Below are 62356 nucleotides of genomic sequence, written 5' to 3'. Positions count from 1 at the left end.
CATTAACAAACTCAGTTGTAAGACAAGCAGGACAACATGTCTCCCCTCCATCATATTTTGTGAATAATGGCATTTTGGTTCATCACTTTGGGACCTGTCTTCCAACATCTAAAGCTCTCCAAATGCCAGATACTCATGCTCAGATACTTTCATATTTCAAAAAAAGTTATTCAGCTTTTCTACACACACAATGACTTCTTTCTTCCTCTGTTAAAACTATGCTTTAAATATTTTAATGCATTTTAAGTTATTAACAGACCTATATCTACCATAATCCAGTTGGCTCACATTTAGGCATCTTTTCAGTTTCCACATTACTTTACATTACAATTGTGGCCATATTATAACATTCTATATTATTATCTTATTTCACAATAAAATGTAGTTTTAGCAGGTTTCACAGTATTACCATTAAATTTTTCTAACATTCTCTTTCTTGTTTCAGGAAAAACTTTTCTAGCATAAGTCAATTTTCTATTAGGTGAAAATAATATGGTCTCATCATAAGAATGTTTATAATTGCAAATAAAATAGAGTAGACCTGGTTTCCCATTTGAGAATGGGAAGACAAATGATAAGACTGTTGTCCCTCGATGCAATAAGCCCTGGAAAACTCTGAAGTTAGTAGTCACTAGAGGCTTGTATTTTGCTTCTTTAAATCCAAACAGATGGAAATTTCAACAACTAGCCCAAATGGTTTAACTATCTCTTATTTTCCCCTCAGTAAAATGACAAACAATATTCAGATATTACCAGCTTTTCAACTCTGTTAAGATAGGATTCATTGGTGGTCCCAACTGTTCTAGATCACAAGTTGACAGATCACAACTTGTTGGTTACAGTGGCTGAATACAGACAGATTTTTGCCTGCAGTGTATAGTAAAACAGTCAGGTTTGACCATGGGAGGGCTACAGAAAATAGTTGCTCCATTACCCTTTTAATGTACCCTCTGGGCAGAAATTGGGGGCACTTATTAGATTCCTGTTATAATATTCTTGACTCTGTTTGGACACTGACAGCAAAACTTCTTCCTATTCAATAGTAGAAGTCTAAAACATCTGGCAATATAATCATAAACAAAGGTGTTTTGTTTGTGTTTTTCAATAAGATCTGCTCTTCCTATCTTCTGAGAAAACAAACTATATTAGTTTTCTACTGTTGCATAAGGAATTACCACAAACTTGGCAGCTTAAGATAAAGCCCATTTATTATCTTATAGTTCTAGGATGAGAAGTCTTGGTGGGCTCAGCCAGGTTCTTTGATTAGGTCTCACTAGATGAAAACAAGTTTTCTGCAAGTATTGACTCTTATGTAGAGGCTCAGGAAGAATTTACTCCCAAGCTCATTCTGGTTGTTGCAAGAATTCAGTCTCTTGTAAATGTAGGACTCTTTCATTTCTGGCTATTGGCCAGAAGACACTCAGCTTCTAAAAGATTACTGACATTCCTTGGCATATGCAGAGGAAACTTGCTGCTTTTAAAGGATGTATATGATTGACGATGATATGATCTGATATGTAAAAACCCTGAAGACTCCACCAGAATTTGTTAGAACTTTTGAGTTCAGTGAAGTTGCAAATACAAAATCAATTATCAAATTCACAGTGTATATATACAGGAATAGTGAACTATATGAAAAGTAAATTAAGAAAAGCCCATTTATAATAGCATTCATAAATTAAATTAAAGTCTTCGAGATTAAAAAAATTAACCAAAAGTGAAAGATTTGCACAGTGTAAATGATGAAACAGATCAAGGTAATTAAAGAACACAATTAGAAAGACTTCCCATTCTCATGGATTTGAAGAATGTTATTAAAATGTCCATAATGTGGGTCAAGATGGAGGAATAGGTAGACACACTGCGCTTCCTCGCACAACCAAAAGTAGGACAACAACAATTTAAAAACAAAAAACAACCAGAACTGACAGAAAATCGAACCACTCGGAAGTCCGACAACCAAGGAGATAAAGAAGAAACATTCATCCAGACTGGTAGGAGGGGTGGAGATGGGCAGCCAGGGCAGACAGAACTAGCAGCAATGCGGCTGGACCCAGAGATGTGGTGGATTGTGGAACAAATAGGGCAGTCAGTGAGACCACTAGCAGACCCTGTGGCCCCACATTCGTGCATAGATAAACCAGAACAGCAGGGGAGCGAAACAGACTGTGCAACACGGGGCTCCAGCTCCGGGAAATAAAGCCTCAAACCTCTGATTGAAAACACCCATGGGGGTTGAAGTGGCAGCAGGAGAAACTCCCAGCCACACAGGGGAGTTCATTGGAGAGACTCACAGGGTCATAGAGCGTGCATAAGCCCACCCACTCGGGAATCAGCACTAGAGGGGCCCAGTTTGATTGTGGGTAGTGGAGGGAGTCACTGAAATCCAGCAGAGAGTGAAGAAGGTGCCATTGCTCCCTCTCAGCCCCTCCCCCATGTACAGCATCACAGAGCAGCGACCAGCTTCACCCCACCCAGGTGAACACCTAAGGCTCTGCCCCTTTAAGTAAGAGGTGCACCAAGACAAAAACAATGGCCCAAATGAAAGAACAAATCAAAGCTCCAGAAATAATACAGCTAAGCAAAGAAGAGATAGCCAACCTATCAGATGCACAGTTCAAAACAGTGGTACTTAGGATGCTCACAGAATTGGTTGAATCTGGTCAAAAATTAGATGAAAAAAATGAAAAAATGTTAAGAGAAACAGAGGAAAATGTACAGGGAACCAATAGTGATGGGAAGGAAACTGGGACTCAAATCAACAGTGTGGACCAGAAGGAAGAAAGAAACATCCAACCAGAAAAGAATGAAGAAACAAGAATTTGGAAAAATGAGGAGAGGCTTAGAACCTCCAGGACATCTTTAAACATTCAAACATCTGAATTATAGGTATACCAGAAGGAGAAGAGGAAGAACAAAAAATTGAAAACTTATTGGAACAAATAATGAAGAACTTCTCCAGTCTGGCAAAGGAAATAGACTTCCAGGAAGTCCAGGAAGCTCAGAGAGTCCCAAAGAAGCTGGACCCAAGGAGGAACACACCAAGGGACATCATAATTACATCAGCCAAAATTCAAGATAAGTAGAGAATCTTAGAAGCAGTAAGAGATAAGGACACAGTTACCTACAAAGGAGTTCCCATAAGACTGTCAGCTGACTTCTTAAAGGAGACCTTACAGGCAAGAAGGGATGGCAAGAAGTATTCAAAGTCATGAAAGGCAAGGACCTACATCCAAGATTACTCTATCCAGCAAAGCTATCATTTAGAATGGAAGGGCAGATAAAGTGCTTCTCAGATAAGGTCAAGTTCAAGGAGTTCATCATCACCAAGCCCTTATTGTGTGAAATGTGAAAGGGATTTATCTAAGAAAAAGAAGATCAAAAATATGAACAGTAAAAATGACAGAAAACTCACAGTTGTTAACAATCACACCTAAAATCAAAACAAAAGCAAACTAAGGAAACAACTAGAACAGGAACAGAACCACAGAAATGAAGATCACATGGAGGGTTATCAACAGGGGAGTGGGAGGGGGAGAGAGGGGGGAAAGGTACAGAGAATAAGTAGCATAAATGGTAGGTAGAAAATAGACACGGGGAGGGTAAGAATAGTGTAGGAAATGTAGAAGCCAAAGAACTTATAAGTATGACCCATGGACATGAACTATAGGGGGGGAATGTGGGAGGGAGGGGGTGGGCGGGATGGAATTTGTGAAGGGGTGGAAATGGGACAGCTGTCAATAAATGTATTCAATAAATTAATAAATAAACAAAAGTCCATAATGCCCTAATTAATCCACAAATGCAATGTATACCTTATCAAAATCCATGGTATTTCCCAAATAACCATAAAATAATCCTAAAATTCATATAGAATCACAAAAGACCCTGCATATCCAAAGAATTCTTTCCCTATCTCTGTCCAATTCTATTTACTTATCATTTTCAATTACATAAACATATTTTACAGAATTATAGGACTGGAAAAGAACCTTCAAGTTAACTTTTTGTTGATTAAAAACACAGTAAGAATAAAAAGAGTGATAAATACTGATCAATGCACATATGGAAGGAAAGTCCTAAGAAATGGAGATGCATAATGTGATAGTAACATGGCAGAACTTTAAAATTTATACAGCAATCTATTGCATATTATTTCATTTGGTTCTTATCACAATCTACATCATTACTATTATTTTTCCCATTTTACATGTTAAATTTCATGTGACTTCAGTTAAAAAATATTCTAAGTGTAGTATGGTTAATAAGTATTCTGTTGTCTTGCTCTTATAACACTATCAATAAATCCCAACTATTGGTAAAAGAAAAACAATAAAAAGAGAGTACAAAAGAAAGAAAATAATTGTAAATATTTTTGATATTAGTATTAAATTGTAATAGCATTAGAATATTCCAAGTAATGATTTTCAACAGGTGATAATATGGTGGCTTCTTTCTACTGACATGTTTGAATTCATTTTTGTCATTATAATTTGAAAGTAATCTATACATTAATTTACATATTATCTAAAATGTGATTGTATGTTCATATGGAAAAATAAATTATGAAAAAGTAAAAAAAAGCACAAAAGTTTCAATGACCAAAATACATTAAGAATCAATAGACTATAGGCAATTCCGTAAAATAGATCAAAGTCATAGCTATCATTCAGCAGTTGTCTAGAAGTTCTATTCAAAATAATAAGATTTTTTTCTTTTTTTATTGTTGTTCAAATACAGTTGTCTCCATTTTCCCTCCACTACTCTCCCCTGCCCCACCCACCCCCAGTCCTTCTCCCCTTTGGCCTGTCCATGGGTTCCCAACACATACTCCTTGACGCCCCTTCCCTTTCTTTCCTCTGTTATCCCCCTTCCCCCTCCCCTCTGGTTACTGTCAGTTTGTTCTTTATTTCAATCTTTCTGGCAATATTTTGCTTGCTTGCTTGTTAGATGTTCGGTTTGTTTAAAGCCTGAGTTTACTCACCCGTGTACTTTCACATCCTCTTTCCATAGCCGTGCAGCCTTAGCAGCCGACAGCCATGCTGACTCCAACATATTCCTAGATGTAGCAGTGCCACTGGAGCAGGTGGAAACAAACTGAGCTGCCTGGATGGGGACTGCGACTGCTTAGCAGCTGCCTGCATGCTCCATAGAACTGGGCTTTAATATGAAACAGAAACTCCGGACACTGGCTTTTGTTTTGGCCTTGCTGAAGACATGGTTGGGCTTTTTCCATGGCAGGATGGGCAGAGATGAAACACTGGAAACCCAGGGGAAGATTTCCATCCAAATAAATCTTTGCAGAATCACACAATTTCCCATGTGTGGGTCTGATTTCTACCGACAACAGCTCCTGCCATCAAAATGCTTCCTGATTTTCCCACTGTCCTTCTTTTTGCTGACTGTCTAGTTTTAATAAAGGCATCAAGATTCTAAGAAGAAGCAATCACATGTCAGATATTTGTAATGAATTTTAAAAGTTAAGATCTTTATCTGGGTATGTGAAATTCAAGCAACTTTGAGGGAGCAAAATGATACAGTGTTGGAGACCACAACAATAGAGGCAAAATTGACCTTGGTGCTCTTCCTGGAGATGGAGAAGTGATGAGAGCCATCAGTGGTAAAATGTCTCTGCACAAGGCATTGTTCAACCTTGGCTGGACTCCAGGTTGTGATGTATAGCTCCTTAAAGTCCTTTTCTTCAGGCTTGGGCAGGTAAATCCAGCCAGCATTGAAAGCAACCATCAGCAGTATGGGCACCAGCAGGAAGACCCAAGGCTGTGAGCCTATCTGCCACCCCAGCCTTCAGAAGACCCAGAAGAGCAGAGCCTCCAGGCAGTTGATATAGCCATAGCACCTCTAAGACACTTCAATTAAAAACTGACATATTCAGAGAATCCCAGCTTAGTGACACCAGGGGAGAAGGTGACTCCTGCTCCATCACTCCTAGCTCAGTTTCCTGTTCCTAACTTGACTCTAATGCTAGGTGTGGCAATGCCTTCAGAACTGAGTATGGGTCAACACTAGATGTATTGAAACTCATCTCTGGGGAAAGGCCATGTTCTCCAACAGCACAGCATAAAATCCCAGAGCTGCTGTGGAGCTTTCACTGGGAAGCAGGTCATGACGCCTAGGCCCGATGTGTCTGTGGCGGGTCTGTCCTCTCAGGAGTTCAGCTACTCATGTTAGCCACCATCTAACAGCACTACTCCCAGGGACTCCCAACTTTGGCTCCTCAGGGAGAGAGGACTGATTTGTTGTTGTTGTTGTTTTTTAATTGAATTTATGGCTTCTGAGATGCCATTGCTACTAACTGTCACTGCTAACTATCACCACTAACTGTCTAATGCTAAAGTATTCCCACTTCCACTTCTAGCCTTTATGTTTCTGCTCCTGACTGGGCCTGCTCCAGGACTGCACCTTGGCACTCACTGCCAGTGAAATCAGTGGTGGTGGCAGAGGCACCATTGACAGGACTGGAAGTGTCTTCCTTCCATCTAGTAGCAACTAGGTGATGCCATGGGGGTGGAATAGGAGAGTGTTGTGTTACTTGGGGAGGCTGTAGCTGTCAAATTGGAGATGATGTGAGTCTTTCTACAGGCCTTCCCCCTGCCTATGTGGGACCTTGTAATGTGGAGCCTAACCAGATGGAGATAAAACCCACTGTAGTGCTAGCATTACAGACCCCAGAGGTTCTCGTGTGTGTGCTGAGGTGGCCAGTGAGAATCACAGCAGCCCCTGAAATGAACTGCCCTTGCTGAGTCACTCCCCAGACATTTCCAATCAGAGCCAGCCCTATTCTCCAAAGCCCATCCTCCTGGTGCAGGACACCCCAGATAAGCTTGTGTGTGTGGACTGGGTGAAGTGCTGGAGCAGGAGGGATCTGTATATCCAGACCAACGTTGTCATCAAGAACCAAGGTCCTTCAGAGTTGTGCCCTCCACATCCCAAGTTGTACCTGCTCATCCTGAAGCTTTGGCAGCACTTCCAGGATCTACGGCAGCAGCAAAAGGGCATTAAACCCTCTTGGGAATCTTTCAACTGATGGATGCTGGAGCACAAGGTCATGGACCAAGGCTTTGAACCTTTGTTGCTACACAACTGTGAACCAGTCAGATCACCTTCTGTGTTTTGCAAAACTGTAAATGACATTCCTATTAGATTATCCAGAATTAAGTTTAGGTAGAAAACCAAGTGCTTGCTCTTTAAATATGCAGAGGCTGCCAAGTGGCTCATTGAGTATTGGAGTGTGTACCCTTAGCAAGAAGATGGTCAAGTGGAATGTAGAGAACACGTTCCACTGGCTACAGAAGAACCACTAAAGCTCCAAGGAGGAAAACATGAATCACCTGGTGCATCTGCAGAAACAGTGTGCCCAACCCCCATGTCTTGGTTCCAGCCAAAGGTTCCATGGAGGGCATTTGCTGTAAGATCTACCACATCCCCCTGGAGTACATAAAATGGATCCAAAAGAGATCCTTTGCCATCCCCTAGAGGGTTCAGGCCACAGAGGTGGAGCCCTACCTGCTCCCCAAGACTGCTGGCTGTGTCTGCACCCCCCCATGCCCAGCATGGAGATGCATTTAGTATAAGTGATAGATGGTCAAGGTGAGCCACAACTACTTTAGTGAGCTATGGCTCCTTTACCACTACAGCTGCATTGATGACTCTGCCTTTGAAAGGTTCCATCCTCAAGTATGGTGTCTTCTCTGATGGTACCAGACAATGTTTGGCGTGCACCTCTGCAAGAGGATGGGTTGCAGGGATCACTGAAGGTGCATATCTTCGAGGCCCTCCACTGACTCTGGCATAAACTTTGAATGTTTTGCCTAGACACTTGATTGCTATTTCTGCCAATACTGCTCTACCTTCCACGACACAGATACTTTTGCTCCCACAGGACCTGCCTGGACTTCTCCCCACTGAGTGGTTCCTTTGAGGTCAACCCTCCATTTTGCACAATAGTAGGTGTTTATGTCTCCAGTTTTAAAAGGAACAAAGAGACAGGAAACATGCTGGAACTATTCAGTGACAGAGAGGATAAGGTAGGAGGAAAAGGTAATTGAAAAATAATAAATTTGGAGGTAGAGGGAGGAGGAGGAAGCTCAGAGTAGATTTTAGCAACACAGAAATGAGGGAATCAAAGCCCCCACCGAAAAGAAGGCTCACTCTATGCACTCTTTCTATACTCTAACCTCCTAACATGAAGTGTTTGTGGCACATTGAAAATGGGGAATGTGGTAGTATGTGACATTGTATGATGTTCTAGACTCTGAATGAAGAAGAAGCTACTGCTAAGCTGTAAGGACATTAAAACTTCAAATCTGCTTAACAAAAAAAAAAAAATGACAGCTAAGAAATAAACCTCACAGTGCCCAAGTATAGTATGCCCAAGAGAGCTCTAACCTGTACTTACATGCTATGATGTGTTCCAAGGTTATATTTCTTTAGTGCCAAAACGTATTGTATACTGAGTGAGCTTCACTTAGGTCTCACCAACCCACTAAATGTGATCATTTAAAATTCTCTAGTCTGTAGCAGTAATGAAGACAGGGGATTTTTCCCTGGGACCCAACTGGCTTTTTAAAAGTACCCAACCAGCACTTTTAGGCACTACGCTGGTGAACATACTTCTCAATAATTTCAGTCTACTATAATTGATGATACTAGATAATAAAAACTATATTTAAGTGAATCAAGCAACAGTAGACATGAACATTTTAAGTTTTAGAATTCAGTGCATAGAGGAGGAGACAAGTGGGTAGAATACATAACATCATTGCACACACTAGATTAGGGGAAATTATTGTGATTTGAGAAAGTCAATGGTGGAGAAACATTTAAAGCTACATGTGCAAGTGTGAGGACAGCTGTGACAGTAGGTAATGGATGCAATAAAGGCTCTAATCACCTCCAAGCCTTAATGTTCTGTCCTGTTCCCTAAAGGTTTTCTTTTAATAGTATTATTGGGTAATGCAAGTGTATAATTTGATGATTTGATGTATGTATATATATCTGTAAAAACATCGCTGTAATCACAAAAGTGGGCATATCCCCAAAGTTTCCTTGTACCCTCCCTCCTGCTCACCTCTAATATGTTTTCATAGAGTTATTCATACCATTTGCTTCTAACCAATGTAATGTCTGCAGAGTTTCCAGTGAGAGCCCCTTTTACATTATTTCTTTTAAGATGTTATTTATTTATTTTTAGAGGGGAAGGGAGGGAGAAAGAGAAGGAGAGAAACATCAATGTGTTTGCCTCTCATCAATGTGTTTCTATCCCCCACTGGGGACAATTATAGTTATAAAGCCACTACAATTAGAATAGTATGGAACCAAGGCAGGGATAGATAGATTAATAGAACAGAATAGAATCCAGAAATATATTCTTTTATATATGGGAATTTAGTATATGTTAAAGTTAGCATTTCAAGTTAATGAGGAAAGGAAGGCATTACATACTTAATAATTGATGTTAAGTTACATCTCTTTCTACAACCTCAACAAAATTATAACTAAATTACAGAACAACCATCATTGGATATCACCTGAAGACTAGCTGAACAGAAGTCCTATAACAAAGGATATAAAGAAGAAGTCACATCAACACTGGTAGGAGGGATGCAGATGCCGAAGGGCAGGCCCCAAACCCATGGAAAGATAAAAGGTGGTTAAGAATCTGGAGTGTTGGATTCATTAACTCTTGTAGATGGTAATTTAATTTTTAATGACTACATTTAGCCAAGTCTTAATGGCTAATAAGAAGCTCCCAAGATTTCACTGTTTTTACTAAAAATACTCAGTAGAGAGTGTGGTGGAAGTAATGCCTGCTTGAGTGTGGTTGGCAAGGTAATAATATGGGTATAATAATTTAGAGTTTTAATTTGAACATTTCACCTAAAATGTATGTGGTATACTTGAGTGTGATATTGTTATGTTACAGAATTACATACTTATGATTTTGTAATAAAGGACTTTGTAATAAAAAAAGGGGGGAAAGAGAATCTGGAGGGTTGGGCAAGGGAAACAAAAGAAAAAAATAAACAAATACGACTACATCAAACTTTTTGCACAGCAAAGGAAATCAACAAAATGAAAATACAACTTAATGAATGTGGGAAGATATTTGCCAATAATGCATTTGTTAATATTCAGACTGTATTAAAAACTCATACAACTCAACACACATAAAAACAAACAATACGATTAAAAATGGGCAGAAGACTTGAATAGACAATTCTCCAAAGAAGAAGGCATAGGGAAGACCAATAGACATATGAAAAGATGCTAATGTCACTAATCGTCAGAGAAAAGCAAATTAAAACCACAATGAGATATCACCTCACACCTGTTGGAATAGTAATCATTAATAATTACACAAATAGCAAGTGTAGGTAAGGATGTAGAGAAAGGGAACCCTCATGCACTGTTGGTGGAAATGCAGATTGGTGCAGCCACTGTAGAAAACAGTATGGAGTTACCTCAAAAAATTAAAAATGGGACTGCCTTATGACCCATTGATTCCATTTCTGGGAATTTATCCAAAGAAACCCCAAACATTAATTCAAAAGAATATATACATCTCTATGTTCATTATAGCATAGTTTACAATAACCAAGATTTGGAAGCAGCCCATATGTCCATTGCTAAATCAGTGGGTAAAGAAGCTGTGATACATTTACACAATGTAATACTACTTGATTGTAAAAAAAGAAGGAGCTTTTGCTCTTCGCAACAGCATGGATGGACCTGGAAAGCATTATGCTAAGTGACATAAACCAGTTAAAGAAAGACAAATACCATTGATCTCATTCATATTTGGAATCTAATGAAGAAAATGAACTAACTGGCAAAATAGAGGCAGACTCATAGACAAAGAACAGGCTGACAGCTTCTGGGGGTGTCCTGGGTGGGGAGGGTAGAAGGACTGAACAACAAAGAAAAAAAAGAACTCATGTCACCAACAAAAGTATAGTGATTGCCAGGGGTGGGAGGTGGAAGAGAGTGTAGGGAGGATAAATGGTGATGAATGGAAGCTTGAATTGGGATGATGAACATACAGTACAGTGTACAGATAATGGTTTGTAGAATTGTGCACATGAAACCTGTACAATTTTGTTAACCAGTGTCATCCCAATAAAGTCTATTTTAAAAAAGCAAGTCTTAAAGGGAAAAAATCAAGATGTAATGAAGAGTATATTTGAGAATATACACATACAATGCATTATCTTCATTCTTTTTTAAATATATTTTGTTGATTATGCTATTATAGTTGTTCCATTTATTTTCCCCTTTATTACCCAAAACCCTGTACCTCCCCCCCTCATCATTGCCCCACCTTCATTCATGTCCATGCATCATACATACCAGTTCTTTGGATTCTCCATTTTCCATACTATTCTTAAACACCCTCTGCCTATTTTGTACCTACCATAAGAAGCGAGAATATGCTTATTCCCTGTACTTTTCCCCCCATTATCCCCCTCCTACTCCCCCTCCCTTCTAATTACCCTCCATGTGATCTCTATTTCTGTGAATTTGTTCCTCTTCTAGTTGTTTGCTTAGGTTCTCTTTTTATGTTTGTTTTTATAAGTTTGGTTGTTGATAGTTGTGAGTTTGTTGTCATTTTTTGTTCATATTTTTGATCTTCTTTTTCATTGATAAGTCCCATGTAACATTTCATATAATAAGGGCTTGATGACAATGAACTCCTTCAACTTGACCTTATCTGGGAAGCACTTTATCTGCCCTTCCATTATAAATGATAGTTTTGCTGGATAGAGTAATCTTGGATGTAGGTCCTTGCCTTTCATGACTTGGAATACTTCTCTCCAGCCCTTTCTTGCCTGCAAGGTTTTTTTTTCAGAAATCAGCTGATAATCTTATGGGAACTTCTTTGTTGCTAACGACTCCTTTGCTCTTGCTGCTTCTAAGATTCTCTCCTTCTGTTTAATCTTGTAATTATGATGTACCTGGGTGTGTGTTTCATTGGGTCCAACTTTTCTGGGTCTCTCTGAGCTTCTTGGACTTCCTGGGAGTCTATTTCTTTTGCCAGATTAGGGAAGTTCTCCTTCATTATGTTTTCAAATAAGTTTTCAATTTCTTGCTCTTCCTCTTCTCCTTCTGGCACCCTTATGATTTGGATGTTGAAATGTTTAAAGTTGTCCCAGATGTTCCTAAGCCTCTCCTCCTGTGTGTGTGTGTGTGTGTGTGTGTGTGTTTTGAATTCTTGTTTCTTCATTCTGTTCTGGTTGAATGTTTATTTCTGCCTTCTGGGCCAAAACATTGATTTGAGCCTCAGTTTCCTTCCCTTCATCGTTGTTCTCTGTACATTTTCTTTTATTTCACTTTTCATAGCCTTCACTTTTTCCTCTATTTTGTGACCATACTCAGCCATTTCTGTGAGCATCCTGATTACCAATGTTTTGAAATGTGCATCTGATAAGTTGGCTATCTCTTCATTGCTTAGTTGTATCTTTTCTGGAGCTTTGATCACGCTAAGTGAAATAAGCCAGGTGGTGAAAGACAAATACCACATGAGCTCACATATAAGTGGAACCTAATCAAAACAAGAACAACAACAACAACAACAACAAATGAACAAAATAGGATCAGAGACTTGGAAATAAAGAACAAACTGATAGTGACCAGAGGGGAGGAAGGTGGGGGATATAATGGGGAAAGGAGAGGAAAGGTCAAGTCAAGGAACATATATAAAGGATCCAATGGATGAAGTCAATGGTGGGGAAGATTGAAGGTGGAAGGTGGGTGTTGGGTAAGGCAGGGGACAGTATTGGAGAGCAAATGGGAAGAGCTGTAATTGAATAACAGTAAAAAATGTTTAAAAAATAGAAAAAGTGCAATATTTTATTAATAAAAAGTTAATTTAGACTACTATAATTATTAAAATATAAATTAATTTACATTTAGTTTTAATAAATTAAAGTAAAACTACAGATGTGTTTATTAATATATCTGAAATTATATGAAATAAAATCTTATCCAGAGGTGCTTTTATTCTCATATTCTATTTTCCTGCATTTGTTGGTCCAGATAACATTTCAGCACTGGCTTAATTTAATAAGTGTACTAGCAATTGCAGACCTTGTTTTATTCTGCTCAGATATTGGATACATATGAATAGAATCAGTTGTGGAAGAAAAAAACATACAAATGAATATTACAGAAATAGCTTCAAAGGAACAATTTGAATGTAATTTGTGCTTAACAAATTAATCTCCCTCTTCTGGGGTCTTGGGTCTTCCAGTTTCCCTGACCTCCACATCTGTATGCTGTTCTCAAACATAGTTTTTCTATTTTATCCAGAGTTTTAGATTTCTGACAATTTAGTATCAACTACTCCATCCTACTAGAAAGCAAAAGTCATCCTTTCTCAGCATTTTTACTATACAGTCATGTGCTACATAATGTTTCAGTCAATGATGGATAGCATACATGAGAGTGGTATATAGCATTATAGCATAGATGTGTGGTAGGCTAGTCCAGGTTTATGTAAGTACACTGTATGATGTTCATACAGTGATAGAATCAGCCAATGATCCACTTCTCAGAACATATCCCCATTGTTAAGCTGCACCTGACTATATTCCACTGTTTCTAACTTCTATTTTTATCATTGAAAACTCTGTTGGTGGCTATGATGGTGGCACACACTGCTATGCCTATCTCATAAACTTTATTTCACTCTTACTAGTAAGCATCCCAGTTTTGTTGAAAGTGCTCATTAAAAAATTTATCTATTCCAACATCTTTTCTGGTAAAGTTCAGCCATGTGACAAAGTTCTGACCAGGGACCACTTCAAAAGGATTTTTTTTTCTTTTGCTGTCTACAAGATACTCACTTTATTATTTTTTAGTACATTTTATTTTATTTTATTGTATTGTATTGTATTATTGTTGTTCAAGTCCAATTGTCTCCATTTTCTCCCACCACTCCCTCCTACCACACCCATCCCCACCTCTCACCCTTGATCCTACCCCCCTTGGCTTTGTCCATGTGTCCTTTAAACATGTTCCTTGATGACCCTTCCCCTTCACTTCCCCATATTCTCCTCACCTGGTTACTGTCAGTTTGTTCTTTATTTCAATGATTATGATATGATATGATTTCAATGGTTACGATATCCTAGGATATTTGATATGACCAATATTACTAGTATTAGAAGTTCTATTGTAAAATAATATTACAAATTAAACCAGCATTATACAGAGTAACAATTATTTTATTAATTATACTTGAGCTTCCAACAAAAGAGGACCTTACCAATATGATAATGTTATCTTGGATTGGGATTTAAATGAAGGAGCAGATTTCATTTAATTATGGATTGTAGTCTTTGGTAGTCATGATCATATGTCCTGTTTCATATTACAGGGAGGTGGAGACAAGGGTTACCAGTCAGCCCTGATTACTCACCAGTAAAATCCCAGTCAGTTTTAATAGGTTTCCAATCCCAACCAATAATTTTACTTTGTAGTTTTGGTTTATGTGTGGGGCTTTAACTGTCAAAAAGCATTTATACAGATTACATTATGAATATCTGTAAAACAGGGACCATTAGTTTCTCCCAAGTTCATTCCTTGAGCTTCCACTGCCAGATCCCAGTCCATTGTTGTTTTTACTTTCCATGTGGTGGAGCATAACAAACAGTGTTGCTTTTGCAGCATGCATGCTCTTCCCCATTTTTTTGCCCTGAGTATGCTGTCTAATATCTGTTTAGTTGTCTTTATCTAGTTTTCTAAAACTGTGCTACCTATTTAAACTACTTCCTATCTTTTTTTCCTTCTTGAAACATTATCCCTTTTATGCATCCAATAGAGTCCAATAAATTATTTGTCTCAATATGTTTCCCTTCATTAAAGATAACTAAGGTTATCCTAGTACTACTAATCTTCTGACAGTTACACCCAGGTCTCCTTTAGAGGGTTGTGGCCAATGTTGGTTAATCCACTGAAGATGATGGCCATCTATATTTATTTTATTTGAAAACTAAGAGAGGGTTTAATTTCAGAAAGTAGATATTTGGATAAAACTTTATACTTCAATATGTCATTTGAGTGGAAATGTGAATCTGCTTTAGAGAGATGTAGTTATTAGCAATTCACAGTTCACTATATTCATCAAAATGAATACCAAATAATTGCGTGTTTAAAATTAAATTTTGGTAACATCTTAGTATTTGAAGTTTACCTAAACTGTATCTGGTCTTTATGCTAATCATTGAAGGACACAAAACTATTAAAATAACATTAATTTTAAGTGAGGTTTTTTCAAAGGGAATTTGTTATACAGAATGTCTGCATTTTTTCAGCTTCATGCCTAAGCCTTATGATACAGATGCACAGTTATGTCTATAAAATTAACCCTCTTCTGAATTTCAATGAAATTTTTTGTCTAGACTGATATAAATGTAGTAAAAATGCAACACTTATTTTAGTGGTTCCAGGCCCCATGAGAAGATTATGTAAGCCATTGGTCCTTTGAAACACTCTAATGTGACAGGGAATGTCAAGCAGCAGCCTAAGGAACACAAAACCTTTGAGTCTAGATTGCACTCTCAGACAAAGAGCTAGTGAGGTCAAATTTCATAATAAGGGGCAAAGCAAAAGAATTAATCGAGATAAATGGTTACTTAATTTTAAAATTCCTTATTTGGCTGACAAACATTTCACATATTTTTGAGCCATAAAGACTTCAGTTATCTCTAGTAAGAAATATTTTTAAACTTTAAATTTTTCTAACACCTAAATGAATCCCAGTATCCTATGATTTTCAGTAGCTTATTGAATTGTCTGGTACTAAATAACTTTTTGGGGGTAAGCAGTTGAATTTTGTCTTATTAGTTTACAATGTTCACAACAGTGCATACAGCTGACCTCAACTTTCATCTTGAAGCCCCAACTCTCATTTTACATGAAAACATACTGAAGTTTTCTTTCTACTTCTTCAGTCTCTTTTTTCTAAGATATTCCTCTTCTAACTATTCTCTACTGGAATTTGGCAAAGTCTTTTGAACCCTCCCATCTCTGTGTTTGTGAATATCAGTACTATGGGTTTTCCATGCAGTATATATCAAATGTGTATTATTAATCCAGATGTCTTCTTACCATGTTTTGTTTTCTACCTGGCATCTCTATTGCATATCCTATGTACCTTCCGTATTTTTTTTTTTTTTCTCTACTCCGGAGGAAAGCCAGATCCAGCTTACTTTACTCTTACCCATATGTCTCCTTTCTATGACATCCTTCTCTACAAATACATTCCTCTCCTAGTAATTAGCACCATTAATTATGAAATATTTTAAGCCACGCACCAGTAGTCACTTTGTGTTCCTCCTCTCCTCCACCTTCACGTGAATTTTATTTATTATCTTGTCCAATCTGCCTCCAAAATATATCTTAAGTGTATCTCCCTACTCACTGTCATTCCTCTGTCAACAGCCCATTATGATCTTAAATTGTTGGAAGAACCCCTCCAACTGTCCTTTTCTCTTTCCTTTCCCTACTCTTCAATCTATTCCCCCATGCAGCAAGCAGCAAAAGTGATCAGCCTCAATTATATCACTTCACTTCTCCACTTAGCATCAGTGGCTCCCAGTGTACTTATAATTGTAGTCACACTTCTTACCAATGTGTATTAGACTTTAATATTAAACCTAATTCTCTAACTTCATCTCATACTCTTCCAGTGACCACTAAATCAGCAACTTCCCATTTACTTCTTTTCCTGGAAAATCTGTACTCTTTCCTGCCCCAAAACCTTTAAGTATGCTACTTCAAATAATGGAGAAGCTGCCTTACAAAGAGTAACTGTTCCAGGCTATGTCTCTGGCCACTCAGGTATTTCATATGCAAAACTCTTTTTTAATCCCCATGAGGCATTCCATAACAATCCTATGGAAATTAGCCCCACCTAAACTTTCAGATTGTCAAATTTGTGATGAGAACATTTAAGGTCTACTCTCAGCAAATTTCAAGTATACTCATAAAATACAATATTATTAACTATAGTTACCATGCTGTATGTTAGAGCTTCAGAACTTGCTCATCTTGTAACTGGAAGTTTGTATTTGTTGACCAACATCCCCCATTCTTACCCCACCCCAACCCTTGACAACCACTGTTCTACTTACTCTCTGTTGTATGAGTTTGACTTTTAAAATTGTGCATATATAAGTAAGATCACATAGTATTTGTCTTTCTGTGTCTGGCTTTTCTCACTCAGAATAATGTCCTTCAATTTCATTCATGTTGTTGGAAATAGCAGGATTGCCTTCTTTTATATAGCTGAAGAAGATAATTGTGTCTGCATTTGTATCATATTTTTAATTTTAAATTTTTGCTTTGTGATCTCAGAAGGTGATTTTTATTAAATGTATTGGGCTTATACTGGTTAGTAAAATTATATAGGTTCAAGGTGTACGATTATATAATACATTATCCATATATTGCATTGTGTGTTCATTACCTCATGTGTGTTCAATGTGTGTGCATTGTGTGTTCACGACATGGGGCTCAGTGCTTATATAGAAACACCCCTTCATGAAGTCATGTGTTATGGTATCACGCAGGATATAATGGCAACCAAGTTTATGTTCAGTTTGAACATGTTCTCAGCTCATATCCCAAGCAGGAGTTTGTTCCTCTAATAATGGAGCCAGCAAAATAATATCCTTTCCATTTTTACAGTGTGGACATGTCACAAAGAAGCAGAGGATGATTTTCAAAGCACTGCGAGCTTGGATTAAAGAGTAGAATTGCTTCAAATTTAAACATAAAGGGAGCTTTTTACAGGAGAGCAAGTCATTAACACAGGCCCTTAGTACAGTGTTGTCAGTGTTAACCTCTTCAGGAGTTGAGGAAGTCTTTGTAGTTCAAATTAACTTTGAACAAACTCAGACATAGAGATTAAATTGTTCTGTAAATAGTAATATGTCACAGAAGTAAGAAACCATCATGTGAAAAGAGGAATTTGATATGATAAGATCAGCCTTACTAGGATAAGACCAGGATGAGAAGAATCACTATGAGCCCCAGGAACATCCATTGTCTATCCTCAGGGCCTAGTACAGTGGCTGGGGCAAAGAAGATATTTAATAGATATTTATTCAATAGAATAATTCATGTAGAAGATATATTATAAGTCATACTGGATTTCTTACCATTTTAATAAAGAGAAATTAGGAATTAACTTGGAATGTTCATGTTCAATATCTATTCATTGTTATACTATTTGAACAGTATAATGTACTTCATGGTTGTTATATAAAGACAGTTCAAACATCCTCAATTTAACCATTATTTCTTGTTTTAAAGAAAATGTCCTGGCATATCTGAATCTTGGTACTTGGGCTTTGTGGATTATTTTCAAGGGTTTGGTGGCCAGAATTAATAAAGCATAGTAAGCCAAATTTGTATGGGAACTAGCTTAGCCCAGCTGATTTCATTTAAAAAATGTGTATCTAACATGGAGCCATGTACTATAGGAGAGTCATCTTAGCCACATTTAGGATATGTCTGGCTGTGGTATTTCAACATTAACTAAACTTGAAAATGTATTAAAATACAAGGCTTGGAATAAAAGTTTATTACAATCTATACTTAAGTTCTTGTGAATTTTATTTTGTTTGTATTTCTGTTTTTCCCCAAAGACTTACCTGTATCTGAAATACTTGAATATTTTATTTAGGATTTTTTTTGCTTTAGGAAAATTTCAAGGCTTCTTTCATTATTTTTATTGGAATAGACTTCAGGTCTTATAGCATGAATTTTTAAAGTTATCATTGCTTTTTGAGATTTTTTGGTAAAAGGTAGTGCTTGTTTTACAGTGTAAAAATGGGATGAGAAATGTTCTCATCTCTTCTAAAAGTGCTTCTTTTGGAGACTGCCTTGGGAGTGATTCTAATGTTTATACTGTACTCATCAACTAGCTATATATGCTATACCTTCTGTAAAGAGGAGCTATGCAGGTTTAGAACCAGGGAAACAATGGAGTCAGGGAACCAGAGAAAGAGTGTGAATGTCTGGGATTGATTATGGATAATAGTATGAGCAGACACAGCTAGACACTGTAGTTGGAGTCTAGAAACTAGTGAGAGGTGATGCAAAATGGAAAGTAGTTACATGAGCCAATTGATAGATGTGGCTAATGGTTGACTTTTAGTTATTTTTGTGTGGGCTTCCTGTAACATTTCTTTTACATAATCTTTAAGGCACTTACATTCTTTTTATGTAGAAGAGTGTCATATCTGTTATAGTTACCACATCTGAATAAATAAATCCTCAGAAGTCTTATTCACCAACAAGATTATATATGATATTAAATTCCATAATGAACCTGGAAAACACAAGTGGTTTATTAATATGTGGGTAAGTATATACACAATATAAAGTATATCTAAAATATATTTTAATTTCAATGTATATATGACAAGCTTCAAAATACTAAATACCATTATTGCCTACTTAGAGATACATACACATATATAAGCTTGACCTCAGAGTAAGCTACTTCAGGGGAGGAAAGAAAAAAAATGCAAGCGTTTTTTCCACTTCTTCATAGAGGTGAGCTCTGGCTCTGCAATTAGCTGGAAATACAGTCTGCACAGGGCAAGGTATATAATTTTGTAGCTAATATTTTCTCCATAATCAAGTTCCAAAACTACACACATTTTATAACATTTAGCAATATTTAAATAATCTCACATTTTGGTTGTCTCTGATGGCCTAAGGAACCATATAGCTTCTTTAGTTCTACTGTCTCAGAGAGTCCAATTTATTTTGAGATGTTTAAGTTTCTAGAGTAAATGTACATATGTCATTGGAAGATTATGTTATCATCATATCGTAACACCCTAGTAATGATTACAATGGCCTTTTTATGTTCTTTTCATTTTTTAATTACATTTTTCTAAAAATGTCATTCTCCTATTTTTTCATCTTAATTTTTTTCCTCAGCTGGATTATTTCTGCTATCCTGTACCTAAAACAGCTGTTAATATTTTTTTAATTTGTGAAAAAAATCACACTCATTAGGATGGCTACTATTAAAAATTAATAACTATGTTGGCAAGGTTGTATAGAAATTGGAACCCTTGTGCACTATTGGTGGGAATTTACAGTGGCGCGTCTACAATAGGTAACAGTATAGTAGTTGCTGAAAAAAATAAAAATAGAATTACCATATGCAACAGCATTCTCCTTCTGGGTAAATATATAAATTAATTTTAAACAAGATCTGAAAGGCATATTTTACACCTGTGTTTATAACAGCGTGAACAGGCAAGAGCCAAAAGAAGGAAGCAACCCAAGTGTCCTTTGACAGGTGAATACATAAGCAAAATGTTGTGTATACATTTTGAAATATTGCTCAAAATCTTATACATGAAGTTCAGGCACGTGCTATGGCATGGATAAATCTTAAGGACATTATTCTAAGTGAAGTAAGACAGTCACAAAGGGACAAATACTGTACAATTCCACTTTTACAAGGTACCTGAAGTAATGAAACACATGAGACAGAAAGCAGAATTGTGGTTGTTTGGGGCTGGTGGTAGGGTAGAATGAGGAGTTGTTAATGGGTAAAGAGTTCAGATTTTGCAAGATGAAAAATGTCTGGGGATTGTCTGCACAACCATATAAATATACTAAAAACTACTGGGCTCTTAAAAATTGTTATGTCAGTAAATGCTATGTTTTGTATATTTTGCAATACAGTGGTAAATAAAATGATGGACTTAAAAATAATTCTGGAAATCATTGTATATATTCCTTCATTGTATATAATGAAGGAATCTATAATTTATTGTATATAATCAAAATTATATGATTCTAATTAAATAATTTTTTCACTGTGACTAGCACTTTGTTTTTGTATTAATATTTGCTGATTGAATGTAATCTAAGTGTTTCATTTGAAATTTTTCATTTCTCAGGAGTGTGGTTATACCTCAATATATGGAGTCACTTGTTTTATAATTTTTTTGCCATTTATGTCAAATGCCCTATATATATATGCAGATATTTTATAATTAATACAATATAACAACATGGTTGCAACTGTACTTTTAAGACTGCTAAGAATAAATATATGGATAAACATGTATATAGTTTTTAGAACGCTTTTTGGATGAGACATCTATCAATGCAAATTTACTAATTTTGATTTCACAAAAATGTCTATTATATCCTCTAGTTCATATTTGTTGTGCAGTGTCAACATTAAATTTTTGCATTCTGTCTACAGGTTGTATGCACGACATTCCATGTTCTCCTTATAAAGAGTTTCTCAAGATAGAAGTAAAAGAAAAATCCAAGTTTTGAAATAAATTATTTAATCTTCAAAGGAATGATGCTGGCAAAATATGTAATCATTCATAAGCTTTAAGAAGGGTTGAGTACTGTGAAAGTTTCATTTCATTATTGAACAAAGCTTATCGAAACAGAAATCATTTCAGATACTACACTGCTGGGGGTATTTCAAAGAAAATGAGTTTGCAGTTATTATAAAGAAATATTTGTTTGGGGTTATCAGATAAATATTCTCATTTCTTTCTCTTCTCTCTCAATTTTCCTGACCCATATTCTTAGAGAGTGAGAAAGAGACAGAGAGAGAGGTTATAGGCACAATATAGGATATTACAAATGAGGAAGAAAAGATACATGCTTTAAATGGTTATTTAATTAAACATTTCTTTTATTGCTGTTCAATTACAGTTGTCTGCATTTTCTCCCCACCCCACACCAGCCAAACCTATCTCCTTCCCCACCTCCATCCTCTCCCTTGGTTTTACACATGTGTCCTTTATAGTAGTTCCTGAAAATACCTCTCCCCACTATCCCCACTGCACTCCCCTCTGGCTATGGTTAGATTGCTCTTAACTTCAATGTCTCTGCTTATATTTTGTTTGCTTTTCTCTTTTGTTGATTAGGTTCCAGTTAAAGGTGAGATCATATGGTATTTGTCCCTCACTGCCTGGCTTATTTCATTTAGCATAATGCTCTCCAGTTCCATCCATGCTGTGGAAAGGGGTATAAGCTCCTTCTTTCTCTCTGTTGTGTAGAATTCCATTGTATAAATGTACCACAGTTTTTTCAATCCATTCATTCGTTGATGGGCACTTAGGTTGCTTCCAGCAGTTGACTCTTGAAAATTGTGCTGCTATGAACATTGGGGTGCATAGGTTCTTTTGGATTGGTGATTCAGGGTTCTTAGGGTTTTATCCCAGCAGCGGAATTGCTAGTTCAAAAGGCAGTTCCATTTTTAGCTTTCTAAGGAAATTCCATAGTGTTTTCCACATGGCCTCGCCAGTCTGCATTCCCACCAACAATGAACTAGGGTTCCCTTTTTTCGGCATCTTCTCCAACATATGTTTGTTGATTTGTTTATGTTGGCCACTGACTGCTGTGAAATGATACCTCATTGTGGTTTTAATTTGCACCTCTCTGATGGCTAGTGATGCTGAGCATCTTTCCATATGTCTCTGGGCCCTCTGTATGTCTTCCTTGGAGAAGTGTCTGTTCAAGTCTTTTGCCCATTTTTTAATCGGGTTGTTTGTCTTCCTGGAGTGGAGTCATGTGAATTCTTTACATATTTTGGAGAGCAGACCCTTGTATGAGGTATCATTGGAAAATATGTTTTCCCATACTGTTGGTTCTCTTTTCATTTTAATGCTGTTTTCTTTAGCCATGCAGAAGCTTTTTATTTTGATGAGGTCCCATTTGTTTATTCATTCCTTTATGTCCCTTGCTTTAGGGGACATGCCTCTGAGGATGTTGCTGCATGGAATGTCTGAGAATTTCCTGCCAATATTTTCCTCTAGGAATTTTATTGTGCTATGACTTATATTTAAGTCTTCTATCCACCTTAAATTTATTTTTGTGTATGGTGTAAGTTGCTGATCAAGCTTGATTTTTTGCACATAGCTGTCCAGATCACCCAACACCATTTGTTGAAGAGGCTATGTTTGCTCAATTTTATGCTCCTGCCTCCTTTGTCAAATATTAATTGATACTAAAGACGTGGGTTTATTTCTGGGCTCTCTGTTCTGTTCCACTGGTCTACGTGCCTGTTTTTATGTCTGTACCAGGCTGTTTTGATTACAGTGGCCTTGTAATACAGTTTGATATCAGGTATTGTGATCCATCCTGCTTTGTTCTTCTTTCTCAAAATTGCTGCAGCTATTCGGGGTCATTTATGGTTCCATATGAATTTCTGAAATGTTAGTTCTATATCTGTGAAATATGTTGTGGGTATTTTAATAGGGATTACATTGAATCTATAAATCACTTTGGGTAGTATGGACATTTTGATGATGTTAATTGTTCCAATCCATGAGCATGGTACATGCTTCCATTTGTTTGTGTATTCCTTAATTTCCTTCTTCAGTGTTATGTAGTGTTCTGAGTACAGGTCTTTTACCTCCTTGAGTAGGTTTATTCCTAGGTACTTTATTTTTCTTGTTGCTATATCAAATGGGATACTTTTCCTGAATTCTGTTTCTGATGTTTCATTGTTCGTGTGCAAGAATGCCTTTGATTTCTGAGTATTGACTTTGTATCTAGTTGTTTGGCCAATTTCATTTATTAGGTCAAGTAGGTTTTTGGTAGAGTCTATAGGCTTCTACATGTACACTATCATGTCATCTGCAAACAGTGACTGTTTCATTTCCTCCTTTCCAATTTGGATGCCTTTTATTGCCTTTTCTTGTCTGATTGCTGTAGCTAGGACTTCCAATACTATGTTGAATAGCAATGGTGAGAGAGGGCATCCTTGTCTTTTTCTCATCCTAGTGGGAAAGCTCTAAGTTTTTGTCCATTGAGTATGATGTTGGCTGTAGGTCTCTCATATATGCCTTTATTATGTTGAGGAATGCTCCCTTTATTCCCACTTTGCTGAGTGTTTTTATCATAAATGTGTGTTGTATCTTATCAAATGCTTTTTTCCGCATTTATTGATATGATCATGTGTTTTTTGTCTTTGCTGTTGTTTATGTGGTGTGTTATGTTTATTGATTTGTGAATATTGTACCATCCTTACCTCCCTGGAATAAATCCCACTCGATCATGGTGTATGATCTTTTTAATGTATTGCTGGATGCAGTTTGCCAATATTTTGTTGAGGGTTTTAGCATCTATGTTCGTCAGCATATTGCCCTGAAGTTTTCCTTCTTTGTTGTGTCTTTATCTGGTTTTGGGATTAGGATGATGTTGGCTTCATAAAACGAGTTTGGGAGTCTTCCCTTTTCTTGATTTTTTTGAAATAATCTGTGGAGGATGGGGGTTAGCTCTTCCTTAAATGCCCTGTAGAATTCTCCTGTGAAACCATCTGGTCCAGGGCTTTGGTGTGTGGGAAGCTTTTTGATTACTGTTTGAACTTCGTTTGCTGTTATTGGTCTGTTCAGGCTTTCTGCTTCTTCTTCATTCAGTTTTGGAAGGTTATATTTTTCTAGAAATGTGTCCATTTCATCTAGGTTTTCACATTTCTTGGCATATAGTTCTTTGTAGTAATTTCTTACAAACCTTTGTATTTCTGTGGTATCAGTTATAACCTCTCCTCTTTCATTTTTGATTGTGTTCATTTGAGTCCTGTCTCTTTTATTCTTGATGAGCCTGCTTAAGGGCTTGTCGATTTTGTATATCTTTTCAAAGAACCAGTTGCTGGATTCATTGATCCTTAGAATTGTTCTTTTAGTCTCTATGTCATTTACTTCTGCTCTGATCTTGGTTATTTCCTTCCTTCTACTTGCTCTGGGTTGTCTTTCTTGTTGTTCCTTGAGTTCTTGTAGATGTAGGGTTAGGTTGTTTATTTGAAATGTTTCTATTCTTTTTAGGTAGGCCTGTATTGCTATGAACTTCCCTCTCAGGACTGCCTTTGCTCTGTCCCATAGGTTTTGGATTGTTGTGAATTGATTTTCCTTTGTTTCCAGAAACTTTTTGATTTCTTCCTTAATCTCATTCTTCACCCATTCATTGTTTAATAGCATGCTATTCAATCTCCATGTTTTTGAGCATTTTGTTTTTTTTTTTTTCCTTGAGATTTGTTTCTAGTTTCAATCCCTTGTGGTCAGAGAAAATGCTTGACATGATTTTAATTTTCTTGAACTTGTTGAAGCTTGTTTTGTGTCCTATCATGTGGTCTATATGTGAAAATGTTTCATGTGCATTTGAAAAGAATATGTATTTTGATTCTTTGAGATGAAAGGCTCTCTATATATCAGATAAGTCCATTTCATCTAGGGCATATGGCAATGACACAATATCTTTTTTGATATTTTGTTTGGAAGATCTGTACACCTTTGACAGTGGGGTGTTAAAATCCCCTACTAGAATTTTGTTGCTGTCAATAACTTTCTTAAAGTCCTCCAAGATATTCTTTATGTATTTGGGTGCTCCTATGTTGGGAGCATATATATTTCCAATGTTTATGTCTTCGTGGTGGATTCTTCCTTTGAGTGTTATGAAGTGACCTTCTGGGTCTCTCTTTATGGCCCTTCTTTTGAAGTCTATTTTGTCTGATGTGAGTATTGCTACCCCTGCTTTTTTTCCCCTGTCCATTTGCTTGGAAAGTTTGTTTCCAGCCATTCACTGTCAGTCTGTGTAGGTCTTTTGTCCTGAGGTGGGTCTCTTGTAGGCGGCATATGTGTGGGTCATGCTTTCTTATCCATTCGGCTATTCTATGTCTTTTGATTCAAGCATGTTATCCATTTACATTTAAGGTTATTATTAATAGGTACTTACCCATTGCCAATTTTTTGTACCTACGTTCCTCTCTCTCTCTCTCTCTTTCTCTTTTCCTTCCCTTCATTAAAGCAGTCCCTTTACCATCTCTTGCAGGGCTGGTTTTGTGGAGATATGTTCTTTTAGACTTCTTTTGTCTGGGAAATTCTTTATTTGGCCTTCTGTCTTGATTGAGAGCCTTGCTGGGTAAAGTAGTCTTGGTTGCAGGCCTCTGGTTCTCATTACTTGGAATATTCTTTGCCATTCTCTTCTGGCTTGGAGCGTTTCCATTGATAAGTCAATTGCTAAACTTATTGGGGCTCCCTTGTATGTTACTTCCTGTTTCTCCCTTGCTGCCTTTAAGATTCTCTCTTTGTCTTAGAATTTTGCCACTTTAATTATGATGTACCTTGCAGTGGTCCTCTTTGTGTTCCTCTTGCTTGGGACTCTCTGTGTTTCCTGGATTTTTGTGACTTTTTTCTCTCATCAAATTATTGAAGTTTTCCATCATTACCTTTTCAAACAGGTTTTCTATCCCTTGCTCTTCCTCTTCTCCTTCTGATATCCCTATTATATGGATATAATTTCCTTTCATGTTGTCCTGCATTTCCCTTAACCCCTCTTCTTTCCTTCTTAGCCTCTTTTCCTTTTCTTGGTCACCGTGGGTATTTTTTTTCTACCTTTTCCTCCAGTTCGCTGATCTGATACTCTGCTTCACCAAGCCTGCTTTTGATTCCTTCTACTGTGTTCTTCAGTTCAGAAATTGTATTCTTAATTTTCTCTTGGCCCTTGTTGATAGTTTCTATTTCCTTGTTCATGTTGATATAGTTTTCAGTGCATTCATTGTACTTTCCCTGTAGTTTTTGGCAATTTGTATGAGCTCATTAAGCTTTTATATAACCAGTTCTTTTAACTCATTATCTGATAGTTGACTTGCCTCTTTTTCATTTAGCATTGTTTCTGAGACTTCCTCCTTTCCTTTCATTTGGGGCTTTTTCTTTGTCTTCCTATTATTTTTGAGACTCTCCCCATTATCCTCTGCTTCCTAAATTGCTCTGTTCTGTACCCCTGGGTTTATGGTGTGAACTTCTGTTGTAGAATACCTGTGAGATTCAGGGGTACAGCTCCTTGATCTCCTGATCTTACTGATCTTGGGCTGTGGTTTATTTTGGTTCTGTGTATGTCTTTGTTTTTGGGTTCTTGTTGAGATTTTCTTTTGTGGGTCTTTCCCACCAGCTGGTTATCTGAGGGTCAGTCTCTCCCCCACCTCTTGTTTTTTGTTGTGTAGGTGTGGGAAGGTTGTGTTGGAGTTGGTTCTTCCATGTGTACAAGATTTTGAGGCTTTTCTCTTGCTCTTGTTCAGTTGTTTGTTCTGAGTAATTTCTTCACTATTTGGTTGTATTTCCAGATAGGACCTAGGTTGAGTTAGCGTGACTTCCACTCCCTCCTTCTCCTTCTTCTGTTCTTAGATGTTGGTGGTCCCTTTGTTGGTGGGTTTCCTCTTCCAGGCGGTATCCTGGTGTTCACAGCTTCTACCTACTCTTTTTTATGATATGTTGTAGGAGGAAGGTGAAACAGTTTAAGACAGTAGGAGTGTATTATATCATATTTAAAGTACCAGCCCTCAGAGAAGAGATTGGAGATCCTTTGGATATATATATATATATAGTGTTAACCATGATAATTTACCCACCTAGCCACTTTTTAGAAAGGGTGGAAAGATGATAAGACACTTGTTGTGGGAGGGGGAGGTTTTTAAGTTGGATCTAGAAAGCTGTGAGTTTGTGGGAGGTCAGATTATGAGATAAAATGAGAGTAAAGGGTAGAAAATAGATGTAATGTGTGAGAGAATAGATTTAACCATATCAGTAATAAAGTTCAGGAAACAGTGGAGTGGGCTGAGATCTGGGATAAGTTCTTTGTAGTATTTACGGATGTATGTAACCTGTCAAGAGAAGACTTCTCTTAACCTGTCAAGAGAAGACTAAACAGAAAGAAGAGAGATACAAAAATATTAATAAAATGAATGATGTAAGGATAATGAAAAAATAATAGTACAAATATACAATATCTTGCAAATTATCTGGATTAGCAAAGTGAAATTTGTCTCAGCTGTTGGGATGCCCCCTCTTGAGGTCCAACTTTGGTCTTTTCAGACTTCCAGATTTTATTGTCTCACTTGTGGGGATTTAAAAAAAAAATGGAAGGAACAAGCGATATAAAGGGAGAGAAAGAAGGAGTGGAACAAGAAAGAAGGAAAGAGAGGAAGAAGGTGTTAAAAGAGAGAGAAAATAATAAAAAATAGTAATAAAGAATTACTTAAAAGAAACAAATAAACAAACAAAAAATAAAAAACAAGCCTGCTGGCCAAGCCAGTTCTGCTGGTCTTTTTTCACTGTAGTAAACTCAGGCAACCTGCCCAGCTCTTCTCTGTCCCGACTAGCACCTGGGCAGCTTCCAGCCCAGCTCTCCAGTGGCCCCAGGAAACAAAGGTTCAGGCACACCCTCCTCGGGGCTAAGGGTGTGGTGCATACACAGGGCCTTCCTTGATTCACACTCTCCCAGGTGCCTTTAGTCTCACATCTCTCTGAGTTTCACGCTTCCTGGTCAGTGCCTGTGGTCTCAGGTGTGCCCATTCCCCCAGGTGCTTAGGATTTGGGCTCGATGTCCCCCACAGTCCTGCGGGAGCTCGGGGCGGCTGGGTGGAGAGGAGACTGGAGCTACTGCTGCAGGAGATTTCCCCAAAGTGCCCCCAAGGGTCTTTTTCTTTTGGGGAAAACCTTCCTGCTCAATCCTGCTGCTCCATACAAGGAAGGACCTGTGCTCTCACACAGCCCACCTCTCCAGCTAGACCGGGGACTGTCCATATCAGGGCCCCACATGGCCCAAGTCTCAACTTTCCCTGGCCAGTGCTCACGGTCTCCTTTTGTTTACCATGCTCCATCCTTATTCCCCTCCCTGTGACCTCAAGCAACTAGGTCTCTCTTGGTGCTGCTCAAGCCTTGTTTGGCAGGGGAGGGAGCCCTTAATCCAACTCTCTTCCAGGAGTCCTGGGGCAGGCCCGGCAGGCATGGGCCTGAGGCTGCAGTTGCCCTGGTCCCCGTGCTGGTCCCAGGGACCTTTTTGTCCTGAAGCAGTCACCTTACCATCTGTTTTTTCAGTGTCCTCTATACTTTTTGGTCTCCTATCTTCATAAACACTGGGGTGCTGTTGGCTGTTCGCTTTGTTCCTCAGTAGATCGGCTAGGTGTTTCACCCATGTGCAGGGGAAAGTGGACTCTGCTCCCACCTATCTCACCACCATCTTTCCTCCCCCCTAAAATGTGTAAAGTTTTCTATATACATTAGCATTTAATTAGTAATTTATGGGCAGAGCTGGATTGTAATATCAAAAAACCTTATTGAATAAAAATTCTTTCAAAATGCTTAGTTAAAAAGACTAAGCTGTATGTGTTTATTTTATGTCCAGGGAGAAACAGAACTATGTATGTCATTTGAATCATCAAAAATCAAAAGCTAATTATGGGAAAATGTGCGTACCTATTCCTGGTATGCTTGGTAACTGGAAAGATCACTTAGGTGGTATTTGAATAGAGACTTATCTGAAGTAAGTGATGTAGAGAGCCATTTGGACACCAGTAAGGGAATGTTCCAGACAAAGAAAACAAGCAGTTCAAAATCCCTGAGTTAGAGTTGTGCTTGTCCTGTGTGAGATATTAAGGGAATTAGTAGGAATAGAACAGTATGAATGATTTGTAGACTATGTATCACCTTTAAATAATGGCAAAGTCTTTGTATTTACTCTGAGAGGAAAAATCATTGGAATGTTTTGAGAATAATCTGAAGATTATTCTGGTTTGTGTCTTGATAACAGATTGTTATGAACTAAGAGCAGAAGAAGAGAAACAAGAGAAGAGACTTGTAATATTCTCCTATCTGGTACAGAATGGTGACTTGAATCAGTGTGTTAGGTGAGAAGTGGTTAAATTCAGGAGTTTATTGAAGATAAAGTCAACAGTGTATGAGATTAAGAGAGGAGGCAAGGTTTGGCTAGAGAAAATGGAAGAGTCCGAGTTGCCAATTTTTGACAGAAGATAGAAGAAGACAGATATGGAGAGGGAATTAGCTTTGGGCATAATGTATTTGTGTTGTAGTGTTAGACATACTAATCAAAAAGTCACATAGGCAGTTGCGTATACAATTTTAGATTTCAAGAACAATAGTGGCCCAACCCAGAGATATGCATTTTGTAGCTATCAACATATAGGTGGTATTTAAAGTATGAGACCAGATGAGATCACCTAGGGGATTAGCATAAATGGAGAAGGAGAAACATCTAAAACTTGAGCCCTGGGATAATTCTGACATTTAGGGATTAGGAAAGTGAAATGGCGGTAGGCAATAAAGTAGAAAGAGAACTAAGAGAGTTTTGTTCTCAAGGCTGCTGTTACAGTTGGGCAGGTTGAGCGTAGTGAAATGATGCCTGCCTAAAGTGCCAAGTTATAGGCCCACGGTGAGGGCTACATCTGCCTTAGGAAATTCAGCAGCACTGTCAAATGATGCTGTGCATTACTGTTAAGAATGGAGCTGTTTGGTAATTGACCCCTGCACTTGCATACACACAGGCCAGTCATAGAAGCCTGATTTGGGTGAATGAAAAATTAGGGTAAATGAAGAAAATTAATACATGCAAATCTTCTGGGAAATCTTACTTTAAAGGAGAGCAAAGAAAATGACATGATCCATGGAGACAGATGTGTAGAAGTCAATGAATAACAGAATAAAATTATGTATGCTAATTTTAATATAACATAGGAATGTAAGAGGACAGTTACTGTCCTTTAATGTTCAGTATGGGGTGGGTCCTATACCAAATTGGAGCAATTGGTTTTAGAAACAAAGTTTAACATGGCATCATTAATAACATGACAAAGGATGAATTTATGGCTGCAGCTACAGGGAGGACAGTGGATATGATTTGGAAATCTGTGGAAATTGTCTTCTGAATGCTTTTATTTTCTCAGAAAAGTAGAAGTCAAGATTCATTACTTAGTAAGAGGGATTTATAGAGATTTAATTAGAGAGTAAAACATTTTCCTGGGAAAGTGGAAAGTGAATACAATAGATATGTTTTAGAGACCTACATGAAATTACTGGCCAAAAATATAGAATAATACCTATGTTCATGGTTTAGTTTTCCTCAAAGTTATGTATTCATCTGACTTGACTCAGACAGAGGAGGTGGCCTGGGCTTTAGCAAGGTGAATATAATGGAGGGTATATGGCAATGGAGTAGATATAATGATGGATCATTAGATCTAAGAAGCTATGTGAAGAAAAAGTGAACATGCATTGGAGGAAAGACAATGAAAAGATTGAAGGTTTTGGTGGGGTCAAAGGCTTTTTGGAGATGAGGTATTAGAAGGAGTAACACTTGAAATTTAAGTGCTTGTGGGCAGAGACTTGAATGCTGAGAACTGTGATTACCTTAAGGGTGTAGTTCTCATAAATTCTCATTCTGGGCTTCCCCAAATTTGCAGAGGCTGTGGAATAAACATGTGAGGGATGGAGGAAAGCAAACTCATAGGAGGTAGAGGCTTATGTCTGTGTTTAGGTGGGCAGTAGAGATGTGGGAGTATTAGGGAACACAAATCCAAGGAACACCATCATTTTGAGATTTCTTTAGGCAAAGAACACTGAATGGACTAGAAGGTATCTTGGGGATTTACAAAGAAACTGCCACAGTCATGGAATCAAAGTTTTGCCAAACACTTCTACGTGAAAAATCAGGTAGAAATTTATCTATTTGACTAAAATACAAGGAGGTTTTCTGGAGACAATGAGGTGTTTGGGGAAAAAGTTGATATAGAGTAGTTTGGAGAGTAAAAGGGAGGTAGGGAGGAAGAGACAATGAATGTAAAACAGCTCCTGAAGTTTGTCTGTGAAAGGATAGAAATGGATAGTAAGGGAAAGGGCATGAGTTGGACCTTGGAGGGAATTTTCTTTTACATATTAAAATATTGAACTTTTAAAATACTGAAATGATTTAATAAGTAAAAAAAAGATCCTCTCTATTAGGAGGGATCTAATAGAGAGTAACCCCCAAGGAAAGGATGCTCTCACGTGGCTATCACAGTGACTGAGTAGAATTTGAAGGCATTTCTCTTGAGGAAGGCTTTTGAGTTTGTTCTCTCAACCACATGACATCAAACCTAAACAGGAAGGTGGAGTCCATTAAAGAATTTACATACAGAGAAGTCACACATTACTTTAAATTATTCATTGAGTAGACATGAATTTAGAATCAGATGAGAAAAATTCAGAGAAACTTAAAAACCACAGCAACCACTATTTGTCTTGTGGTTGCTAAATTGATTACCCAAATGCATTTCAAATATTAACAGATGTGGACATTGCTAGGGCAATATCCTTTTTTATTATGTCTTCACTAGCAATAATTTGTCTTTATTCTTAAAGGGGAAAATAATAATATCATAGATCCTGGTGCTTTGTCAAAATTAAGTATTAGTTCTGCCTTCCTAAATCTTACCCAAGTCTTATTCTAGTATGCACAGCTGCTAAATCATTATTTTCTATGTGAGTAATTGTTGCAGATATACATACTGATTAAGAGGGAACAGCTATATTTATGGTTGTTTTAGTGTGGCAACTACACAGCTATGACTTCTCTAAGATAAAGAGCACTGATTTGTGATACTAGAGTATGGGGCTCATGGTTGATGGCCACTGTTTACTACTTTAGAACCCTTTCAGGGTTCTTTTTCATTCCCCCTCCCCCACTAACATCATCCTACCTTCATCACACACACAATGAATATTTTTAAATATATTTTATTGATTATGCCATTATAGTTGTCTCATTTTCCCCCTTTATTACCCTCCCCTCTGTACCTCACCTCCCACTATAATCCTTCCCCCCTTAGTTCATGTCCATAGGTAGTACACATAATTGCTTTGGCTTCTATATTTCCTATACTATTTTTAACCTCCTCCTGTCTATTTTCTACCTATCATTTATGCTACCATTCCCTGTATCTTTTCCCCCATTCTCTCCCCTCTGCCTTCCCACTGGTAACCCTTCATGTGATCTCCATTTCTGTGAATCTGTTCCTATTCTAGTTGTTTGCTTAGTTTGCTCTTGTTTTTTATTTTTTAAGTTTCATTGTTGATCATTTTGAATTTCTTGTCATTTTAATGTTTGTATTTTTGATCTTCTTTTTCTTAGATAAGTCTCTTAAACATTTTATATAATAAGGGTTTGGTGATGATGAACTCCTTTAACTTGATCTTACCTGGGAAGCATTTTATTTGCCCTTCCATACTAAATGACAGCTTTGCTGGACAGAGTAATCTTGGATATAGGTCCTTGCCTTTCATGACTTGGAATACTTCTTTCCAGGCCCTTCTTTCCTACAAGATTTCTTTTGAAGAATCAGCTGATTGATTTATGGGAACTCCTTTGTAGGTAACTGTGTCCGTTTCTCTTGCTGCTTTTAAGATTCTCTCTTTATCTTTAATTTTAAGTAATGTAAGTATGATGTGCCTTGGTGTGTGCTTCCTTGGGTCCAACTTCTTTGGGACTGTCTGATCTTCCTGCAAATAAGTTTTCAATTTCTTGCCCTTCTACTTCTCCTTCTGGCACCCCAAATGATTTGGATGGTGGAATGTTTAAAGTTGTCCCAGAGGTTTCTAAGCCTCTCCTCATTTTTTGAATTCTTATTTCTTTATTCTATTCTATTTGAATGCTTATTTCTTCCTTCTGCTCCAGATCATTGGTTTGAGTCCCAGTTTCCTTCCAATCATTTAGATGCCTGTTCATTTTCCTTTATTTCACTTTGTATAGCCTTCACTTTTTCCTCTCTTTTGGGACCATACTGAGCCATTTCTGTGAGCATCCTGATTGCCAGTATTTTGAACTCTGCATCTGATATGTTGGCTATCTCTTCATCATTTAGTTGCATTTTTTCTGGAGTTTTGATCTGTTCTTTCATTTGGGACATTTTTTGTCTTGGTGCACCTGTTACTTAGCAAGGGAAAGAGCCTTAGGTATTCACCAGAGCAGGGCACATCCCAGGTTGCTGCATTGTGGCAGGGTATGTGGGGGAGGGGTCCAAGAGGAAACAATGCTGCTTGCTTGGCTCTGAGGAGGGTCCTTTCTGTCACTTCCTCTGCTACTCACAAACAAATTGGGCCCTTCTGGTGCTGGTCCTTGGGTGGGTGGTTTTTTGTATGTTCTAGGACCCCATGTGTGTCTCCAATGAACTCTCCTGTGAGGCTGGGAGTTTCTTCTGCTGCCATGACACCCACAGGTATTTTTAGTCAGAGGTTTTGAGGCTTTCTTTCCCCACACTGGAACGTTGGGTTGCACAGTCTCTCTGGCTCCCCAGTTGCTTCTCCCAGTTTATCCACATGAAAATATTGGACTGCCAGCTTCACCAGCTGCCTCTTGCCCCAGTCCTACAGCTGCCACCTTGCCATGAGTCCTTTCCACCCCGGCTGCTTGTCTCCACCCCTCCTACTGGTGTGGATGAATGTTTTTTCTTTATCTCTTTGGTTGTTGGACTTCCATACAGTTCAATTTTCTGTCAGTTTTGGTTGGTTTTTGTTTTTAAATTTGTTGTTGTCCTTCTTTGGTTGTGTGAGGAGGACAGTGTATCTACCTACATCTCCATCTTGGCCAGAAGTCACAAGAAATATTTCATAGAAGGGATTTTTCACATTATATTTAGACACACCAAATATTACAGATAAGGTTTGCCCTTTCTTAATCACAAATTCATTAGCACCAACATAAATAATCACCAACAAGTGATTCTTTGGGAGCCTATTTTTAAAAATCCTCACCCAAAAATATATTTATTGATTTTAGAGAAAGAGAGAGAAACATTGAGGTGAGAGAGAACTTTCAATAATTTACCTTTCATATATGGCTCAGCTGAGAATCAAACCTGAAGCCTAGGTATGTGACCTAACTGGAAATTGAAGCCTCAATTTTTGGGGGTATGGACAATGCACCAATTGACTGAGCCACACTGGTAGGGTGGGAGCCTAATTCTTGAGCCTACCATGTATTTACTATATCTTGTTGGATTATTACATTATATTTTTTTAATTAATTGACTGGGGAATAAATTACTAGGAAAAGATTGAACATAAAAATAAACTGGGTCAAGGAGGCAGCATAAAATGCTCAACAGAACAGATTGTTTTTTATTTTGCTTGTCAGCTTTATTTAATGAATTCAGTCTGACTCTTAACAGTTGGTGACATACTTGTCTCAGTTTGCCCAGGTCTGAGGGTATTTCTAGCATCCAGGATGTTCAGATTAAAATTGATATTTCTGGGAAAACTAGGGTAAACCAGGGTAACCCTTCAGCTAGGTGAGTAGGACTGATTTCTTAACCCTTGTGTACTTCATAAATTTAATCATGTATAAAATTAATTAAGTTAGTAAATTTCCCATCACATTATTTGCTATATAGCATGTGTATAATAAGTGATAGTTTCTTTTTTTTCCTTTCACCAATTTCAAACTATGTTTACTCCTTAAGAATGGAGATCAGGTATTTTTTTTCTTTGAATCATCCCTTGTTGTATGCAGCATGCTTATGTATACCTCAGAATAATACTTGGAACAAAGACACCTAGTAACTGCTTGATAAACAGCTACTAAATAAATGAAACCCTAAGATTGGTTTTGAGATAATCAGGGAATTGCCAAATTATTATTATATTTATTAAGAAAGAAAAGGAAATAAAAGTTTCTTACTTTTTACCAATGATGTAGTTTCCTCTTTTATTATTTTTTTCATTATTACCTTTCTAAATACAAATGTTAAAATTAAATAACACTCTAATGATAAAAATTAAATACTAAAGAATAGCATTTTTACATAGGGTTGAGCCATAAACTATTGTAATACCTAAGATATTTTTCTCTCTCCACAAGAACCAATTTTGCCTCCTTAGAAATAACATTGTTTTTGTCAAGTAATATCTCATAGGTGGTTTGAAACTATATTTTATGTTTCTTAAATCCTAGGGAGGATTTCTTCAACTATATGATAGTGTTTTAAGAATGGTAATTCAGACACTCTAGATTATCAATCATATGCTAAGTGTATCTTGCTGAATTAAGTGCTGAGTGAGATATAGCACTTATATTCCTGAGAAGGAGACACTGTAAGTACACAAAGTAACTAGGAGCAAGAGAAAGTGGGAATAAGACTGAATGGTATAAACACCAGCCTTAGGGGCCACAGTTAATATTAACTGGCAATATATGAACCTTTGGGCCTTCTTTCCCAATCTCAAGAGTAAGACTTATAACCACTATCCAATTTACAGTAGATTTAAATTTAAAAGAGATGAGACAATATAGGTGATAACACTTTGAAACTGCCAACTTCTGTACAAGCATATACTAGAAACACAGTCTTATTTTAGAACAGAGAAAGAGCAGCAGGGATGTAACTGTCAGAGAAGGAAAACTTGGGAAAGAAAAGAGGGACATATGCTGTGATGGCCTTTGCTCTTCCAGAAGGTCCTAGAGCTGGAGAGCTGTGAGAAAAGGTGCTTATCTCTATGCCAGTCAGAAGGACCCAGGGACCTGGAGGAGTGCCCAAAATAAATTCTGAAATGCTTTGTCGGTAAAGCAGCCTGGAAGGAACTGGATTTACCTCTCCTCCACATGGAGGAGATAAGGAGGCTATTGAGAACATCACATTGAGAAGTACTTAAGATGATCTAAAATGACACTTATTGACATGGAAGAAATAGTAGTTTCCAACTCTGTTTTGATGGAACACCGTGTATGTATAAAATTATGTGTTTCATAGTGTTAATTAGTAAGCTGATGGAATAGAAGCAAATTCAGCCTGTGTGTTGCTGGCATCAAGGTTCACAGAAGAAGCAGCAGCTGCTTCAGTCTGTAAGGATCCCTCTAGGGCACAGGATTTTAGCTGCTATCCCAGCGAGTATTTTCAACTTGGCAGTTTAATCATTTAATCCAAACCTGCTCCTGAGAGCCTGATCCATTGCCTTTGATCAAACAAACATTGCCTGGCAGCCATCACTTGACTTTGTTCCTGTTGAACACCTTCCCGTGTTATTTATTTTCTATATCACGGGCTTGGCTTGCTGGCAGGCTTTCTGCTCAGCATAATCTTTGGATATGACGTCCTTACCTCAAATAAGGGTATCTATAAATTAGACTGACAGCATTTTCAATTTAGAGATCAAGAGTCTGAAAGAGGAGGAGACAAGTAATTGTCATCACTGGGTAGCAAATGAGCACTTTAAGACAAAGCTAATAGTCCCTCTGGCACCATGAGAGAGTACTGAGAAAAGCTGGCCAGGTAATAATGCAAGTCACTGCACATGAGTAATTAAAAAATCTGTGGCTTATGGAATACTCCATATTTCATCTCTCTTTTTTTCAGAAATATTAGTTTGTGTCTATAGCCCTTGCTTGCTTATGATTATGATTTTTAAGAAAAAAAATTAAAAATATATTTATTGATGGATGCAGAGACTTAAGTCTTACAAAGCCAAGGTTAAAAAAGGAACTGGAAAAGAGAAAACACTTTGAGTATAATAAATATGATCTCTACTAAAAGTGTCAAGTGAGGAGCATAGTGGTTAAAAGCAGGACTCTAGAGCTGGACTCTTTAGGTTTGAATCCCAGCTCTGCAGCTTACAGGTCATGTGAACTTGCTCGATCTCTGCAACCTCCTTTTCCACACCTATAAGATGGAGGTAATCATTAGTAACTATTGGATCATCATGGGTTGTTGTGAGGAGTGTACCTATTTTACAGGATTGTTACGAGGATTAAATTGACTGATATACATAAAGCTCTTAGATGAATACATGATACAAAGTAATTAAGTATTAATTATATCTAGTAATACATTTTAAGTGGATATATTTTCTGATATTAATACTATGTCAAATATAGTTATTTTAAGGATAAACAAGAATATTTCTCCAATAATATTTTGGGAATTTTAACTTCTGTTAAGATGTTATATGGCATAATATTTTTGTTTAGGTATAAGCGACCTCCCTCTTATTTGAATTACTATATTTCTGAAAGACTGATTTGTTACCAATATTTGTATTACCATAGTTTTTATTTTATTATTTATGTTTTGTTGTTATTCTATTACAGTTATCCCAATTTCTCCCCCTTTGTCCTCCTCTTCCCAGCCCATCCCACAATCCTCAAAAGTGAGACAATAAAACCTGGAACTGTGAAAAGACCAGAGTTGGACCCAAAGAGGGGGCATCCCAACACCTGAGAGAGTGAAATAAATTTCACTTTGCTAATCCAGAGAACTTGCAAGTTATTGTATATTTGTATTATTATTTTTTCATTATTCTTACCTCACTCACTTTCTTAGTACTTTTGTATCTCTCCTCTTTCTATTTAGTCTTCTTTGCTTGACTGATTAATTTGCATTGTTTGACTGGTTTCCCCTTGTTCTCTCTTTTACAGTGTATTGTTAATTAACTGTCTTTCATTTCACTTGCGTTCCATTAGCACACTAACCTAGGACCTATACTCCCTATTCTAGTTATCCAGATCACATCGATTTGTCATATGATTGTTGCTCTATTACTATTGTAAATAATAGCTGTACCATACATCTGTAAACACAAAACCCCTCCCAGATCTAAACCCACTTCACTGTTTCCTGAACTTTATTACTGGTGTGGTTAATTCTATTCTCTCACACATTACACCTATTTTCTACCCTTTACTCTCACTTGACATCATAATCTGAACTCCCACAAGCTCATAGCTTTCTAGATCCAACTCACAATCCTCCCCCTCCCACAACAAGAGTCTTATTGTTACAGAGCATGTGGGGGGTGGCTCACAATAAATTATTACAGAAAAGATCCTCCCCTTTCTGTCTCTGGAGGTCCCTCCCCCCACGCACACCTGCTAGGTTCAAAATGCCTGCCGCCGGAGGAAAGACATCTCTCAATGCTAAAGACTGGTGAAAAGGAAAGAAATTATTTATTTAAAAGTTACACAGACTTAGAATAATGACTTAATGTCTTCAATAAGATACTAAAGTCCTTTAGAATACCCACAGATGCACAGTCCTTCCCTCTCCCTGTGCCCAGTCCGGGGTACCATATCTCAGGAAAAGAAGTAGAAGTCCGTGATTCAGGCTCCTGGCACCATCAGCTGTGTGGCTGCTGCAATCTCCAGTTAATCCAAAACCAGGTGGCACCTTCTCATGGCCCACCAGCAAGAGTCCTTTCTCCCCTTTTCTTCCCAGCAAAGTCTCTCCTGCTGCCTACACCGTGTGGCAAAAAGAAGCACTCCAAAACCATATGGTCCTCCTTATTCACTCCTGAACCACATGGTCCTCTCCATTCCTTCAGAACCGCAAAGTCCTCTCCTTTCCCTCTCAGAGCTGTGTGGTCCTCCCAATACAGTCAGTTACACATGCCAGCATCCCTGTATTCTTCCAGCTTTACTGGGCTGCCATAGTAAGTCTGGGCAGGTGTGGCCCCATTGCATGGAGCCAATCATCTCCAAGCTCTCACATAGGTCCTGTAACCAGGGGGAGTTTCTTCCCAGTCCCATCTTGGGTGGAATTCGCTCCCATCTCCCTGGCTCAAAGCAAGGCCACAGCTATTTAACACATCCATGAAACCAGTTAAACATTACAGATAGGTTAAATGATCATGTCAGGGTCTAGCTGCAAAGCTGTTGTTACCAAAAACAGCTCTGAATGGCCCTGTTCCATGTGTCCCATCCCTCCTGCCTCAGGCTTGTGGGGGTGAGGACATCCTATATATTTTTTTCTAATATTTTCTGGACACCTTGAGTTCTGGACCCCAATACAAATCCCTTCTTGGGGCCCTCCTCATGGATGCACCCTGCTTCATTAGATTCTTTCCACCTATTCTAAAAAGTGGCTAGGTGGGTAAATTATCATGGTTAACACTATATATATATCCAAAGGATCTCCATCTCTACTCTAAGGGCTGGTACTTTAAATATGATATAATACACTCCTGCTGTCTTAAACCAATACACCTTCTCCCTACAACATATCATAAAAAAGAGTAGGTAAAGCTGTGAACACCAGGATACCGCCTGGAAGAGGAAACCCACCAACAAAGGAACAACCTACAGCTAGGAACAGAAGAAGGAGAAGGAGGGAGTGGAAGTTATGCTAACTCAACCCAGGTCCTATGTGGAAATACAACCAAATAGTGAAGAAATTACTCAGAACAAAAAACTGAACAAGAGCAAGAGAAAAGCCTCAAAACCTTGTACACACAGAAGAACCAGATCCAACACAACCTGCTCTCACCTACACAACAAAATACAAGAGGTGGGGGGAGAGACTGACCCTCAGATAACCAGCTGGTGGGAAGGACCCAACAGAGAAAGACCCAACAAGAACCCATAACCAAAGAAATACACAGAGCCAACATAAAACACAACCCAAGATCAGTAAGATGAGGAGATCAAGGAGCTGTACCACTGAATCTCACAGGTATTCTACCACAGATGTTCATACCAAAAACCCAGGGGGTCAGAACACAGCAACTAAATAAGCAAAGGCTAATGAGAAGAGTCTCACAAACAATGGGAAGACAAAGAAACAATCCCCAAGTGAAAGGAAAGGAGGAAGTCTCAAAAACAGTGCTAAATGAAAAAGAGGCAACGCAACTATCAGATACTGAGTTCAAAGCAATGGTTATCAGGAAGCTCACTGAACTCAGAGAGAACTACCAGAAACTACAGGGAAACTACAATGAACGCACTGCAAACATTATCAACATGAAAAAGGAAATAGAAACTATCAACAAGGGCCAAGAGGAAATGAAGCATACAATTTCTGAACTGAAGAACACAGTAGAAGGAATCAAAAGCAGGCTTGATAAAGAAGATGATCAATTAGCAAACTGGAGGACAAGGTAGAAAAATCACCCAGAATGAGCAAAAAAGGAAAAGAGGCTCAGAAAGAATGAAGAGGGGTTAAGGGAAATGCAGGACAACATGAAACGTAATAATATCCATATAATAGGGATACCAGAAAGAGAAGAGGAAGAACAAGGGATAGAAAACCTGTTGGAAAAAGTAATGATGGAAGTCTTCCTTAAATTGATGAGAGAAAAAGTCACACAAATCCAGGAAACACAGAGAGTCCCAATCGAGAGGAACACAAAGAGGCCTACTGCAAGATACATCATAATTAAAATGGCAAAATTCAAAGACAGAGAGAATCATAAAGGCAAAAAGGGACAAATAGGAAGTAACATACAAGGGAGCCCAGATAAGGCTAGCAGCTGACTTCTCAATGGAAACGTTCCAAGCCAGAAGAGCATGGCAAAAAATTTCCAAGTAATGAGAACCAGAGGCCTGCAACCAAGACTACTTTACTCAGCAAGGCTCTCAATCAAGACAGAAGGCCAAATAAGGAGATCCCCAGACAAAAGAAGTCTAATAGAATATACCTCCAACTAAACAGCTCTGCAAGAGATGCTAAAGGAACTGCTTTAAGGAAAGGAAGGAAAAGAGAGAGAGGTAGAGAGGAACATAGGTACAAAATATTGGCAATGAATAAGTACATATCAATAATAACCTTAAATGTAAATGGATTAAATGCTTGAATTAAAAGACATAGAATAGCTGAATGGATAAGAAAGCATGACCCACACATATGCTGCCTACAAGAGACCCACCTCAGGGCAGAAGACCTACACAGACGGACAGTGAAGGGCTGGAAACAAATTTTCCAAGAAAATGGACAGGGGGAAAAAACCAGGGGTAGCAATACACATATCAGACAAAATAGACTTCAAAAAAATGGCCATAAAGAGAGACCCACACAGTCACTTCATAACACTCAAAGGAAGAATCCACCAAGACATAAACATGGTAAATATATATGCTCCCTACATAGGAGCACCCAAATACATAAAGAAAATCATGGAGGACTTCAAGAAAGATATTGACAGCAACACAATTATAGTAGGGGATTTTAACACCCCATTGTCAAAGATGGACAGATCTTCCAAACAAAATATCAACAAAGATATTGTGGAATTGAACAATGCCCTAGATGAAATAGACTTAACTAATATAAATATTGAAACTTTAATCTAAAGAATCAAAATACACATTCTTTTCAACATGGAATATTTTCACAGATAGATCACATGATAGGACACAAAACAAGCTTCAACAAATTCAAGAAAATTGAAATCATATCAGGCATTTTCTCTGTCCACAAGGGATTGAAACTAGAAACAAATCTCAAGGAAAAAAAAAAAAACAAAACGCTCAAAAATAAAGAGATTGATAGCATGTTATTAAACAATGAAAGAGTGAAGAATGAGATTAGGGAAGAAATCAAAAATTTCTGGAAATGAAGGAAAATCAACTCACAACAATCCAAAACCTATGGGACAGAGCAAAGGCAGTCCTGAGAGGGAAGTTCATAGCAATACAGGCCTACCTAAAAAGAATAGAAACATTTCAAATAAACAACCTAACCCTACACCTACAAGAACTCGAGGAACAACAACAAAGACAGCCCAGAGCAAGTAGAAGGAAGGAAATAACCAAGATCAGAGCAGAGTTAAATGACATAGAGACTAAAAGAACAATTCTAAGGATCAATGAATCCAGCAACTGGTTCTTTGAAAAGATATACAAAATCGACAAGCCCTTAAGCAGGCTCATCAAGAATAAGAGAGACAGGACTCAAATGAACACAATCAAAAATGAAAGAGGAGAGGTTATAACTGATACCACAGAAATACAAAGGTTTGTAAGAAATTACTACAAAGAACTATATGCCAAGAAATGTGAAAACCTAGATGAAATGGACACATTTCTAGAAAAATATAACCTTCCAAAACTGAATGAAGAAGAAGCAGAAAACCTGAACAGACCAATAACAGCAAACGAAGTTCAAACAGTAATCAAAAAGCTTCCTACACACCAAAACCCTGGACCAGATGGTTTCACAGGAGAATTCTACAGAGCATTTAAGGAAGAGCTAACCCCCATCCTCCACAGATTATTTCAAAAAAATCAAGAAAGAGAAGACTCCCAAACTCGTTTTATGAAGCCAACATCATCCTAATCCCAAAACCAGATAAAGACACAACAAAGAAGGAAAACTTCAGGCCAATATCGCTGATGAACATAGAGGCTAAAATTCTCACAAAATATTGACAAACTGCATCCAGCAATACATTAAAAAGATCATACACAATGATCAAGTGGGATTCATCCCAGGGATGTAGGATGGTACAATATTCAGAAATCAATAAAAATAATAAACCACATAAACAACAGCAAAGACAAAAGTTACATAATCATGTTAATAGATGCAGAAAAAGCAATTGATAAGGTACAGTACCCATTTATGATACAAACACTCAGCAAAATGGGAATAGAGGGAGCATTCCTCATCATAATAAAGGTATATATGTGATACCTACAGTCAATATTATAATCAATGGACAAAAACTTAAGCTTTCCCACTAGGATGAGAAAAAGACAAGGATGCCCTCTCTCACCATTGCTATTCAACATAGTATTGGAAGTCCTAGCTACAGCAATCACACAAGAAGAAGAAATAGAAGGCATCCAAATTGGAAAGGAGGAAATGAAACTGTCACTGTTTGCAGATGGCATGACAGTGTACATGGAAAATCCTATAGACCCTACCAAAAAACTACTCGACATAATAAATGAATTTGGCAAAACAGCTGGATACAAAGTCAATACTCAGAAATCAAAGGCATTCTTGTACACGAATAATGAAACATCAGAAACAGAAATCAGGAAAAGTATCCCATTTGATATAGCAACAAGAAAAATAAAGTACCTAGGAATAAATCTAACCAAGGAGGTAAAAGACCTATTCTCAGAAAACTACACAACACTGAAGAAAGAAATTAAGGAAGACACAAACAAATGGAACCATGTACCATGTCCATGGATTGGAAGAATCACCATCATCAAAATGGCCATACTACCCAAAGTGATTTATAGATTCAATGCAATCCCTATTAAAGTACCCATGACATATTTCACAGATATAGAACTAACATTTCAGAAATTCATATGGAACCATTAATGACCCCGAATAGCTGCAGCAATTTTGAGAAAGAAGAACAAAGCAGGAGGGATCACAATACCTGATATCAAACTTTATCACGAGGCCACTGTAATCAAAACAGCCTGTTACTGGAATAAAAACAGGCACATAGACCAATGGAACAGAACAGAAAGCCCAGGAATAAAGCCAAGTCTCTACAGTCAATTAATATTTGACAAAGGAGGCAGGATCATAAAATGGAGCAAAGATAGCCTCTTCAACAGATGGTGTTGGGAGATCTGGACAGCTACGTGCAAAAAAATGAAACTCGATCACCCACTTACACCATACACGAAAATAAATTTAAGGTGGATTGAAAACTTAAATGTAAGTCATAACACCATGAGACTCCTAGAGAAAACAGTGACAGGAAAATCTCAGACATTCCATGCAGCAACATCCTCAGAGACATGTCCCCTAAAGCAAGGAACATAAAGGAAAGAGTAAACAAATGGGACCTCATCAAAATAAAAAGCTACTGCCTGGCTAAAGAAAACAGCATTAAAATGAAAAGAGAACCAACAGTATGGGAAAACATATTTGCCAATGATACCTCACACAAGGGACTGATCTCCAAAATATATAAAGAACTTACATGACTGCACTCCAGGAAGACAAACAACCCAATTAAAAAATGGGCAAAGGACTTGAACAGACACTTCTCCAAGGATGACATACAGAGGGCCCAGAGACATATGAAAATATGCTCAGCATCAATAGTCATCAGAGAGATGCAAATTAAAATCACAATGAGGTACCATCTCACACCATTCAGAGTGGCCAACATAAACAAATCAACAAACAAATGTTGGAGAGGATGTGGAGGAAAGGGAACCCTAGTTCATTGTTGGTGGGAATGCAGACTGGTGAGGCCACTGTGGAAAACAGTAAAGAATTTCCTCAGAAAACTAAAATTGGATCTGCCCTATGACCCAGAAATTCTGCTGTTGGGATTATACCCTAAGAGCCCCTAAACACCAATCCAAATAACCTATGCACCCCAATGTTCATAGCAGCACAATTTACAATAGCCAAGTACTGGAAGCAACCTAAGTGCTCATCAGCAAATGAGTGGATCAAAAAACTGTGGTACATTTACACAGTGGAATTCTATGAAGCAGAATGATAGAAGGAGCTCCTACTCTTTGCAACAGCATGGATGGAATTGGAGAGCATGTTGCTAAGTGAAACAAGCCAGGCAGTGAGGGACAAATACCATATGATCTCACCTTTAACTGGAACATAATCAACAACAAAAAAGCAAACAAAATATAACCAGAGACATTGAAATTAAGAACCATCTATTAATAGCCTGATGGGAGGAGTAGGGATAGTGAGAAGAAGGGTTTTCAGGAACTGCTGTAAAGGGCACATACACAAAACCAAGGGGGAGGTTGGAGGCAGGGGAGGGAGGAGGGTTTGGCTGCTGTGGGGTAGAGAGGTGGGGAGAAAATGCAGACAACTTTAATTGAACAACAAAAAATAATTTAAAAATTGAAGTAAAAAAAGCAAAAAATTCAGCAAACAACATGTGCTTATGAAGATATGGGAAAAATGGGAACCCTAGTGCACTATTGGTGGGAATGCAGGCTGGTACACCCACTGTGGAAAATTGTATGGACTTTTCTCAAAAAACTAAAAATGGAATCTCCTTTTCACCCAGTGATTCCACTGCTGAGAATTACCATAAGAATCCTGAAACACAAATTGAAAAGAGCATGTGCATCCCTATGTCCATAGCAGCACTAATTTACAATAGCCAAGTGCTGGAAACAGCCTTAGTGCCCATCACTAAATGAGTGGATCAAATAACTGTGGTACATTTACACAGTGGAAACTTCACAGCAGAAAGAAAGAAAGGATATCTACCTTTAAGACAGCATGGATGGATCTGGAGATTATTATGCTAATTGAAATAAGGCTTTTAAAAGTATTTTATTTATTTATTTTTAGAGAGAGGCGAAGGGAGGGAGAGAAACATCAATGTGTGGTTGCTTCTCACATAACCACTGGGGACCTGGGCCACAACCCAGGCATGTGCCCTGACTGGGAATTGAACAGGTGACCCTTTGGTTCACAGCCTATGCTCAATCCACTGAGCCACACCAGCCAGGGCAAGGGATTTTTTTTCTTTTAATTTTAATTTTTAAGATAGCTGAGCACTTTTTCTGACTGGTTGATGCTCACACCACTAACACCTATTATTCCATATGTTAAATACCAATCTGTATTAGTCTGAGTTCTCCAAAGGTGTGTTTGTATGTGTGTCTGTGTGTGCATACACAGAGGTCTGTTTTTTCCTTAAGACCTTCAATTATTTAGATGAGTCTCATCCACATTACAGATAGCAATCTGCTTACTCAAAGTGTTCTTATTCATAATTAATCTCATCCAAAAATAGTATCTTCACAAAACAGCTGTGAAGTTTGACCAAATAGTTAGGTGCTCTGGCTTAGCCAAGTTGACAAATAAAATTAGCTATCCCACTCCTTGTACCTCATATGGAATTATATTGTTGAGAAAAAAAGGCATAAGATATGTAACTTTTGATAATATTTTAGAAATATACTTTACACATGCACACTAATTAGAAATAATGTGTAATAGTATAAAAAAGTGCTGAAATGTATTTAAGTGATAGCATAATAAGAATTAATAGAAGACACTTGTTATATTTTTTCATCATTTTTAGAAAACTACCTAGAGAAAAAAGACACTGCTTCTTGCTTAAATGTATGGAGCACTCAACTAGTAGAATAGCATTTAGTTTTTAATAAAATTTAATTTTATCTACCCTGTCATATAAAAAAATTAAATGAATGAGTTCCTGAAATAAAAGGAAAATTAATTAATAAGGTCAAGCACACTATCAGAATAATTCTGGTAGAAAACATTCTTGGTGTTCTTCTTTCCTGAACTGCCCAGTTAATGTGAAGTTATAAATATGACCACTCTTCTTCAACACTCAGAAGATGACAAAGTGATATCATGTAAAATATGACCCCTGGGAGTTCATGATTTAAATACACACTGACTTACCTATATACCTATGTACCTACATATATACTTAAAAACACGATTTCTATTTTCATGCTTCAGCCATCCAGGTTCACTTGAGATTATGAACAAGCACCAAAAAACATACGAATGAATTGAAATTTAAAATTGTATTAAAAATTTAATAATAAAAACCTTTTTACAAAGAAAAAAAATGAAAACCACTCAAATGTTGACCAAGACAAGAATGGCTAAATAAGCTAGTACATTAATAGTGAAGATTTCTACTGACATAAATTTAAAAATAACGACATAGACTAATACAATATTTCTCCAAGTTGTGTGATGTAATGAAAGAAGCAGTTTGTGTGTATTTGTTAATATACAGTTTATATTAAATAAGCATCACATAAAATTATACTCTACAGCAGGGTTCAGCAAACCATGGCCAACAGGCTCAATCTTGTCTTCAACCTTATTGCATTTTGGAAATAGTTATTTTGTAACGTACTTTGTCTATTCATTTACTGTTGTCTGTGAACCCTTTCATGCTGCAAAGGCAAAGTTGAGTAGTTATGACAGAGGCTACACACTCTGCAAATGATGCTGCAATGAGCACCCATATGTATCTCTCAGTGCACATGAATGAGTGTTTTCCTGCAGTAGATGTCAGCCTCTAGAAATGATCCTGCCTTATAGTATGGTCTTCATACGTATTCCATGAGTAAGTAATTTGCTAACCTCTTAGTTTTATTTTAACTAATCTTTAAATGAGACAAAATCTAACCAAGCTTGGTGGTGGGAGACAGTGAGGGTACCCTTCTAGCTTTGTCATTTAAATCAGATTTACTGTTATTAACTCTTATATAATATTCTCTTCACATTGAAAAATAACTAGAAGTTTTATTTTTTAAAACTGTATTTGGGAAAATAGAGGAGAATGTAAATTACAAATAGGACCTTTTTAATATTAAGGTATTGTAGTGCAGTTACTGACTAACAACGTAAACTCTGAAGGCAGGCGGCTGGATACATATTCTGGACTCATCATTTACTAGCTAAGTTACAAGGAGTATTTTATTAAACTCTTAGTTTTTCAATATCATAATCAGTAAAATAAGAATAACAATGGCATACACTACAGGACTGTCACATGAATTAAAAAACATAATATGTATAATGTACCAAAAATAGACTCTGGCCTTTAGCACATGCTCAGTAATATAATAGTGATGATCTTAATTATCAATTGTATTGCTTTCAAATAGAGAAAACTGAAGTAATCTTTGATAGCAAAAAATAAGTGAAATAAACTTATTTATAAGACAATTTTAACAATTCAAATAGAATATAAATCATTTTACTCTTCTAATTGATATAAAAGAGAAGAATTATTTTCTTTCTGTTGATCAGGTTCCAGAAAACTACTTGACCATCAGTAGAAGCTATGAGAGCTATCAAAAGACACAATTATGAAAAGAAAAACTGAAGCAATTAGTGTTCAAAGGAGACAAATGATTCTCCTTTTTCTTCTAAATTTGTCCATAAAATCAGTACAGAATGTGACATACAGTAATCATTACTGATGGGATCTTTGCCTGAGGCTTAGAAATATTCAAAATGAAAAGAAAATAACTTTGATTAAGTAGAAAAAGTGCTGCTGAACATCATTTTACCAATATAACAATCACTATAGAAAGAACAATGTATTTCATGAATTATTCTAAAGTTTTTAAACTTAGAATTGAGTTTATAATTGTGAAATAAATCATCTAACACTTTCCACTGATTGAATTTATTCCAAGTCTTGATTGTGACTTTTATTTATGACTTGAAAAATCATCTCAAACAAAAACACTTGGACACAGTGTACCTAATCTGTTACAACTGTGCTTCTATTTATTTCATGCAGAAATTCTTACAGGTAGGCACAATTATATTTTGTCTCACTACCTTTGTTGTTCCTGTATGTGGACCATTTATTTTCTTCCTACTTATTATTTATTTTTACTTTAAAAACATTGTCTGAATTGACTAATGAAAAGTTAGGTTTTCTAAAATATTTTCACATAGTCTTCATTATAATAAGGTTTACTCTTTCTGTTAGAACTAAGCTTATTATTTAAAAGTACAATTCTCAAGATTAGATTTGTACTAAAAGTACTTATTTTGAACACTTTATCTCATTACATTAATGTCCACATGTCTGAACAACAATGCTTTGAGACATTGTGGTCCTGACCAGACAATCTACATCTAAACACATATATATTTTTTTCCTTTTCCCTTTTTATTGTTGTTCTGGTACAGTTGTCTCCATTATCCTGCCACCACTTTCCCCTGCCATAACCACACCCACCTCCCAATACTACCCTCCTTTGGCTTTGTCCATGGGTCCTTTATACATGTTCCTTGATGACACTTCCCCTTCTTTCCCCTGTTATCCTCCTCCCCCCTCCCCACTGGTTATTGTCAGTTTGTTCTTTATTTCAATGTCTCTCTTTACACTTTGCTTGTTTGTTTTGTTGATCAGATTCCAAAAAACTACTTGACCCAATAAGTGAATTTGGCAAAGCAGAGGGATACAAAGTCAACATTCAGAAATCAAAGGCATATTTGTCCACTAACAACGAAATACTAGAAACAGAAATTAGGAAAAAAAATCCCACTTGCTATAGCAACAAGAAAAATAAAGTATCTAGGAATAAACCTAACCAAGGAGGTAAAAGACCTGTACTCAGAAATCTAAACACATATTATCAAATTGTTTCTCTGAATGGATGTGAACTTCTAGCACAGTGTGTGTGCTACACACTATGAATAGCAAACCTGTATTTTTTAAATGGACATGAGCTTTTAAATCCCACATTATCAGTTAGAAGCAAGTGTTCCATTTTGAATTGTGCATGTCTGTGGGCTATTAGAAGAGAAGGAAGAAAGAAGAGCATACGACTGGATAATTATTAATAGAGTTGGAATATGACCTTGTTTTGCAATATTCAAAATATAGAACTTGTGTAGTATTAGTAAAATTATGTATGTGGTAAACAATTAACCTTATACAAAGAGAGGTCCTGGAATATAATCTCTAAGCTGTTAGAATCTTATGCCTGATGAGACTGACTTTGTTCACCTGGGATCTTTAGGCCATGCCATACAGTGAAACTGTGATTTAGGGTAAAGGCTGGAGACTGATGTTGGCCATGTAAGTGGCCAACAATTTTTAGGAGACCAAGCCCCAGTAAAATTGAAATCCAAGGTTCTGAGATACTTGACTGGTTGGAAAAAGTCCTGATGCATCATCACACATAATTGACAGGAATTTAGTCTTGTCCATGAACTCATTGAAAGAGAACAATGGGAATTTCCACATATGGAACTTTCATAGCCTCTGCCTCATGCATCTCTTCCATTGGCTTATTTTTGCCTGCATCCTTTCCCTGCAACAAATTGTAACCATAGGTATGACAGCATTCAATGATCTCTGACTTTTTCTAGCAAATTCTAAAACCTGAGAGTGGTTATGGGGTTCCCTACACTTTCAGGTTTGTCAGAAGTAAGGGCAGGTGTGGTCTTGGGGACTGTTCTCTAACTTTACAGACTTTTTTTTTGTATGTGATTGTCTTGTTTTTACTGCTTAACAATCTTCAGGACAGTAATGTTTAAAACGCAACTTGCTTTTCTATTTGCCACTATTATATAGGTTGCAGATAAAGATATGTATTGATAGTTTTTCACCTTGGTAAGTACTATTTAGTATTCCTCAATATGTAATAAAAATAATGGAAATTTAAGATATTTTTTAGTTTTCTTTTGTAAAAAAATTTAAAATTAAAAGCTTAGTTTGAATTATTTGAATTGAAATTTTAAAATTTTAGCCATAAATATGTGTGAAGACCTCTCTTTTTCATAATTGTTTTGTGTTGACTGTTAATTTATCAAAATGTTCTTTTCTACATGTTTCTTGCAAAAATATTTATTTAGCTTTCTGTGTCAACAGTTTTCATATTAATTAGCACTTAGAAACATTCTTTTCTTCCTCAAAACTAGACTTTTCTCTCAGGTACATAACATGACTTAAAAATAAAAGCTCCACAACAGAAAAAGAACCTACTTTATGTGAACTAGATTTTATTCCCTCACATCAGGCTTTTGGCAACTAAAACCAATGCTTCATTGATTTTGTGTCATTCTCTCCCAGACAAGAAAACAATGAGCAAATAACAGTGCAAATATTCATAAAAGCTAATTTTCTAACAAGAAATATCAGTAATGAAATTTTATCATGTAACTCATTTTAACCTATATAGATGTGTTGAAAATTTAAAATTTTGCTAGTTTAAAAATTATATTGTTCCCTACTAGGGTGGTGAAGTATGTTGGAGTGTTTTCCCATGCACCAAAAGTTTGCAGGTTCAATCCATGGTCAGGGCACATACCTAGGTTGCAGATTTGATCCCCAGTCCAGGTGCATACAGGCGGCAACCTCTCTCTCTATTTCTACTCCTATCTCTCTCTCTCTCACCTTTCCTCATTCTCTCAAATCAATAAGCTTATGATCAGGTAAGAATAAAGAAAAATACTTTTGAGTTGAGTTTCCACAGTGTAAGCACTCTGCCAGGTGTGCAAATGAGGGCTGACCTTCTACCAACACCCTTCTTCCTTTTGGATCATCTATGGATGGCACTTGGGGCCCAGGATATACCTGAGCTTGACTCCACTAATGAATACTTATTCTCAGCATACCTTCTTTCTTCTGCACCACTCGAGTCACATTAAGGAATCTAAAATATGTATTAAAGAGTGACATCAGATGAATGGCAGCATAAAGATACCTATGGTTTCTACCCTTGAATTTTCAACACTTTGAACATCTGTAACTCAACAAAAGATTCTGTGCAGAGCTCACAAACATGCCTGAGAGATCTATGAAACATCTAAATGTGGACAAGTGGGAATGAATGAGGAGGCAAGAAGGGAGAAAAGCTGAGATGAGCCATGAAGCCATGCAGTAGGTAGTTCAAAGCAGGATCAGCTTGGGCAGGGGAGGAATTGGGTTGTGACTGAGTCACCATTAAGCAGGAAAAAGCAGAGATTCATTGGGTATTCTTGAATAAGTTAGCATCACTAGCTGCAGCTAAGGCCAGAAACCTGGAAAAGGAGATAGCATGAGTATGTGATTGTTGCCATTGGCAGTTAGCATTCCAGACAGAGAAACAAAACCACAGAGCCTGGCAACCCCACAGCTTCCCAGAACTCACCTGCCTTCACATTTGGTGTTGGATTACAGGGCACATTATGTGCAAACCTGAGAACTGGTACTAGAGAATCACTTTTTTCCCTGAGAAAAAGGCACATTTGTGGTTCTAGGGTCAAGCCTGGGGGAGACCCCACTGAAGTCACCATTACTGGAAGGGTGAGGGCAAAACAACACTGAAGGCTGCTAGGTTTCCTCAAACCAACTCACCTTCATGAATCGTGGCTACTCTGGCAGCAATGTCTGGCTTCAGTGGGACAGCACTGAGATTTCACAAAGCTAAAAAATACTTATGATTCAGTGTCACTTATTTGAAAATAATACAAAAGACTTCTTTATATTAATCTGCTAGAGAAGTGCAACTCATACATAGATGCTTAGACAGAGAAGGAATCCATCAAATAGCATGAATAACTAAGGTAGTGAGGCAGCTCAGAAAGAAAATGAAAAACCTCCAAAAAGCACACTTAAAGACATGGAAATATATAATATAAATGACAGAGAAATCAAGATCGGAGTTCTGAAAAAACTCAACAAGATGTAGAAAGTACAGTCAGGCAGTTTAATGAGCTAAGAAAATAAATCAATGAACAAAATGTGTACTTTACCAAAGGGATTAGAACTGTAAAAAAAAGAACCAAATAGAAATTCTGGCAATGAAGAACTCAATAAAAAGAGATCAAGAATGAACTAATGAGCATAGGTAATAGAGCAGACCACATGGAGTAAGGGATTATTGATATCAAAGATACAAATCTAGAGATGACAGAGGGAAGAAGAGAGAGACTTGAGCATACCTATATCTGACAAAATAGAATTCAAAGTAACAAAGATAACAAGAGACAAAGATGAGTATTTCATAATGATAGAAGGGATACCCCATCAAGAAGACATAATACTTCATATATGTAAGGAGCACTGAAATATATAAAGAAACTGCCAACAGAACTAAAGGGAATACTCCACTAACAATCTAGACAGTTCATCCCAACAGAAAATCAATAAAGAAATATCAGCCTTAAGTGACATCTTAGACCAAATGGAATGACTGACATTTACAGAGCTTTTATACACTCATCTACAGGATACACAGAACATTTTCAAGAATAGAGCATATATTGGGTCACAAAACTACCCTCAACAAATTTGAGATGATTGAAATTATACCAAGCATATTCTCTGACTGCATGCTTTGAAATTAGAAAACAACTGCAAGAAGATATAAAGAAACCCACAAATATGTAGAAATTAAACAATATACTACTACAAAATGAGTAGATCAAAAAGTATTAAAACTTGAGGTCAAAAAGTATGTAGAGATAAATGAGAATAACAAGAAGACATATCAAAACTTCTGGAATGCAGTGAAAGCAGTAATAAGAGGGAAGTTGATAACATTACAGGCCTGTGTCAAGAAAAAACAGAAATCTGAAGTAAACAACCTAACATTATATCTTAAAGAACTAGAAAATAGCAACCAAAATTCAACAGAAGAAAGGAAATAATGAAAAAATTAGATCAGAATTAAATGAAATTAAGAACAACAAGAGATGGTTCTTTGAAAGGATTAATAAAATTGACAACCCCCTGCCTAGGATCACTAAAGAAAAAAGAGAAAAGACTCATATAATGACAATTAGAAATGAAAAAGAAGTTACCACAGACATAGACATGCAAAGGATACTACTAGAATACTATGAAAACTATATGCCAACAAATTTAAAAAACTAGAAGAAATGAATAAGTTCCTAGAAATATAAAACCTTCCTAGACTGGATCATGAAAAATTGGAAAATCTAAATAGACTGTCAATTGAAATAACCATCAAAAACCTTTTTAAAAAGTCCAGGACTAGATGCATTCACTAGTAAATTTTACCAAATATTCAAAGAATATTTGATATCTATTTTTCCCAAACTTTTCTGAAAAAGTAAAAAGGGAGAACCAAGATGGCGGCGTAGGTAGACACACTGCACCTCCTCGCACAACCAGAACTGACAGAGAATTGAACAGCAAGGGGGACTGACACCAAGGAAATAGAAAATAAACATTCATCCAGATTGGTAGGAGGGGCAGAGACAGGCACCGGGGTGGAGAGGACTCACGTGGCTGTGGCGGGACTGAGACTGGCGGAGTGTGGGACAAATGGCGCAGGCAGTCTGAGCACTAGCAGACCCTACGGCCCCATATTTGCACAGATAAACCCAGAGGGCCGGACTCAGAGTGGTGGGTAGCACCCTGCAGCACCACATTCGCCCACAGATAAACCGGATGAATGGTGGGCAGTGAAGCAGACTGCGCAACCCAGGGCTCCAGCTCGGGGAAATAAAGCCTCAAACCTTTGATTGAAAACGCCCGTGGGGGTTGGGGCAGCAGCAGGAGAGACTCCCAGCCTCACGGGAGAGGTCGTTGGAGAGACCCACAGGGGCCTAGAGTGTGCACAAGCCCACCCACTCGGGAACCAGCACCAGAGGGGCCCAGTTTGACTGTGGGTAGCGAAGTGAAAGATTGAAAGCCGGAGGAGAGTGAGGCAGGCGCCATTGCTCCCTCTCAGCCCCTCCCCCACGTACAGTGTCACAGCCCAGGACCAGCGTTACCCCGCCCCGGAGAACAACTAAGGCTCCACCCCTTAAAGTAACAGACACGCCAAGACAAACAAACAAACAAACAAAAATGGCCCAAATGACAGAACACTTCAAAGCTCCAGAAAAAATACAACTAAGCGACGAAGAGATAGCCAACCTATCGGATGCACAGTTCAAAGCACTGGTTATCAATATGCTCACAGACTTGGTGGAATCTGTTCGAAAAACAGATGAAGAAATGAAGCCTATGCTAAGAGAAACAAAGGAAAATGTACAGGGAACCAATAGTGATGAGAAGGAAACTGGGACTCAAATCAATGGTATGGACCAGAAGGAAGAAACAAACATCCAACCAGAAAAGAATGAAGAAACAAGAAGTTGGAAAAATGAGGAGAGGCTCAGGAACCTCCAGGACACCTTGAAACGTTCCAACATCCGAATTATAGGGGTGCCAGAAAGAGAAGAGAAAGAACAAAAAATTGAAAACATATTTGAACAAATAATGGAGAACTTCCCCGATCTGGCAAAGGAAATAGACTTCCGGGAAGTCCAGGAAGCTCAGAGAGTCCCAAAGAAGCTGGACCCAAGGAGGAACACAACAAGACACATCATAAGTACATTACCCAAGATTAAACGCAAGGACCTACATCCAAGATTACTGTATCCAGCAAAGCTATCACTTAGAATGGAAGGGAAGATAAAGTGCTTCTCAGATAAGGTCAAGTTAAAGAAGCTCATCATCACCAAGCCCTTATTATATGAAATGTTAAAGGGAGTTACCTAAGAAAAAGAAGATAAAAAATAGGAACAGTAAAAATGACAGCAAACTCACAGTTATTAACGACCACACCTAAAACAAAAACGAGAGAAAACTAGGCAAACAACTAGAACATGAGGGTTGTCAATAAGGGAGTGGGAGGGGGAGAGGGGGGTAAAGGTACAGAGAATAAGTAGCATAGATGATAGGTGGAAAATAGACAGGGGGAGGGTAAAAATAGTGTAGGAAATGTAGAAGCCAAAGAACTTATAAGTATGACCCATGGACATGAACTATGAGGGAGGAATGTGGGAGGGAGGGGGGTGGGCAGGATGGAGTGGAGTGGGGGGGGGGAAATGGGACAACTGTAATAGCATAATCAATAAATATATTTAAAAAAAAAGTAAAAAGAAAAGAAAAAGCAGTTCTTCCTAAGACATTTTATGAGTCCAAAATAATACTGACACTAAAACCTGCCAAGAGGGACTTCCAGCCAAGATGGAGGCGTAGGTAGACACACTGTGCCTCCTCACACAACCAAAAGAAGAACAACAACAATTTAAAAACAAAAAACCAACCAGAACTGACAGAAAATCGAACTGTATGGAAGTCTGACAACCAAGGAGATAAAGAATACATTCATGCAGACCTGTAGGAGGGGCGGAGATGGGCAGCCAGGTGAAGAGGATTTACGGGAAGGCGGCAGATTATAGAGCAGGGCTGGGAAAGATGCAGCGGGCGGCCAGGCAGCAACTGGTGGACCGGGTGGCAGATCATGCAACCCAGAGTTCCAGCACAAGGAAATAAAGCCTCAAACCACTGATTGAAAACACCTGTGGGGGTTGAGGTGGCAGTGGGAGAAACTCCCAGCCTCACAGGAGAGTACCTTGGAGATACCCACAGGGTCCTAGAATGTACACACATACACACACACTCGGGAAGCAGCATCAGAAGGGCCCAATTTGATTGTGGGTAGCTGGGGAAGTGACTGAAATCCAGAAGAGAATGGAGCAAGTGCCATTGCTCCCTATCGGACCCTCCCCCACATACAGCCTAACAGTGCAGGCGCAAGCAGCACCCCGCCCTGGTGAACACCTAAGGCTCCGCCCCTTTACATAACAGGCGTGCCAAGACAAAAAAATGGCCCAAATGAAAGAACAGATCAAATCTCCAGAAGAAATACAACTAAGTCACAAAGAGATAGCCAACCTATCAGATGCACAGTTCAAAACACTGGTAATAGAAATCCTAGAGAAGATGGAGGTGAGATAGGTGGGAGCAGAGTCCACGTCCCCTCCGCACCAGTGAAAGGCCTAGCTGATCTGAAGAACAGAGAGAACAGCCAACGGTATTCCAGCATATATGAAAATCGGAGATGAAAAATTGTAGAGGACATTGAAAGATCAGATGGTAAGAAGAGTGCTTAAGGACAATAATGTCCCTGAAACCAGCACAGGGACCAGGGCAGCTGAAGCCACCGGCTGGGGTACACGGTCTGCTGCAAGATTCTTGGGAGAGAGTCAGGCTGTGTGAGAGGCCAGGTGCTTATTTGGCATGGGAGGGGCTTGAATAGGAAGAATTTCTCAAAAAGAAAAAGAGAAAATAAAGGCACTCAACAGCTGTTTAGAGAATTCTCCACAGCAGCCATGGCCTCTTGCTCCCCCACCCCCTCAGCCCCTGGACTGTGAACACCGGATAAGCAGCCCCAGCACACACCTGAAGCCCAGTTGGTGGGCACCCCGATCAGAGTCCCAGCTGCCTAGATGCACAGGCCCAAAGCCCCCTGGTGGGTAGGTACACCAATCAGTGCCCTGGGAGCCCACACCTAAAACCCCAGGTGGGTGAGCACCTTGAAGAGGCCTGGGCGCCCACACCTGAAATCCCAGGTGGTTGTGCACTCTGATCAGCAACCTAACTGCCCAGGCTCACAGGCCCAAAGACTGGGATCAGTGCGCACCCAGATCAGCAGCCCAACTGCCTGGGTGCACAGACCCAAGGCCTCCAGGTGGGTGCCAATGCCAATCAGCAGCCCAGGTGCCCACACATGAAACCTCGGGTGGGTACGCAGTCTGATCAGCAGCTGGACATCCCAGGCACACAGACCCAAAGCCCAGGATCCCTACGCAACCCAATCAAAAGTCTGGCTGCCCAGGGCGACCACAACTGAAGCACCACAAACTGAATACCTCCCACCTAGCCCCTGTTCACAGAGCCTACAGGGCCTACTCGCTCTCTAGGAGGAAGGCAGAACACCCAGCAGAGGAGAGCTGCAAGGCTAGGGGACACTGCAGTCCCTGGAAAGACTTGACTCAGTAGGGGGCTGAACTACACTGAAGGAGCACTGAGAGCCCTTAGCATCTAGGACAGCAAAGAGCAAGAAGGTGGAGTGTGAGTTGCCCGTAATTGGTGCACCTCAAGGACAGCACAACTGGTGAACTAAAGGCCTAGGGGGGAGCAGAAGGACCCTGAGGAACTGGACTGGAGGCTGGTCAACAGTGAACAGTGTGGCTCAGGAAGGGAGAAAAGTGAAACCAATCCCTCCAAGGAGCCCCTCAGGTCTCAGAGACAGGAAGAACAGTAGAACTAACCTGACAGATTTAAAGCCAGCAGAAGACATTTTTTTTTCCTTTCCCCCTAAATTCCTTCTTCCTTTATGTCCTTCTTTCTTTTTTTATTCCTTCTTCCTTCCATCCTTTACTTTTTTATTCCTTCTTCCTGCCTTCTTTTATTTATTTATTTATTTATTTATTTTATTTTTTGTTAAAATTCCTTCTTATCTTGCCTCTGATCTTTTTTTATTCCTTCTTCCTTCCTTCCTTCCTTCATTCCATTCCCTTTCCATTCCTTTTGCCTTTGGTCACTTATACTTTTTTTGTTTGTTTGTTTTTCTTATTTCTCCTTTTCCCACAGGTGAGACAATGAAACCTGGAGCTCTGAAAAGACCAGAGTTAGACCCTGTTACACCCATGAATGCCAGCTCAAGACCAGTGAGCTCAGGAGATTAGGGAGATGGCAACACTAAATCCCACTGGCATTCTACCATAGAAGTTCATACCATAAACCCAGCGAGTCAGAATAGATCAATTTAAGAAGCAGAGGCTAACAAGAAGAGTCTCAAAAAAAAAATGGGAAGACAAACAAACAATCCCCAAATGAAAGGAAAGGAGGAAGCCTCAGAAAGAATGCTAACTGAAAAAGAGGCAAGTCAACTATCAGATACTGAGTTCAAAACAATGGTTATCAGGAAGCTCACTGAACTCACAGAGAACAACTAGAAACTACAGGGAAACCACAATGAACTCACTGCAAACTGTATCAACATGAAAAGGAAATAGAAACTATCAACAAGGGCCAAGAGGAAATGAAAAATATAATTTCTGAACTGAAGAACACAGTAGAAGGAATCAAAAGCAGACTTGATGAAGCTGAGGATCGGATCAGCAAGCTGGAGGACAAAGTAGAAAAAAACATCCAAAAAGAGAAAGTAAGGGAAAAGAGGCTCAGAAAGAATGAAGAGGGATTAAGGGCAATGCAAGACAACATGAAACATAATAGTATCCGTATAATAGGGATACCAGAAGGAGAAGAAGAAGAGCAAGGGATAGAAAACCTGATTAAGAAACAGGTTTTCCAAACCTATTTTTGATGGAGAATGATGGAAAATTTCCCTAATCTGATGAGAGAAAAAGTCACACAAATCCAGGAAAAACAGGGTCCCAAGCAAGAGGAACCCAAAGAGGCCCATTGCAAGACACATATTAATTAAAATGGAAATATTCCAAGACAAAGAGAGGATCTTAAAGACAGAAAGGGAGAAAAATGAAGTAAAATACAAGGGAGCACCAATAAGGCTAGCAACTGACCTCTCAATGGAAACACTCCAAGCCAGAAGAGAATGGCAAAAAATTATTCCAAGTAATGATAACTAGAGACCTGCAACCAAGGCTACCTTACCCAGCAAGGCTCTCAATCAAGATAGAAGGCCAAATAAAGAGCTTCCCAGACAAAATATCTCAAACAATACACCTCCACCAAACCAGATCTGCAAGAGATGCTAAAGGGACTGCTTTAAGGAAAGGAAGGAAAAGAGAGAGAGAGAGAGAGAGAGAGAGAGAGAGAGAGAGAGAGAGAGAGAGAGAGAGAGAGAGAGAGAGAGAGAGAAAGAGAAGAACACAGGTATGAAAAAATGGCAATGAATAACTACCTATCAATAATAAACTTAAATGTAAATGGATTAAACGCTACAATCAAAAGACTTAGAATAGCTGAATGGATAAGAAAACATGACTCACACATATGCTGCCTACAAGAGACCCACCTCAGGACAAAAGACCTACAAAGACTGACAGTGAAGGGCTGGAAAAAATTTTTCAAACAGACAGGAAAAAAAAGTTGAGGTAGCAATACTCATATCACCCAAAATAGACTTCAAAGGAAGGGCCAAAAAGAGAGACCCAGAATGTCACTTCATAATATTCAAAGGAAGAATCCACCAAGAAGACATAAACATTTTAAATATATACGCATCCATAATAGGAGCACCCAAATACATAAAGAAAATCTTGAAGGACTTCAAGTAAAATATTGAGAGCAACACAATTATAGTAGGGTACTTTAACACCCCACTGTCAAAAATGGAGAGATCTTCTAAACAAAATATCAACAAGGATAGTGTGTCATTTAACAATACCCTAGAGGAAATGGACTTAACTGATATATAAAGAGATTTTCATCCCAAAGAAGCAAAATACACATTCTTTTCAAGTGTACATGTAACATTTTCAAAGATAGACCACATGATAGGACACAAAGCAAGCCTCAACAAATTCAAGAAAAGTGAAATCATATCAAGCATTTTCTCTGACCACAAGGGACTGAAACTAGAAATCAACCCCAAAGGAAAAAAAAAAACACAAAACACTCAAAATCATGGAGACTGAAGAGCATGCCATTAAACAAAGAATGGGTCAAGAATGAGATTAGGGAAGAAATCAAAATTTTCTGGAAAAAATTGAAAAAGAACTCACAACAACCCAAAACATATGGGTCACTACACAGGCAGTCCTGAGAGGGAAGTTCATAGCAATACAGGCCTACCTAAAAACATAGAAACATTTCAAACAAACAACCTAACCCTATGCCTAGAAGAACTGAAAGAACAACAACAAAGACAACCAGAGCAAGCAGAAGGAAGGAAATAACCAAGATCAGAGCAGGGTTAAATGACATAGAGACTAAAAGCACAATTGTAAGGATCAACAAATCCAGGAGCTGGTTCTTTGAAAAGATAAACAAAATCGACAAGCCTTAAGTAGGCCCATCAAGAAAAAAAGAGAGAGGATCCAAATAAACACAATTAGAAATGAAAGAGGAGAGATTATAACTGATACCACAGAAATACAAAGGATTGTAAGAAATAACTATGAAGAACTGTACACCAAGAAATTTGAAAATTTAGGTGAAATGGACACACATCTGGAAACATATAATCTTCCAAAACTGAATGAAGAAGAAGCAAAAAACCTGAACTGACCAATAACAGCAGATGAAATTCAAGCAGTAATCAAGAAACTCACAACACACAAAAGCCCTGGACCAGATGGTTTCACAGGAGAATTCTACAGAGCATTTAAGGAAGAGCTAACCCCTATCCTTCACAGACTATTTGAAAAAATCCAAAATGATGGAAGATTCCCAAACTCTTTTTATGAAGCCATCATCATCCTAATCCCAAAACCACATAAAGAAACAACAAAGAAAGATAACTCAGGCCAATATCACTGCTGAACATAGATGCTAAAATTCTCAACAAAATATTGGCAAACCGCATCCAGTAATACATTAAAAAGATCAAACACTATGACCAAGTAGGATTCATCCCAGGGATGCAAGGATGTTACCATATTTGCAAGTCAATAAACATAATGCATCAAATCAACAACAGTAAAGACAAAAATCACAGGATCATATCAATAGATGCGGAAAAAGCATTTGATAAGATACAGCACCCATTTCTGATAAAAACACTCAGCAAGGTGGGAATGGAGGGAGCATTCTTCAACATAATAAAGGCAATATATGAGGGACCTGCAGCCAACATCATATTCAATGGACAAAATCTTAGAGCTTTCCCACTAAGATCAGGAACAAGACAAGGATGCCCTCTCTCATCACTCCTATTCAATATAGTATTGGAAGTCCTAGCCACAGCAATCAGACAAGAAAAAAAAAAGGCATCGAAATTGGAAAGGAGGAAATGAAACTGTCACTGCTTGCACATGACATGATATGTATATGGAAAATCCTACAGATTCCACAAAAAAACTACTTGACCTGATAAATGAATTTGGTAAAACAGCTGCATACAAAGTCAATACTCAGAAATCAAAGGCATTTCTGTATACCAACAACAAAACAGCAAAAACAAAAATCAGGAAAAAATCCCAATTGATATAGCAACAAGAAAAATAAAGTACCTAGGAATAAACCTAACCAAGAAGGTAAAAGACCTGATCTTAGAACACTCCACAACACTGAAGAAAGAAATTAAGGAAGACACAAACAAATGGAAGCATGTACCATGCTCATGGATTGGAAGAATTAACATCATCAAAATGGCCATACTACCCAAAGCAATTTACAGATTCAATGCAATCCCTATTAGAGTACCCATGACATATTTCACAGATATAGAACAAACATTTCAGAAATTTATATGGAACCATAAACGACCCTGAATAGCTGCAGCAATTTTGAGAAAGAAGAACAAAGCAGGAGGGATCACAATACCTGATTTCAAACTGTATTACAAGGCCACTGTCATCAAAACAGCCTGGTACTGGCATAAAAAC

At 37.9% G+C, this 62356-nt stretch overlaps 1 pseudogene; it reads left to right on the top strand.

Annotated features, from left to right (window-relative positions):
* Positions 1-2041: 2041 nt before the first annotated feature.
* On the top strand, positions 2042-58510 carry LOC112300485 (mRNA (2'-O-methyladenosine-N(6)-)-methyltransferase pseudogene; annotated as a pseudogene).
* The last annotated feature ends 3846 nt before the right edge of the window (positions 58511-62356 follow it).

The sequence above is a fragment of the Desmodus rotundus genome, chromosome 6, assembly GCF_022682495.2.
Source record: "Desmodus rotundus isolate HL8 chromosome 6, HLdesRot8A.1, whole genome shotgun sequence".
Lineage (NCBI taxonomy): Eukaryota > Metazoa > Chordata > Mammalia > Chiroptera > Phyllostomidae > Desmodus > Desmodus rotundus.
This window is presented reverse-complemented; position numbering and strand designations above follow the sequence as displayed.